Source organism: Phyllobates terribilis, unplaced genomic scaffold, assembly GCF_046119375.1.
Source record: "Phyllobates terribilis strain yellow unplaced genomic scaffold, ASM4611937v1 Scaffold_197__1_contigs__length_3575590, whole genome shotgun sequence".
Lineage (NCBI taxonomy): Eukaryota > Metazoa > Chordata > Amphibia > Anura > Dendrobatidae > Phyllobates > Phyllobates terribilis.
The window spans coordinates 2,327,206-2,399,294 of record NW_027362957.1 but is presented as its reverse complement, the minus strand read 5'-3'; positions in this window follow the sequence as shown (position 1 = coordinate 2,399,294).

Here is a 72,089-nt window from a genome sequence, read left to right as displayed (position 1 = left end):
GAGAAGGAGTCACCTAATCCAAAGGCACTGCCGAGAACCAGCTGACGGTACTGGAACCCGGATGGGTAGCAGAAGGTACCCATGTAAAAAAAGTTCAAGGCCGCGAGCCGGCCGCAGTTACCAAAACCCACAGTCCTACAGGGGGTGCTTGTCCTATTGGCACTATGGAACCAGCCTTCATTGCCAGATCCCGCAGCCCACAAAGGAGTCACCTAAACTGCAGGCACCATAGAGTCGGCTAACCTGACCGCAACACGACAGGACAACGCATTGGAGGCAAAGTGACGTTGACACTACTCGGAAACAGCTGGCGTGCTGGAACCAGGCTGGGCAGGAGGGAGTACCCGTGCCAAAGTCACTGCCGAGAACCAGCTGACGGTACTGGAACCCGGATGGGTAGTAGAAGGTACAAGAGCAAATGGAACTACCGAGGACCAGCTGACGGTACTGGAACCCGGATGGGTAGCAGAAGGTACAAGAGCCAATGGAACTGCCGAAGACCAGCTGACGGTACTGGAACTCAGTTACTAAGCAGGAGGTACCTGTGCCAGAAAGCACTACCAAGGACCAGCAGACGTTGGTGGAACTTGGATACCGAGAAGGAGGCACCTAATCCAAAGGCACTGCCGAGAACCAGCTGACGGTACTGGAACCCGGATGGGTAGCAGAAGGTACCCATGTAAAAAAAAGTTCAAGGCCGCGAGCCGGCCGCAGTTACCAAAACCCACAGTCCTACAGGGGGTGCTTGTCCTATTGGCACTATGGAAACAGCCTTCATTGCCAGATCCCGCAGCCCACATAGGAGTCACCTAAACTGCAGGCACCATAGAGTCGGCTAACCCGACCGCAACACGACAGGACAACGCATTGGAGGCAAAGTGACGTTGACACTACCCGGAAACAGCTGGCGTGCTGGAACCAGGCTGGGCAGGAGGTAGTACCCGTGCCAAAGTCACTGCCGAGAACCAGCTGACGGTACTGGAACCCGGATGGGTAGTAGAAGGTACAAGAGCAAATGGAACTACCGAGAACCAGCTGGCGGTGCTGGAACCCAGGGTAAATACTAAAAACAGAGTGGAGCCAGAGGTGTAATTGGAGCAAGTTTTAAATCCGTAGTACAGTGGATGTGGACAAAGCAGGAGAATTTGCCGGACACACAGCTGGGGATCAGCTGACGTTACTGAACCCCAATAACACTGGAGCAAGCGTTGACTGTGCAGATGGCACTTCTGAGCAGCAACTAGCGGTATTGGAGCCCAGGGTAAATACTAAAAACAGAGGAGCCAGAGGTGTATTTGGAGGAGGTTTTAAATCCGTAGTACAGTGGATGTGGACAAAGCAGGAAAATTTGCCGGACACACAGCTGGGGATCAGCTGACGTTACTGAACCCCAATAACACTGGAGCAAGTGTTGACTGTGCAGACGGCACTTCTGAGCAGCAACTAGCGGTATTGGAGCCCAGGGTAAATACTAAAAACAGAGGAGCCAGAGGTGTATTTGGAGGAGGTTTTAAATCCGTAGTACAGTGGATGTGGACAAAGCAGGAGAATTTGCCGGACACACAGCTGGGGATCAGCTGACGTTACTGAACCCCAATAACACGGCAGCAAGTGTTGACTGTGCAGACGGCACTTCCGAGCGCCAACTGGTGGTGTTGGAGCTCAGGGATAATACTGAAAACAGAGGAGCCAGAGGTGTAATTGGAGCAACTTTAAAATCTGTAGTAGTGAGAATGTGGACAGAGCAGGAGAAATTGCCGTCCGCACAGCAGGGGAACAGCTGACGTTACTGAACCCCAATAACACGGCAGCAAGTGTTGACTGTGCAGACGGCACTTCCGAGCGCCAACTGGCGGTGTTGGAGCTCAGGGATAATACTGAAAACAGAGGAGCCAGAGGTGTAATTGGAGCAACTTTAAAATCACTAGTAGTGAGAATTTGGACAGAGCAGGAGAAATTGCCGTCCGCACAGCAGGGGAACAGCTGACGTTACTGAACCCCAATAACACGGCAGCAAGTGTTGACTGTGCAGACGGCACTTCCGAGCGCCAACTGGCGGTGTTGGAGCTCAGGGATAATACTGAAAACAGAGGAGCCAGAGGTGTAATTGGAGCAACTTTAAAATCTGTAGTAGTGAGAATGTGGACAGAGCAGGAGAAATTGCCGTCCGCACAGCAGGGGAACAGCTGACGTTACTGAACCCCAATAACACGGCAGCAAGTGTTGACTGTGCAGATGGCACTTCCGAGCGCCAACTGGCGGTGTTGGAGCTCAGGGATAATACTGAAAACAGAGGAGCCAGAGGTGTAATTGGAGCAACTTTAAAATCAGTAGTAGTGAGAATGTGGACAGAGCAGGAGAAATTGCCGTCCTCACAGCAGGGGAACAGCTGACGTTACTGAACCCCAATAACACGGCAGCAAGTGTTGACTGTGCAGACGGCACTTCCGAGCGCCAACTGGCGGTGCTGGAGCTCAGGGATAATACTGAAAACAGAGGAGTCAGAGGTGTAATTGGAGCAACTTTAAAATCTGTAGTAGTGAGAATGTGGACAGAGCAGGAGAAATTGCCGTCCGCACAGCAGGGGAACAGCTGACGTTACTGAACCCCAATAACACGGCAGCAAGTGTTGACTGTGCAGACGGCACTTCCAAGCGCCAACTGGCGGTGTTGGAGCTCAGGGATTACAGTTCAGGTGGTAGAAACATGAACACAACAGGAGACCTGGATACTGTTGCCAACCAATTATTTATTCTGGAAGAGGACTGGCAAATTCATGAGAGATCCAGGCCTTGTTCATTTTGAGAAAAGTAAGCCGGTCAACGTTATCGGAGGATAGTCGCATGCGACGGTCTGTTAGTACACCACCTGCGGCACTAAAGACGCGTTCCGATAATACACTAGCAGCAGGGCAAGCTAGCACCTCCAATGCATACTGACTAAGCTCTGGCCATGTATCCAGCTTACAGACCCAAAACTTGAAGGGAGAAGAGCCGTCTGGGAGTATACTAAGAGGGCAAGACATGTAGTCTGTCACCATCTGACGGAAACGTTGCCTCCTGCTGACTGGAGCCGTCTGTGATGGTGTAGACATTTGTGGCGGCGGGGACACAAAACTTTGCCACATTTCGGCCATACTGGTCTTGCCTTGTGCTGAGGCGCTGCTTCTGCTCCCTCTTTGTGCAGAGCTTCCTCCACTGCCTCGACGCACTGAGCTGCTTTGTAAAGCACTAGCAGCACTGCTCTCGGTTGGAATGGAGAACATGATGGAATGCACCAGTGCGTCTTGGTACTCCAGCATTTTACGCTCCCGGTTCAACGGTGTTATGAGGCTTTGTAAGTTGTCCCGGTAGCGAGGATCTAGGAGGGTGGACACCCAATAATCAGCCGTGTTGAGAATGTGGGCGATGCGGCGGTCGTTTCTCAGGCACTGCAGCATGAAATCAACCATGTGCTGCAGACTGGCAACTGGCCAAGAAACGCTGTCCCCTGCTTGAGGCGTGATCTCTGCCTGCTCTGCATCACCCCACCCTCGCTCTAGATCAGGGGTCTCAAACACGCGGCCCGCGGGCCGCATGCGGCCCCTGAGGCTGCTTTATGCAGCCCGCAGGCACAGACCCCTTGATGATCCCGACCAGGTCCAGGAGGAGCCGCCGACAGCAGCGCTGCATTGCCGCACAGAGACTGTCTCCCAGCACTGCATTTCCAATGCCAGCCGCCGGCCAATCAGAGGCCAGCAGCTGATATCTGCGTGTCGGCGCAGCGAGTATGACGTCATTGCCATATGCAGATGTCAGCTGCTGGCCTCTGATTGGCCGACGGCTGACATTGAAAATGCTGTGCTGGGAGACAGTCTCTGTGCGGCAATGCAGCGCTGCTGTCGGCGGCTCCTCCTGGACCAGGTCGGGATCGTCAAGGGGTCGGACTCTGTGGTGCCTGCGGGCCACATCTGCAGGAAGGCCGCCGAGGGAACGGAGGACAGGTGAGAATCATCTTTTTTTTTTTTTTATGTGTGTGAAGAACAGCACAGGGGGCACATAGCCACAAGAGGGGACCTGGATGGGGCACATAGCCACAGGATGGGGACCTGGATGGGGCACATAGCCACAAGAGGGGACCTGGATGGGGCACATAGCCACAGGATGGGGACCTGGATGGGGCACATAGCCACAAGAGGGGACCTGGATGGGGCACATAGCCACAAGATGGGGACCTGGATGGGGCACATAGCCACAAGATGGGGACCTGGATGGGGCACATAGCCACAGGATGGGGACCTGGATGGGGCACATTAGTACAAGATGGGGACTTGGATGGGGAACATTACTACAAGATGTTTGCCATTATTACTATATGATGCTAATTGTAAGACAATATTACTGAATGTGGCCAATTGGGGGAAACAAAATTGTAAAAATCAAAAAAATAAAAATAAAGCATGAAAAAATATTGTGCACTAAAAATGCTGTTTTATATGTAAACTAAAGTAAACACAAAAAAGTGCATGTTTATTATCGCCACATCCATAACGACCCAAGCCATAAAAAAATAAACACGGAAAAAATGTTCAAAAGGTGTATACAAAAAAAAATGGTATCACTAAAAATGTCACATTGAACAAAGAATGCGGCCCCCCAAATTCAAATTTTTTCCATGTGCGGCCCATATACCCAGCCGAGTTTGAGACCCCTGCTCTAGATACTGACTACTAGAGCATTGTGTACCTCCCTCCTCTGGACAGATGTCTTCCTCATCCATTGACTCCTCCTCATCCTCCTCACAAAGTGTCCCCTGCCTAGGCCTTTGTGAGGAACCACGTTGCGCAGACTGTAGAGAAGCAGATTGCATTTGTGACTCCTCATCCTCCACCTCTTCCAAAACCTCGTCCCTTAGTGCTTGCAGTGTTTTTTCAAGCAGGCAGATAAGGGGGATAGTCATGCTGACTAGTGCATCATCTGCACTCGCCATCCGCGTGGAATAATCGAAGGCACGCAAAACGTGGCAAATGTCCTTCATAGAGGCCCACTCAGTGGTGGTGAAGTGTCACTGCGACTTGTTTGCGCCTGCTGCAGCTGGTACTCCATTACTGCTGCCTGCTGCTCACACAACCTCTCCAACATATGTAACGTTGAATTCCACCTGGTGGGTAGGTCACATATGATGCGATGTTCCGGAAGACGTAATCGGCGCTGCAGAGCTGCAATGCGTGATCTTGCATTGCTGGAACGCCGCAAGTGAGCGCACTCTATGCGGACCTTGTGAAGCAGTGCATCAAGATCCGGATAGTCCCTCAAATAACTCTGCACGACCAAGTTGAGCACATGTGCCAGACATGGGATGTGAGTGAGGTTGCCTAGGCCCAGAGCTGCCACCAGATTTCGGCCATTGTCACACACTACCATGCCTGGCTGGAGATTCGCTGGCACAAACCACACGTCGCTCTGCTGCTTGATGGCATTCCAGAGCTCCTGCGCTGTGTGGCTTCGATTTCCCAAAGAAACTAATTTTAATACGGCCTGTTGACGTTTGGCCACGGCTGTGCTCATATTGGTCACCATAACAGGTAACCGTTCACGGGTCGATGTGGAGGTAGACCGTGACGGCTCCTGCAGCGCTGATTCAGAGGAACTGGAGTATGAGGAGGAGTCAATGTGTACAGACTGGATTCCTGCAATCCTTGGAGTTGGCAGAACACGTACAGTGCCACTCTCAAGATCTGTACCCGGCTCCACAACATTTACCCAATGGGCAGTGAGGGAAAGGTATCGTCCCTGTCCATGCTTACTGGTCCACGCATCGGTGGTCAGGTGGACCTTGCTACTGACGGCGTTTTGTAGCGCATGTTTAATTTTTCCCTCCACATGATGTTGCAGGGCAGGGACGGCTTGCCTGCTGAAATAAAATCGGCTGGGCACGTTGTATTGTGGGACTGCCAATGCCATAAAGTTACGGAATGTGTCAGTCTCCACCAGCCTGAATGATAGCATTTCAAGGGCCAGTAGTTTAGCAATGCCAGCATTCAGAGCCTGTGCTCGGGGGTGGTTTGCCGAGTATGGGCGCCTTTTCTCCCATGCCTGTGCTAACGATGGCTGTAGACTGGCCTGGGAGTGTGAGGATGACTGGGAAAGTGGTGCTGTGGGTGGAATTACACTGTGTCTCTGTACAACAGTGCCAGAGATTCTTCCATGGCGATCCTGTGAGGAAGCCGAACCAGCTGTGTGTGAGCTGGAGGAAGAGGCTACAACACGAGCTGAAGAGGTGGTAGGTGGCGCTGTAGGTTGGCCTAGGTCTTCAGTGTGTTTTTGTAACTCCACCACATGCTTGGTCCGCACATGTTTCCACATATTTGTGGTATTGAGGTTGCTGACACTTTTCCCTCTTTTCACCTTCTGATTACACAGCTTGCATTTGACAAAGCAAATGTCATCTGCAACTGTGTCAAAAAAGGACCAGGCGCTGCAAGTCTTGGGAGCGCCCGCTTTGGATTTTGGAAGAGCCATGCTCCTAATAGGTGCCGAAGTGGAGGCTACAGGCAACCAAGTCTGCCCCCTCCCTCTCCCTCCTTTTTGGGCTGTTCGGGGAATCTCTTCCTCAGAGCTGCTCCCACCACCTTCCTGTCCCTCACGCCATGATGGGTCAAGGACCTCATCATCTACACCACCCTCTTCAAACAACTGCTTCTCCTGGGTAGTCTCGACAGCACAGTACGCACCAGAAAGAGTCTCATCATCAGATGCGTACTGAGGTGTGCTGCTGACCATAGGCACTGGCCCACCCGCCTCTTCACATTCAGAGAGACAAAACGGTTGTGCATCACTGCATACTACCTCTTCTTCAAATTCTCGAATTCTGCTTGGCTGGCCCCCTCTTTCCAAGCCAAGAGATTCAGAGAACAGAAGTAGAGATGGCTCCTGTCCAGGGCTCTTTGACTGCCTGGGCAATTTGGCAGGTGGTGAAGAGACAGATGGGTGCTCTTCACTGCTCAGGACCTGAGAGGATCTGGAACTAATTGAAGTCGATGCATTAGCTGCCATCCATCCGACAACGGCTTCAATTTGGTCCTCCCGCAGCAGTGGGGTACGGCTAGCTCCTACAAAGCTGCGCATAAAGGACTGTTCCCTGGTAAAACTGGGGGATGCTGAGTCACTGGTGCCTGCTGCAGGCACAGAATCCCCACGTCCTCTCCCTGCAGGCACAGAATCCTCACGTCCTCTCCCTGCAGAAACTCCACGCCCACGCCCACGATCACATGCCTTACTCCCTGCCTTCTTCATCTTGGTAGACTGATAAAAATAGGCAGAAAAGTACTAAGGGCTTAGTGTGCTTATTCCTGAACAGCTGCTAACAGGTATAAGAAACACTAATTTTATAAAGTGTGGACTAGACTTTAATATGAGCTAATGTGGCCTACACAACTGTAAAGTGGAGTGTTTGGTGAACTTTATTTAGGTTTTTTTTGTCACAAAAAGACACTGGATGTGCCTGAAGATGTAATAACGATAGTATCACAAACTTTTTGTAGCTATTACAATGTAGGAAGGTAACCTACAATGCAATAGATGAGGCTACAAAAAATAGGCTAATACTAATCTGGCTGGGGCTGCAGGGCCCAATGCTGCAGAAAGGCTCCTCTATCTACTCCTATATAGTGTGTTTGGAACCAGTTTAGCTGAATACGGATGGAACCACCACACTAATAGGAGATATCAGGAAAAATTATGAATTGGCAAAAAAGGACAATGTATGAGGCAGTGACACACACTGAGTGCACTACAACCAGACGTGGCTGAAGCACACACTACAGGGTGAGCTGCACTCACACACAGAGACCTTGCAGAAAGCGGTGAACAGCACAGAGAACTGTGCACTAGCACTGCAAGGCACAGCGATTTATAAAGTAGCTTGGGTAAAGCAGAATAGAGCTAATAGGTAGCTAAAACTGTCCCTCAGAACAACAGCGTCCTATCCCTAACTGAATTCACAGCAGCCAAAATGGCGGCGGCGGCTTTTATAGTGCATCATGACATCATTTCAGCAGCCAATCACAGCCATGCCATTAGTTAAGATGCCTACATGCCTAACAGGATGTGCCCACACTTCTTAGGATCCTCATTGGCTGAATAAAATGAAAATGGCTCATTGCATTATGGGAACTTCTGATTCTGGTATACGATATTGCAAAAGTATCGGAATTAAGTATCGGAATTCCGATACCGCGAATATCGGCCGATACCCGATATTTCAGTATCGGAATGCTCAACACTAATGACAATTGAAAAGCACTACAATGATAAATAAGTGCTACAGCTCCTAAGTCTAATAGATGAGATACAAGGGCGGCAGTAGAAGCATTTACCTCACTGCCCACTAATGAATGAAACCAAATATTGCCGAATAAGGCTCATTTGGATATGAAAAGATATCTATTGTGATCCAAATAGTTTTCTATCTATAGAAACTGGAGAGACGGCTGAACACCTTGATGACCAGTTTAGTTGTACATATAAGCAGTTTTCTCTTGCTACGTATAGCATAATCCCTTTTATCCAATTTCCTGATAAATAAGCCCTGATAATAAAGTGAGTAGTGTATACCGAGTAGGATTATATTGAGGACTCACTATTGGTGGTGATTTATTCTGAAGAATAATATATTAGACAGATAAGCCCTCGATACACAACTGCCATAACAGAAGCACAAGCACTTTAATAGTCCTGGCTCATAGAACTCATCGCTGAATTATCAGAAACATTCAGTACTGTGTGATTTTAAGTGTGTGTTATCTTTTCCGTTATTATATCTAATAATCAAAATAAAAGTTATGTTTTATATTTAGGTCTTTATTAAGGGATCTCTATTTTCCTTTGGCAATTTGTGTGTACATGAAGTAAACCCTAAGCCGACCTTTGAACAGAGTTTTTGTGTGTCTGATCCACACAATGTTACTCCACATTATGAGCTAAAGAGGACTTAAAAATGAGCAATTGATGCCTATTTGCTTCTGTGCTGATCTGACACATGGGCCCATCAGGTAAAGTGATGGGATGAAGTTTTCTCTCCTCATGTTGAAAAATGACATTTTCTGCCACCTATTGATGAGAGAAAAAAAGTGATGAAGATTTACAAACTTCTAACATTAGTCAGTGAAAAACATACAGAACAAGGATGCAAATGGATCTTTTTTTGGCAATCCAATCATTTGAATGGGCCAGTTTTATCTGCAAATCAGATTACAATCAAACATGTCTCAAATTTCTTTTGTGAACCATCAGCATCAGAGAAGGTTCATAGACTATAATTATTATGTTTTTATAAGCAAAGAAAAGGAACACAATGCAAACTCTAAAATCAGACATTTAAATGGATGAGTTTGGTGGGCAAACAGGGTCTGACTGGAGCACCGGGACACTGGACGATTATCCGGTGGGCCAGGGTCCTTGGCAGGACCCTGAGCAGGACGTAGAGGGGGCCCACTGGTTTCAACTGAATGTGCATCCGAGGACATTTCATTAATGATCAGTATTGTAATATTCGGTCACTATGTTGTAATATCTGGTCCGGGCATGGTGTGGTATTTATCCCTGTATGTGTTATTATTTGGTCACTATGTGGTGTGGACATGGTGTGGTGGTATTTCTCCCTTGTATGTGCAATTATTTGGTCGCTATATGTTGGTAATATCTAGTCTGGTCATGGTGTGGCGATATTTCTCCCTTTTACAGTCTGAGGTATTGTTCGGTCACTATGTGGTGGTAATATGTGGTCTGGTCATGGTGTGGCTGTATTTCTCTCTTCTACGTGGGATTATTCGGTCGCTTTATGCTGGTAATATGTGGTCTGGTCACAGTGTCACCTTAGTTCTCCCTTGAATGTGGTGTTATTGGTCTTGAAAAAGTGGATTGTGTTGTGTATATCAGTGAATTGTTCTCTCTGATATTAATTAGGAGAATAATCTATATTTAGATTTGTGATTAAATACTTGGAAAAAGATGCACTTACAGGAATTCTACTGTGAAAACAAGTAATCATCTTTCCAAAGGATAAGTGATAAGGTATTGATTGGTGGGGGTCTGACTGCTGGGACCCGCACCGATTGGTAGAATGTGGAGCTTTTATCCCCACTAGACTGGAGCAGCATGTGCGACTTCACCACTGATCCATTCATTCCCTCAATGGCTGTGAGCGCTGCTCTTATTTTTTTCTGGAAGCCCCAAAGAGAATGAATGGATCTGCGGTCAGACATCCCACCTGCCGCTGCATTTTAAAATGGGGATAAAAGTGTCCTGTCAGGGATAAAACTTCCCAATTCTGATCAGTGCGGTTTCCAATGGTCGGACCCAAACGATCATTAAGTTATCACCAATCCTGAGGAGCCCAGGGATCGGTGATAACTTGTTTTCACCAAAGAAGCCCTTTAATGCAAACGACCGTAATTGTCCATCCCAGTTGTGCTGTGCGCACAGTAGATGTGCAGGAGCCGCCTGTGTTTTACAGTCGAGGTCCCACTATAACGGGGATAACGGCTATCAGGTATCTGCATCTAGCTGTAGGGTGGGCCCCAGTCTCCCCAGTCCCACGCTGTGGGCAAATATAACCTGTCTGGGCAATTGTAGCCAATTTTGCTGCAAAAAAAGAAAAGTCTTTTTACCTTTTTAACCATAACTTTCAATGTCTTGGATAAATGTGTAACCCTTTATTAAATTCTGCCTTTATTATGGGGATCTCATGGTAGTAGAGCATACCAGAGGTTGACTATATTTTATTTTTTATTTCTCTTTTACAGAAAGATCCACGTAAAGAAAAAAAAAAAAGTAAAAAAAAATGGAAACCAAAAGAAAATAAACAGACCACACCTTTTTGGTAAATTTTTATACTTTGAGCAGCCCCATGATATAAGCTGGTGCAGGTCACTAATCAGACAAATCCACATGAATGAGTGTAAGAAGTGAATGCAGCACTCACCGCTATAATAAAACATTGTATTCCATCATTAATAACCATCAGCTTCTCACAGAGGGAGGTCGGCGAGTGGTAGATACAGCGCATTGTGAAAGGATTTGGCCCCCTTGAACTTTTCCACCTTTTGCCACATTTCTGGCTTCAAACATAAAGATATAAAATTCAAATTTTTGGGAAGAATCAACAAGTGGGAATGAAATTTATTGGATATTTTAAACTTGTTAAAAAAAAATAAAAAATGAAAAGTGCAATATTATTCGGCCCCTTTACTTTCAGTGCAGCAAACTCACTCCAGAAGTTCAGTGAGGATCTCTGAATGATCCAATGTTGTCCTAAATGACTGGTAATGATAAATAGAATCCACTGATCCAATGTTGTTCTAAATGACTGGTAACGATAACTAGAATCCACCTGTGTGTAATCAAGTCTCTGTATAAATGCACCTGCTGTGTGATAGTCTCAGGGTTCTGTTTCAAGTGCAGAGAGCATCATGAAGACCAAGGAACACACCAGGCAGGTCCGAGATACTGTTGTGGCGAAATTCAAAGCCGAATTTGGATACAAAAAGATTTCCCAAGTTTTAAACATCTCAAGGAGCACTGTGCAAGCGATCATATTGAAATGGAAGGAGTATCAGACCAATGCAAATCTACCAAGACCCGGCCGTCCCTCTAAACCAGTGTTTCCCAAACTCCAGTCCTCACGGACCCCCACAGGTCGTGTTTTCAGGATTTCATTAGTATTGCATAGGTGATGGAAGTATCATCAAGGCATCAGGAATTCTCTCACCTGTGCAATACTATGTAAATCCTGAAAACATGAACTGTGGGGTCTGTGAGGACTGGAGTATGGGAAACACTGCTCTAAACTTTCATCTCCAACAAGGAGAAGACTGATCAGAGATGCAGCTAAAAGGCCCATGATCACTCTGAATGAACTGCCGAGATCTAGAGCTGAGGTGGGTTAGTCTGTCCATAGGACAACAATCAGTTATACACTGCACAAATCTGGGTTTTACGGAAGAATGGCAAGAAGAAAGCCATTTCTCAAAGATATCCATAAAAAGTCTCGTTTGAAGTTTGCCACAAGCCATCTGGGAGACACACCAAACATGTGGAATAAGGTGCTCTGGTCAGATGAAACCAAAATCAAACTTTTTGGCCACAATGCAAAACGATATGTTTGGCGTAAAAGCAACACAGCTCATTACCCTCAAAACACCATCCTCACTGTCGAACATGGTGGTGGCAGCATCATGGTTTGGGCCTGCTTTTCTTCAGCAGGGACAGAGAAGATGGTTAAAATTGATGGGAAGATGGATGGAGCCAAATACAGGACCATTCTGGAAGAAAACTTGTTGGAGTCTGCAAAAGACCTGAGACTGGGACGGAGATTTATCTTCCAACAAGACAATGATCCCAAACATAAAGCAAAATCTACAATGGAATGGGTCAAAAATAAACATATCCAGGTGTTAGAATGGCCAAGTCAAAGTCCAGACCTGAACCCAATCGAGAATCTGTGGAAAGAGCTGAAAACTGCTGTTCACAAACGCCCTCCATCCAACCTCACTGAGCTCGAGCTGTTTTGCAAGGAAGTATGGGCAAGAATTTCAGCCACTCGATGTGCAAAACTGATAGAGACATACCCCAAGCGATTGCAGCTATAATCGCAGCAAAAGGTGGCACTACAAAGTATTAACTCAAGGGGGCCGAATAATATTGCACGCCCCACTTTTCAGTTTTTAATTTGTTAAAAAAGTATAAAATAGCAAATAAATTTCATTCCACTTCACGATTGTGTCCCACTTGTTGTTGATTCTTTCCCCAAAAAATAGAATTTTATATCTTTATGATTGAAGCCAGAAATGTGGCGAAAGGTAGAAAAGTTCAAGGGGGCCAAATCCTTTCACAATGCAGTGTATAGGCGACGGCAGTGCTGTGTATCTGCAGGATTCCAGGCCAGTATCTGCCACCCGCTGGATTTCCCATGGGAGAAGCTCTGGGATTTTATTACAGGGAAACTGTCATCAGGTTTTTGCTATGTAATCTAAAAGCAACAAGTCGGGGCAGAGGACCTTATGCCAGCGATGTGTCACTTGCTGGTCTGCATGATGGCATTTTGATATAATCCCTCTTTTATCTGCTGCAGATCTAGCAGTTCCCTGAATTCACAGATCATGTAGAGACCAATGCGGGAAAGTTACCCCAAATGTTCTAGAAGTCAGCATTGGATTTTCTGCTTTCAGATCACCTCACAGACCAATGTAAGTTAAGGGACAAGTTCAGATGACTGTTTATCCCACTGTTTTTTGAAAGAAATTCGCCATTAAAACTCATGCACACAGTACAAAAAGAAATAGATGCCACAACCAGGGCCGGCTCCAGGATTTCATGGGCCCCGGGCAAAAGTCTCAGTGGGCCCCTTTCACACCTACCACGATTCATGATGCACAGAAATATAGGTATAGTACAATGCTAAAGATCTCACTGACTTCTCACATTACATGAGTGATATCTATTGTAAAGTCTACAACAGCTCAGAAACCGGCGAATCCTTCCAGCGCACAGTTCAGACCAGACAATATAGTCCTCTATACAGTATTATGGGCCCCACGTAGTCCTCCATATACAGTATTATGGGCCCCACGTGGTCCTCCATATACAGTATTATGGGCACCACATGGTCCTCCATATACAGTATTATGGGCCCCACGTGGTCCTCCATATACAGTATTATGGGCCCCACATAGTCCTCCATATACAGTATTATGGGCACCACGTGGTCCTCCATATACAGTATTATGGGCACCACATGGTCCTCCACACAGTATTATGGGCACCACGTAGTCCTCCATATACAGTATTATGGGCCCCACGTGGTCCTCCATATACAATATTATGGGCACCACGTGGTCCTCCATATACAGTATTATGGGCCCCATGTGGTCCTCCATATACAGTATTATGGGCCCCACGTGGTCCTCCATATACAGTATTATGGGCCCCACATAGTCCTCCATATACAGTATTATGGGCACCACGTGGTCCTCCATATACAGTATTATGGGCACCACGTGGTCCTCCATATACAGTATTATGGGCACCACATGGTCCTCCATATACAGTATTATGGGCACCACATGGTCCTCCATACAGTATTATGGGCACCACATGGTCCTCCATACAGTATTATGGGCACCACATGGTCCTCTATACAGTATTATGGGCACCACGTGGCCTCCATACAGTATTATGGGCACCACGTGGTCCTCCATATACAGTATTATGGGCACCACGTGGTCCTCCATATACAGTATTATGGGCACGACGTGGTCCTCCATATACAGTATTATGGGCACCACATGGTCCTCCATATACAGTATTATGGGCACCACATGGTCCTCCACACAGTATTATGGGCACCACATGGTCCTCCATACAGTATTATGGACACCACATGGTCCTCCATACAGTATTATGGGCACCACATGGTCCTCCATACAGTATTATGGACACCACATGGTCCTCCATACAGTATTATGGACACCACATGGTCCTCCATACAGTATTATGGGCAGCACAATAGTGGGCCCAATATATTGCTCCATAAAGAATAGGCCCCATATAATGCTCCATAGATAATGGGCCCTATATAATACTCCATACATAATGGGCCCCATATATTGTTCAATAGATAATGAGCCCCATATAATACTCCATACATAATGAGTCCCATATATTGTTCAATAGATAATGAGCCCCATATAATACTCCATACATAATGAGCCCCATATATTGTTCAGTAGATAATAAGCCCCATATAATACTCCAAACATAATGAGCCCCATATATTGTTCAATAGATAATGATCCCCATATATTACTCCATACATAATGATCCCCATATATTACTCCATACATAATGGGCCCCATATATTGTTCAATAGATAATGAGCCCCATATAATACTCCATACATAATGAGCCCCATATATTGTTCAATAGATAATAAGCCCCATATAATACTCCATACATAATGAGCCCCATATATTGTTCAATAGATAATAAGCCCCATATAATACTCCATGCATAATGGGCCCCATATATTGTTCAATAGATAATGAGCCCCATATAATACTCCATACATAATGAGCCCCATATAATGTTCCATAGATAATGAGCCCCATATAATACTCCATACATGAGCCCCATATATTGTCCAATAGATAATGATCCCCATATATTACTCCATACATAATGAGCCCCATATATTGTTCAATAGATAATGAGCCCTATATAATACTCCATACATAATGGGCCCCATATATTGTTCAATAGATAATGAGCCCCATATAATACTCATTACATTAAAAAAAAAAATCAAATACTCACCGCTCCTTGCTGGAAGCAGGCCTGTCTCATCAGGATCTTCCGACTCTCTGCACTGGGATTGCTTAGCAGAGGGTGCTCTGTAGTGACGTCATTGCGCCCTCTGCCCTGAGATGTCACAGAGTAAGAAGACGCAGAAGACAGAGGAGCAGCAGAGGAACAGGGAGAGGTAAGTATTGCAAACAGTTTAAAGCACTGGGGAAGGCCCAGTGCAAGTGCCCTTTCGCTGGCATCAGGCCCCGCTGACTCATGGGCCCCATAGCGCGCTGGTGTTCCAGAGGGTGAGTGGGCCCCCCTGCTCGCTCAGGGCCCAGGCACTTGCCCGGGTGGTGATGCCGGCCCTGGGTACAACACATACGGCACCCGTTTTTAACTGATCCGCTGCAATGATTATGTAGGAAACTGTATTCATTTACAATCATCCACAGCGTGAGAGAAAACAGCTACAACATTACTGAATAAACAGAAACCCTGCAAGTATAAGAAAATGATTTTATTAAAAATATTTTGCATATCAATCCAGTTTGAAAAAAAATAACTCATTAAGCATTTTTTGCAACGTAGCAGTCCCCATCTGACAGAGCCCTGTAACTCTGGACACAGTATAATAGTGTGGCCGCTGTTCTCTAGCAGGACCCTCTAATGATAGAAGCAGGACGGCATACTGGATCTCGCACAACGCTACCTGCATGCCATCTGATTGGCTACTGTAAGTGCTCCAGCCGTATAAAGATCACTATGTATACAATATACTCCGAAAAGATGTCAGTGATTACTGTGAAGTCAAAATATTGTGGCCCCCATTGAGCAGGAATGATTAGAGATGGACAAGCTCCAGTCTGCAGACAGTCAGTGATGGCGGAGAGCTGATCATCTTTACTCGCTGCTCATTAGGAAAGTGCTCGCTTTCTGAAACCATTTGACTCTGAACTCGGCGTCAGACGGCATTATGTAAGAGGCCAATGTCTGAGTGGTTTTTGTGTCCATTTGTCCTTCCTCTGTTCTTTCTGCCAAAAGATCCTCACCCATAACCTAAGCATTAAAATAAAGTTGAATTGTTACTAATATTTTTGTAAATTTAGGACATGAATTGAATTTCATAAATTAAAAGAAAACTTTCCCTCCGATGTCCACAAAACTGAGCGCCACTACATAAGCCCCAAATAGTCTCCCCTCTCTCTCCCAGTCTGTGCAGCGGACGGGAACCATTTAAATGGGTGCAGGGCCGATTTTAGATAAAGTGGGGCCCTGGGGAAAAGTTTAAGGTGGGGTCCCAAATGCTGACATACAGCACCACACAAACAGTTAGCTTGTATGTACATGCGCTGAGATCAGGCCGCTAAACGAGCGAAATCCACAATACTGAAGCCGTTCGACGCTTGTTTCCCGACCTCTTTATACCAGCTGAGGAAGAATGATGGATACAGAACAATCACTAATAGATCAATCTGTCCCCATACAGCATCATGTTATCAGCAGCACATCTGCAGGTTACACCGGCCGATGTGCTGCTGAGAACAAGGATTTTTGTTCTGGTAAAAACAATCCAATTACTCGATGAATAGGCAGCATTTTGCTTGTTTAGTATAATACATGCCATAGTCCTCCATATTTTATAATGTGCCCCACAGCCCCCCATATTGTATAATGAGGCCCATAGTCCTCCATATAGTATAATACACTCCCGATAGCCCTCCATATAGTATAATGCACTCCCCATAACCCTCTATATAGTATAATATACTCCCCATAGTCCTCCATACAGCCCTCCATATTGTATAATGTGGCCCATATTCCTCCAAATAGTATAATGCACTCCCCATAGCTCTCTATATAGTATAATGCACCTCATAGTTCTCCATATAGTATAATGCACCTCATAGTCCTCCATATAGTATAATGCACCTCATAGTCCTCCATATAGTATAACGCACCTCATAGCCCTCCATATAGTATAATGCACCTCATAGTTCTCCATATAGTATAATGCACCTCATAGTCCTCCATATAGTATAACGCACCTCATAGCCCTCCATATAGTATAATGCATTCCCCATAACCCTCTATATAGTATAATATACTCCCCATAGTCCTCCATATTGTATAATGTGCCCCACAGCCCTCCATATTGTATAATGTGGCCCATATTCCTCCAAATAGTATAATACACTCCCCATAGCTCTCTATATAGTATAATGCACCTCATAGTTCTCCATATAGTATAATGCACCTCATAGACCTCTATATAGTATAAGTCACCTCATAGCCCTCCATATAGTATAATATACTCCCCATAGTCCTTCATATAGTATAATGCACTCCCCATAGGCTTTCATATTGTATAATGTGCCCCACAGCCCTCCATATTGTATAATGTGGCCCATATTCCTCCAAATAGTATAATACACTCCCCATAGCTCTCTATATAGTATAATGCATCTCATAGTTCTCCATATAGTATAAAGCTCCTCATAGTCCTCCATATAGTATAATGCACCCCATAGTCCTCCATATAGTATAATACACTCCAAATAGCCCTCCATATAGTATAATGCACTCCCCATAGCCCTCCATATAGTATAATACACTCCCTATAGTATAATGCACTCCCCAAAATCTTCAATATTGTATAATGTGCCCCACAGAGCTCCATATTGTATAATGTGACCCATATTCCTCCAAATAGTATAATACACTCCCCGTAGCCCTCCACATAGTATAATACACTCCCCATAGCCCTCCATATAGTATAATGCACTCCCCATAGCCCTCCATATAGTATAATGTGCCCCACAGCCCTCCATATTGTATAATGTGACCCATATTCCTCAATATAGTATAATACATTCCCCATAGTCCTCCATATAGTATAATACACTTCCCATAGCCCTCCATATAGTATAATGCACTCCCTATAGCCCTCCCTATAATATAATGTACTCCCCATAGTCCTCCATATTGTATAATGTGCCCCACAACGCTCAATATTGTATAATGTGGCCCATATTCCTCCAAATAGTATAATACACTCCCCATAGCCCTCCACATAGTACAATATACTACCCATAGTCCTCCATATAGTATAATGCACCTCATATTACTCCATATAGTATAATACACTCCCCATAGTCCTCCATATAGTATAATGCACCTCATAGCCCTCCATATAGTGTAATGCACTCCCCATAGCACTCCATATTAGTATAATGCACCTCATAGTCCTCCATATACTATAATACACTCCCCATAGCCCTCCATATAGTATAATGCACCTCATAGTCCTCCAAATAGTATAGTACACTACCCATAGCCCTCCATATAGTATAATACACTCCCCATAGCCCTCCATATAGTATAATACACTCTCCATAGCCCTCCATATAGTATAATGCACTTCATAGTCCTCCATATAGTATAATACACTCCCCATAGCCCTCTAAATAGTATAATGCACTCCCCAAAGTCCTCCATATAGTATAATATACTCCCCATAGTCCTCCATATAGTATAATGCACTCCCAATAGTCCTTCATATAGTATAATGTGCCCCACAACCCTCCAAATGGTATAATGTGACCCATATTCCTCAATATAGAATAATACATTCCCCATAGTCCTCCATATAGTATAATACACTTCCCATAGCCCTCCATATAGTATAATGCACTCCCTATAGCCCTCCCTATAATATAATGTACTCCCCATAGTCCTCCATACTGTATAATGTGCCCCACTGCGCTCAATATTGTATAATGTGGCCCATATTCCTCCAAATAGTATAACACACTCCCCATAGCCCTCCACATAGTATAATATACTACCCAGAGTCCTCCATATAGTATAATGCACCGCATATTCCTCCATATAGTATAATACACTCCCCATAGCCCTCCATATGGTATAATGCACCTCATAGCCCTCCATATAGTGTAATGCACTCCCCATAGCCCTCCATATTAGTATAATGCACCTCATAGTCCTCCATATAGTATAAAACACTCCCCATAGCCCTCCATATAGTATAATGCACCTCATAGTCCTCCATATAGTATAATACACTCCCCATAGCCCACCATATAGTATAATATACTCCCCATAGCCCTCCATATAGTATAATACACTCCCCATAGCCCTCCATATAGTATAATGCACCTCATTGCCCTCCATATAGTATAATGCACCTCATTGTCCTCCATATAGTATAATGCACTCACCATAGCCCTCCATATAGTATAATATACTCCCCATAGTCCTCCATATAATGGAATGCACCTCATAGTCCTCCATATAGTATAATGTACTCCCTATAATCCTCCCTATAGTATAATGCACTCCCCATAGCCCTCCCTATAGTATAATGCACTCTCCATAGTCCTTCATAGTGTATAATGCACTCCCCATAGTTCTTCATATAGTATAATGCTTTCTCCTCAGTCCTTAATAGAGTATAATGCAGCCTCCCTATAGTATAATGCAGCCAAACATACAGTACATATAATATAATGCAACCCATAGATCTCGATAAAGTATAATTGGGCCCCAACCATAGAGTATAATTCCATATGCCTATAATGAATTAAATAAACCATTTTCTGGTCTCCATGGGAATCAAACCCACAACCGCTATCATTGCCGGTAACAACTAAAGCTATGAGCAACAGCCTCTGCTGATATCACGGAGGATTTTCGATATTTGCACAATCTGAACCCACAGGCAAATGCTACTGATACATAGAGATACATCTATACATAGCAGTGTATTTTTTGTCCCTGTATTATAGAGGAAAATTAAAAGATTTTTTTCCTATAACATTACTAAAAAATAATGAAAAACAATTACAATAATGGCATTTTCATTGAGCTTTTTTAGATAATAAACATCACAAATCAGCAAATACCATGGACATATGTGTTCCTGTACCTATAACGACCCGCACAACACAGCGATCAGACGATTTATGGCAGGGATGTCAAACTCAAATACACAGATGGCCAAAATTAAAAACTTAGACAAAGTCGCAGGCTAATGTTCATATTTAAAAAAATGTCTAGAATTGCAGACGTTTTTCCTTATCAAATATAATGATGATACTTTTCTTAAAGGGGTTGTGCCACGAACAAAGTACATTTTAATTAATAGATCTTAGAATAAAATAAAACACAATCACAAATAGGGCATACTGGAATAATATAATGTTATGTAAGAGCAGTAAAAAGCAAATGGCCCAATGGCCTAATTTAAATATGTAATAACAAAGGATAAAAAACTTTGACTTAATAAATAATACAGATAATAAAGTATGATGCAAACAAAAGTGCCTCCCAAACACAGTATGATACCCTCACAGTGAATTCCTCCACTGTATCATCCATACACACGGTATGATGACCCTACTGTGACGCGAACACAATATGATGCCGCAACTGTGATTTGCACAAAGTCCTCCATACAGTATAATGGGCCCCATAGAGTCCTCCATACAGAATAATGTGCCACCTCATAGTCCTCCATACAGAATAATGGGCCTCACATAGTCCTCAATACTGAATAATGGGCCCACATAGTGCTCCATACAGTTTAATGTGCCACATCATAGTCCTCCATACAGTATAATGGGCCCCACATAGTCCTCCATACTGAATAATGGGCCCACATAGTGCTCCATACAGTATAATGAGCCCCTCATAATCCTCCATACAGTATAATGGGACCCTCATAATCCTCCATACAGTATAATGGGCCTCATATAGTCACCCATACAGTATAATGGGCCCCACATAGTCCTCCACACAGTATAATGGGCCTCACATAGTCATCCACACAGTATAATGGGCCCCACATAGTCCTCCATACAAAATAATGGGCCCCACATTTTCCTCCATACAGAATAATAGGCCCCACATAGTCCTCCATACTGAATAATGGGCCCACATAGTGCTACATACAGTATAATGTGCCCCACATAGCCCTCCATACAGAATAATGAGCCAACTCATTGTCCTCCATACAGAATAATGGCCCCCACATATTCCTCCATACAGAATAATGGGCCCTAGATAGTCCTCCATACAGAATAATGGGCACCACATATTCTTTCATACAGAATAATGGGCCCTAGATAGTCCTCCATACAGAATAATGGCCCCACAAAGTCCTCCATACAGAATAATGGGTCTCACATAGTCCTCCATACAGAATAATGGCCCCACATCGTCCGCCATACAGAATAATGGCCCCACATAGTTATCCATACAATGTAATGTGCCACCTCATAGTCATCCATACAGTATAATGGGCCTCACAGTCGTCCACACAGAATAATGGGCCCCACATAGTCCTCCATACAGAATAATGGGCCCCACATATTCCTCCATACAGAATAATGGGCCCTAGATAGTCCTCCATACAGAATAATGGCCCCACATACTCCTCCATACAGAATAATGGGCCCCACATAGTCCTCCATACAGAATAATGGCCCCACATCGTCCTCCATACAGAATAATGGCCCCACATAGTTATCCATACAAAGTAATGTGCCACCTCATAGTCCTCCATACAGTATAATGGGCCTCACAGTCATCCATACAGAATAATGGGCCCCACATAGTCCTCCATCCAGAATAATGGGCACCACATGGTCCTCCATACAGAATAATGGGCCCACATAGTGTTCCATACAGTATAATATGCCACCTCATAGTCCTCCATACAGTATAATGGGCCCCACATAGTCCTAGATACAGAATAATAGTCTCCACATAGTCCTTCATACTGAATAATGGGCCCACATAGTGCTCCATACAGTATAATGGGCCCCTCATAATCCTCCATACAATTTAATGTGCCACCTCATAGTCCTCCATGCAGTATAATGGGCCTCACACAGTCATCCATACAGAATAATGGGCCCCATATAGTCCTCCATACAGTATAATGGGCCTCACATAGTCCTCCGTACAGAATAATGGGCACCACATGGTCCTCCGTACAGAATAATGGGCACCACATAGTCCACCATACAGAATAACAAGCCAACTTATTGTCCTTCATACAGTATAATGGGCCCCACATAGTCATCCACCCAGAATAATGAGCCCCTCATAGTCCTCCATACAGAATAATGGCCCCAAATAGTCCTCGATAAAATATAATGGGCTCCACATAGTCCTCCATAGAGAATAATGGCCCCACATAGTACTCCATTCAATATAATGGGCCCCTCATAATCCTCCCTACAGTATAATGGGCCTCACATAGTCACCCATTCAGTATAATGAGCCCCACATAGTCCTCCATACTGAATAATGGGCCAACATAGTGCTCCATACAATATAATGGGCCCCACATAGTCCTCCATACAGAATAATGGGCCCCACATAGTCCTCCATACAGAATAATAGGCCCCACATAGTCCTCCATACAGAATAATGGGCCAACTCAATGTCCTCCATACAGAATAATGAGCCAAACATAGTCCTCCATAAAGAATAATAGTCCCTAGATAGTCCTCCATACAGAATAATGGGCCCCGCATAGTCCTCCATACAGAATATTGGCCCCACATAGTCCTCCATACAGTATAATGGCCCTACATAGTCCTCCGTACAGGATAATAGGCCCCACATAGTCCTCCATACAGTATAATGGGCCTCACACAGTCATTCATGCAGAATCATGGGCCCCACATAGTCCTCCATACAGTATAATGGGCCCCACATAGTCCTTCATACAGAATAATGGGCATCACATTGTTCTCCATACAGAATAATGGACCAACTCATTGTCCTTCTTACAAAAAATAGGCCCCACATAGTCCTCAATATGAAATAATGTGTCACCTCATAGTCCTCCATACAGTATAACGGGCCTCACATAGTCATCCATACAGTATAATGAGCCCCACAAAGTCCTCCACATAGTATAATGGGACTCACATAGTCCTCCATACAGAATAATGGCCCCACATAGTCCCCCATACAGAATAATGGCCCCACATAGTCCTCCATGCAGAATATTGTGTGCCACATCGTCCTCCATACACAATAATGGCCCCACATAGTTTTCCATACAATATAATGTGACACCTCATAGTCCTCCATACAGTATAATTGGCCTCACAGTCATCCATACAGTATAATGGGCCCCACATAGTCCTCCATACAGAATAATGGGCACCACATATTCCTGCATACAGAATAATAGGTCCACATAGTGCTCCATACAGAATAACGTGCCACCTCATAGTCCTCCATACAGTATAATGGGCCCCACATAGTCCTCCATACTGAATAATGGGCCCAAATAGTGCTCCATACAGTATAATGGGCCCCTCATAATCCTCCATACAATATAATGTGCCACCTCATAGTCCTCCATACAGTATAACGGCCCTCAGATAGTCATCCATACAGAATAATGGGCCCCACATAGTCCTCCATACAGTATAATGGGCTTCACATAGTCCTCCATACAGATTAATCGGCACCACATAGTCCTCCATACAGAATAATGGGCCAACTTCTTGTCCTTCATACATTATAATGGGCCCCACATAGTCATCCACCCAGAATAATGGGCCCCTCATAGTCCTCCATACAGAATAATGGCCCCAAATAGTCCTCAATACAATATAATGGGCCCCACATAGTCCTCCATACAGAATATTGGCCCCACATAGTCCTCCATACAATATAATGTGCCACCTCATAGTCCTCCATAGAGTATAATGGGCCTCACATAGTCATCCATACAGTATAATGGGCCCCACATAGTAGTCCATACAGAATAATAGGCCCCACATCTTCCTCCATACAGAATAATAGGCCCCACATAGTCCTCCATACTGAATAGTGGGCCCACATAGTGCTCCATACAGTATAATGAGCCCCTCATAATCCTCCATACAGTATAATGGGCCTCTCATAATCCTCCATACAGTATAATGGGCCTCATATAGTCACCCATACAGTATAATGGGCGCCACATGGTCCTCCACGCAGTATAATGGGCCTCACATAATCATCCATTCAGTATAATGGGCCCCACATAGTCCTCCATACAGAATAATGGGCCCCACATCTTCCTCCATACAGAATAATAGGCCCCACATAGTACTCCATACTGAATAATGGGCCCCACATACTGCTCCATACAGTATAATGTGCCCCACATAGTCCTCCATACAGAATAATGGGCCAACTCATTGTCCTCCATACAGAATAATGGCCCTCACATATTCCTCCATACAGAATAATGGGCCCTAGATAGTCCTCCATACAGAATAATGGGCCCCACATATTCCTCCATACAGAATAATGGCCCCACATCGTCCTCCATACAGAAAAATGGCCGCACATAGTTATCCATACAATATAATGTGCCACCACATAGTCCTCCATACAGTATAATGGGCCCAGCATAGTCTTAGATACAGAATAATAGGCCCCACATAGTCCTCCATACATTATAATGGGCCCCACATAGTCCTCCATATAGAATAATGGGCCCCACATAGTCCTCCATACAGTATAATGGGCCTCACATAGTCATCCATACAGAATAATGGGCCCCACATAGTCCTTCATACATTATAATGGGCCCCACATAGTCCTCCATATAGAATAATGGGCCACACATCTTCCTCTATACAGAATAATAGGCCCCACATAGTCCTCCATACTGAATAATGGGCCCACATAGTGCACCATAGAGTAAAATGTGCCCCACATAGTCCTCCATACAGAATAATGGGCCAACTCATTGTAATCCATAAAGAATAATGGGCCCCACATATTCCTCCATACAGAATAATGGGCCCTAGATAGTCCTACAAACAGAATAATGGGCCCCACATAGTCCTCCATAAAGAATAATGGGCCCAACATAGTCCTCCATACCGAATAATAGGCCCCACATAGTCGCCTATACTGAATAATGGGCCCACATAGTGCTCCATACAGTATAATGTGCCACCTCATAGTCCTCCATACAGTATAATGGGCCCCACATAGTCCTCCATACAGAATAATAGGCCCCACATAGTCCTCCATACTGAATAATTGTCCCACATAGTGCTTAATACAGTATAATGGGCCCCTCATAATACTCCATACAGTATAATGGGCCCCTCATAATCCTCCTTACAGTATAATGGGCCTCACATAGTCACCCATACAGTATAATGGGCCCCACATAGTCCTCCACACAGTATAATGGGCCTCACATAGTCATCCATACAGTATACTGGGCCCCATATCTTCCTCCATGCAGAATAATAGGCCCCACATAGTCCTCCATTCTGAATAATGGGCCCACATAAGGCTCCATACATTATAATGTGCCCCAGATAGTCCTCCATACAGAATAATGGGCCATCTTATTGTCCTTCATACAGAATAATGGGCCCCACATATTCCTCTATACAGAATAATGGGCCCTAGATAGTCCTCCATACAGAATAATGTGCCCCACATAGTCCTCCATACATAATATTGGCCCCACATAGTCCTTCATATAGTATAATGGCCTCACATAGTCCTCCATACAGTATAATGGCCCCACATAGTCCTCCATACAGTATAATGGCCTCACATAGTCCTCCTTACAGGATAATAGGCCCCACATAGTCCTCCAGACAGTATAATGGCCCCACATAGTCCTCCAGACATTATAGTGGCCCCATATAGTCCCCAGCGTCGCAGGTCAAACACAATCACCCTGAGAGCCAGACTTGGCCCGTGGGCCAGAATGTGACACGTGTGCTCTACATAGCGCACCTGTAGGACTGGTATCTACTACTTTATGCTCACCGTATGGTGGGAATATTGGTTTTTGTACAGCAGTTTTGTCAATGATCAGTATATAGTCAGTACTGTAGTGCTGGTGATATGCGGTTATGGCCTGTTGATACATTGTGTAGTATTAATGGTAGTATCTCTATAAATTAAAATTAAAAATTCTAAAAAAATATCTGATTCATGACGGATAATTGGCACAAGTCCATTAACCTTCATTCAGATGCACGTGGTGGATCACTGAGGCGTCACATCACTTTTTTATATACGATATGTATATCTCTTTTTTTATTTTTTTTTTCTTTAGTGCAGACACTGAGGCGTCACATCACTTTTTTATATACGATATGTATATCTCTTTTTTTATTTTTTTTTTTATTTTTTTTTTCTTTAGTGCAGACACTGAGGTGTCACATCACTTTTTTATATACGATATGTATATCTTTTTTTTTTTTTTTTTTTCTTTAGTGCAGACTACCCCTCACCTCCAATATACTCCTGCGACCTATACTGTATTTATAGTCCGTAAAATGAGAAACTTTGACTTTAGGGAGAGAAACTTTTTTTTCTGCTAATATAATGAGCCGCCCCTGCTGAACACCCTCCTGCTATAGAAAGCTTAACTACGGCGAAAATTTAGGAGATTTACCCTGAATACACGTTGCCTCTGTCCCTTTTCCCAGAAGCTCATTTGCATATGTCACTGATGGAGCTCAGTGATTGGCTGACACAGTAGCTCAGTAGTTAGTGCAGCCCTGCCCACACAGAGCTTCATTGTAGTCTTCATCCTGCCGCCATAGGCCCGGGCTGCAGACAAACGGTTTATAGTGCGACAGTTATTGTAAAACTTGTTATTCATGATGGATGTGCTCTGCTCTAGGAAACGCCCCAGACATCATCCAGCAGGGGGCAGTGTTAATGCCTTCATCAGGCTCTCTTTCCCAACAGTAAGCAGTGATGGATATCTGCTCTGTCCTAATAGAAAGGGGTTGTCTAATAACTGATGCAGATGGGAGCAGAGCGACCCCATTGATTTCTGCATGATGTGATTTTTTTCTGAGAGCGGTGTACGGACACAAGGACTTACCATTGAGCCCCCACACAGCTTATGCAGGCGCTGCGCACTTCAGAGTGGTCTTTTGACCAATAGGTGCTGGGATCAGGACCTTATATCCCATTGATTGGCAGCATAAACAGCACCTATAATATATACAAATGATTGATACATTTTTTAAGTATTTTTATTTTTTTAAGTGGGAAGGATAGATATCTTTATAGTCTCTAGCAACAGCTATGGCTTCAACACCAAGACCGAAGAAAAATGTTTTTTTTTCCTAATCTATAGGGGATTTGAAGATCCAATCTCCTGATCACTTAGATCAGGGCTTTTCAGTCTTCTTATCATTGGGGATCACTTTTTCTTATGGGGACTTTTATGTTCTGTCCCTAACCCTGCCCCCTTTTGGGCTCATCAGAAATTCTCACTTCTAGGTGGGGTTAAAATAAAACCCACTACACTTTTTGTCCAATGGGTGTCAGCACATGCTCCTTGGGGTGGGGTCTGCATCTCTGCTTTGTTCTTACATGAATGAAATAAACCATTTTCTGGTCTCCATGGGAATCAAACCCACAACCGCTATCATTGCCGGTAACAACTAAAGCTATGAGCAACAGCCTCTGCTGATATCACTGGGAGGATTTTCGATATTTGCACAATCTGAACCCACAGGCAAATGCTACTGATACATAGAGATACATCTATACATAGCAGTGTATTTTTTTGTCCCTGTATTATAGAGGGAAATTAAAAGATTTTTTTCCTATAACATTACTAAAAAATAATGAAAAACAATTACAATAATGGCATTTTCATTGAGCTTTTTAAGATAATAAACATCACAAATCAGCAAATACCATGGACATATGTGTTCCTGTACCTATAACGACCCGCACAACACAGCGATCAGACGATTTATGGCAGGGATGTCAAACTCAAATACACAGATGGCCAAAATTAAAAACTTAGACAAAGTCGCAGGCTAATGTTCATATTTAAAAAAGTGTCTAGAATTGCAGACGTTTTTCCCTATCAAATATGATGATGAAACTTTTGTTAAAGGGGTTGTGCCACGAACAAAGTACATTTAATTAATAGATCTTAGAATAAAATAAAAGACAATCACAAAAAGGGCATACTGGAATAATATAATGTTATGTAAGAGCAGTAAAAAGCAAATGGCCCAATGGCCTAATTTAAATATGTAATAACAAAAGATAAAAAACTTTGACTTAATAAATAATACAGATAATAAAGTATGAAGCAAAAAAAGTGCCTCCCAAACACAGTATGATACCATCACAGTGATTTCCTCCATGGTAACCCTCCACACACACGGTATGATGACCCTACTGTGACCCCAACACAATGTGATGCCGCAACTGTGATCCCCACAAAGCTCTCCATACAGTATAATGGGCCCCATAGAGTCCTCCATACAGAATAATGGGCCTCACATAGCCCTCCATACAGAATAATAGGTCCCACATAGTCCTCAATACTGAATAATGGGCCCACATAGTGCTTCATACAGTTTAATGTGTCACCTCATAGTCCTCCATACAGTATAATGGGCCCCACATAGTCCTCCATACAGAATAATAGGCCCCACATAGTCCTCCATACAGAATAATGGCCCCACATAGTAATCCATACAGTATAATGAGCCCCTCATAATCCTCCATACTTTATAATGGGCCCCTCATAATCCTCCATACAGTATAAGGGGTCTCACATAGTCACCCATACAGTATAATGGGCCCCACATAGTACTCCACACAGCATAATGGGCCTCACATAGTCATCCATACAGTATAATGGGCTCCACATACTCCTCCATACAGAATAATAGGCCCCACATAGTCCTCCATATTCAATAATGGGCCCACATAGTCCTCCATACAGTATAATGTGCCCCACATAGTCCTCCATACAGAAAAATAGGCCAACTAATTGTCCTCCATACAGAATAATGGCCCCCACATATTCCTCCATACAAAATAATGGGCCCTAGATAGTCCTCCTTACAGAATAATGGCCCCCACATATTCCTCCATACAAAATAATGGGCCCTAGATAGTTCTCCATACAGAATAATGGCCCCACATAGTCCTCCATACAGAATAATGGGTCCCACATACTCCTCCATACAGAATAATGTGTCCGACATAGTCCTCCATACAGAATAATGTCCCCACATCGTATTTCATACAGAATAATGGCCCCACATAGTTATCCGTACAATGTAATGTGCCAACTCATAGTCCTCCATACAGTACAATGGGCCTCATAGTCATCCATACAGAATAATGGGCCCCACATAGTCCTCCATACAGAATAATGGGCACCACATAGTCCTCCATACGGAATAATGGGCCCACGTAGTGTTCCATACAGTATAATGTGCCACCTCATAGTCCTCCATACAGTAAAATTGGCCCCACATAGTCCTAGATACAGAATAATAGGCTCCATATAGTCCTCCATACTGAATAATGGGCCCACATAGTGCTCCATACAGTATAATGGGCCCCTCATAATCCTCCATACAATATAATGTGCCACCTCATAGTCCTCCATACAGTACAATGGGCCTCACATAGTCATCCATACAGAATAATGGGCCCCACATAGTCCTCCATACAGTATAATGGGCCTCACATAGTCCTCCGTACAGAATAATGGGCACCACGCAGTCTACCATACAGAATAATGGGACAACTTATTGTCCTTCATACGGTATAATGGGCCCCACATAGTCATCCACCCAGAATAATGGGCCCCTCATAGTCCTCCATACAGAATAATGGCCCCAAATAGTCCTCGATTCAATATAATGGGCCCCACATAGTCCTCCATACAGAATAATGGCCCCACATAGTCCTCCATACAATATAATGTGCCACCTCATAGTCCTCCATACAGTATAATGGGCCTCACATAGTCCTCCATGTAGAATAATGGGCCCCACATAGTCCTCCATACAGAATAATGGGCCCCACATAGTCCTCCATACAGAATAATGGGTCCCACATCTTCCTCGATACAGTATAATGTGCCACCTCATAGTCCTCCATACAGTATAATGGGCCTCACATAGTCCTCCATGTAGAATAATGGGCCCCACATAGTCCTCCATACAGAATAATGGGTCCCACATAGTCCTCCATACAGTATAATGTGCCCCACATAGTCCTCCATACAGAATAATAGGCCCCACATAGTCCTCCATACAGAATAATAGGCCCCACATAGTCCTCCATACTGAATAATGGTCCCACATAGTGCTCCATACAGTATAATGAGCCCCTCATAATCCTCCATACAGTATAATGGGCCCCTCATAATCCTCCATACAGTATAATGGGCCTCACATAGTCACCCATACAGTATAATGGGCCACACATAGTCCTCCACACAGTATAATGGGCCTCACATAGTCATCCATACAGTATAATGGGCCCACATAGTCCTCCATACAGAATAATGGGCCCCACATCTTCTTCCATACAGAATAATGGGCCCCACATAGTCCTCCGTACAGAATAATGAGCACCACATAGTCCACCATACAGAATAATGGGCCAACTTTTTGTCCTTCTTACAGTATAATGGGCCCCACATAGTCATCCACCCAGAATAATGGGCCCCTCATAGTCCTCCATACAGAATTATGGCCCCAAATAGTCCTCGATACAATATAATGGGCCCCACATAGTCCTCCATACAGAATAATGGCCCCACATAGTCCTCCATACAATATAATGTGCCACCTCATAGTCCTCCATACAGTATAATGGGCCTCACATAGTCCTCCATGTAGAATAATGGGCCCCACATAGTCCTCCATACAGAATAATGGGCCCCACATAGTCCTCCATACAGAATAATGGGTCCCACATCTTCCTCGATACAGTATTATGTGCCACCTCATAGTCCTCCATACAGTATAATGGGCCTCACATAGTCCTCCATGTAGAATAATGGGCCCCACATAGTCCTCCATACAGAATAATGGGTCCCACATAGTCCTCCATACAGTATAATGTGCCCCACATAGTCCTCCATACAGAATAATAGGCCCCACATAGTCCTCCATACAGAATAATAGGCCCCACATAGTCCTCCATACTGAATAATGGTCCCACATAGTGCTCCATACAGTATAATGAGCCCCTCATAATCCTCCATACAGTATAATGGGCCCCTCATAATCCTCCATACAGTATAATGGGCCTCACATAGTCACCCATACAGTATAATGGGCCACACATAGTCCTCCACACAGTATAATGGGCCTCACATAGTCATCCATACAGTATAATGGGCCCACATAGTCCTCCATACAGAATAATGGGCCCCACATCTTCTTCCATACAGAATAATGGGCCCCACATAGTCCTCCGTACAGAATAATGAGCACCACATAGTCCACCATACAGAATAATGGGCCAACTTTTTGTCCTTCTTACAGTATAATGGGCCCCACATAGTCATCCACCCAGAATAATGGGCCCCTCATAGTCCTCCATACAGAATTATGGCCCCAAATAGTCCTCGATACAATATAATGGGCCCCACATAGTCCTCCATACAGAATAATGGCCCCACATAGTCCTCCATACAATATAATGTGCCACCTCATAGTCCTCCATACAGTATAATGGGCCTCACATAGTCCTCCATGTAGAATAATGGGCCCCACATAGTCCTCCATACAGAATAATGGGCCCCACATAGTCCTCCATACAGAATAATGGGTCCCACATCTTCCTCGATACAGTATAATGTGCCACCTCATAGTCCTCCATACAGTATAATGGGCCTCACATAGTCCTCCATGTAGAATAATGGGCCCCACATAGTCCTCCATACAGAATAATGGGCCCCACATAGTCCTCCATACAGAATAATGGGTCCCACATCTTCCTCGATACAGTATAATGTGCCCCACATAGTCCTCCATACAGAATAATAGGCCCCACATAGTCCTCCATACTGAATAATGGTCCCACATAGTGCTCCATACAGTATAATGAGCCCCTCATAATCCTCCATACAGTATAATGGGCCCCTCATAATCCTCCATACAGTATAATGGGCCTCACATAGTCACCCATACAGTATAATGGGCCACACATAGTCCTCCACACAGTATAATGGGCCTCACATAGTCATCCATACAGTATAATGGGCCCACATAGTCCTCCATACAGAATAATGGGCCCCACATCTTCTTCCATACAGAATAATGGGCCCCACATAGTCCTCCGTTCAGAATAATGAGCACCACATAGTCCACCATACAGAATAATGGGCCAACTTTTTGTCCTTCTTACAGTATAATGGGCCCCACATAGTCATCCACCCAGAATAATGGGCCCCTCATAGTCCTCCATACAGAATAATGGCCCCAAATAGTCCTCGATACAATATAATGGGCCCCACATAGTCCTCCATACAGAATAATGGCCCCACATAGTCCTCCATACAATATAATGTACCACCTCATAGTCCTCCATACAGTATAATGGGCCTCACACAGTCATTCATACAGAATCATGGGCCCCACATAGTCCTCCATACAGTATAATTGTCCCCACATAGTCCTCCATACAGAATAATGGGCCAACTCATTGTCCTTCTTACAATAAAATAGGCCCCACATAGTCCTCAATATTGAATAATGTGCCACCTCATAGTCCTCCATACAGAATAATTGGCCCCACATATTTTTCCATACAGAATAATGGGCCCCACATAATCCTCCATACAGAATAATGGGTCCCACATAGTCCTCCATACAGAAAAATGGCCCCACATAGTCCTCCATACAATATAACCACATTGGCCGTAACAGGTCATGCCTAGTTATAGTTGTTCATTAAAGTCAGATGCTTCCTAATGAGTCACGATCACACATGGGTCAACAGGTCAATAGCAACAATGCCATAGTGTTAAATGATTGCACACAGTCCTTATAAAACAGCATGGAGCCGGCCCCCCGAATTATCACCGAGGTATTATACACTTTACAAGTCACAAAATATAAGTCCAGCCGTAAGTGGCACAGTATAATGTGTTGGCAAGTAAAGTGACAGGCAAAGTAAGATCAAAGCTGGTGGAGATTATCGTGCAAAACATTATTGGAATTTAGAAGTTAAATTAAAGGGATTCTATCAATTCTGACATCCAAATCAAAGTAATCACAGGTCCTTGTTGGGGTTCTTGCACTTAGGCCATTAATGACATCAGTGTGCAATCAGTGTGTGATCAGTGTGTCATCAGTGTGTGATCAGTGTGCCATAGTGTGATCAGTGTGCCATCAGTGTGCCATTAATGTCATTGGTGTGTGATCAGTGTGCCATCAGTGTGTGATCAGTGTGCCATTAATGTCATTAGTGTGCCATCAGTGTGCGATCAGTGTGTCACCAGTGTCATTAGTGTGTCATAGTGTATGATCAGTGTGCCATCAGTGTGTGATCAGTGTGCCATTAATGTCATCAGTGTGTGATCAGTGTGCGACCAGTGTGTGATCAGTGTGTGATCAGTGTGCCATTAATGTCATCAGTGTGTGGTCAGTGTGTGATCAGTGTGCCATCAGTGTGTCATCAGTATCATTAGTGTGTAATCAGTGTGCCATTAATGTCATCAGTGTGTCATCACTGTGCGATCAGTGTGCCATTACTGTCATCAGTGTGCCATCAGTGTGCGATCAGTGTGCCATTACTGTCATCAGTGTGTCATCAGTGTGTTATCAGTGTGCCATTACTGTCATCAGTGTGTCATCAGTGTGTTATCAGTTTGCCATTACTGTCATCAGTGTGCCATAGTGTATGATCAGTGTGCCATCAGTGTGTCATCAGTGTGTGATCAGTGTGCCATTAATGTCATCAGTGTGTCATAGTGTGTGATCAGTGTGTCATCAGTATCATTAGAGTGTGATCAGTGTGCCATTAATGTCATCAGTGTGCCATAGTGTGTGATCAGTGTGTCATTAGTATCATTAGTGTGTAATCAGTGTGCCATTAATGTTATCAGTGTGTTTTCAGTGTGCCATTACTGTCATCAGTGTGCCATAGTGTGTGATCAGTGTGCCATCAGTGTGCCATTAATGTCATCAGTGTGCCATAGTGTGTGATCAGTGTGCCATTAATGTCATCAGTGTGTCATAGTGCGTGATCAGTGTGCCATCAGTGTGTGATCAGTGTGTCATCAGTATCATTAGTGTGTGATCACATGACCAGCGGTGGTGCATGCATGATGATTCCATATGGATTGCACTGAGTGACAGTTGGAAGTGACAGTTGGAATTGCCCAGCGACAGTGGAGGAGATGTCGTCTGACCCAAAGCAGAGCAATAATATGGATGCAAAAGAGGAGGCGATTGTGGTGAGGACAGAAGGAGTGAAGACTGGAAAACCTTCCCATGACACATCTGATGATGAGAGGAAGTCTTCAGTCAACAGGACAAAACAACCAGTCCACAAGAAAGAAGAAGTAGAGGAGAACGTGGTGAGGAGAGAAGGAGCGAAGAGACTAAGACCTTCCCATGACACATCTGATGATGAGAGGAAGTCTTCAGTCAAACAACCAGTCCAGAAGAAAGAGGAAGCAGAAGAAAAGGAGAAGGTAGAAAGTCAGATGATGGGAGCCAAGAAGAGAGGAGCCATCTTCATCTCATCGGGGGACAAAAAGGAGAAGAAAAGAAGAAGGATTACATCAGGACAGAAACCCATGGATCTAAAGCAGAAGGCTGAAGAAGCTGAAGGAAGCAGCGGTGTTCGGCCAACCGGCTCCAAAAGCACAGTCTCTGATACTGATACCATCAAGAGGAGATTATTATTCCATCATGTGCTTGGCCAGGGAAGTTTTGGGACGGTCCTGCTGGCGGAAGATTCATCTACCCGCAAACATTTTGCTGTTAAGATCATCGGCAAAAGAGCCCTGCTTGCTGAAGGTGATGAGCGTGTGATGGTGGAGCGACGGGTTTTACAGCTGGCATCTGGGAGCCCCTTCCTTGTCCACGCAGACTTTGCATTCCAGACCAAGGTACAGTATTGATTGCTCGATATTAGGAAATGTCACACGTACCACACACTGCTCTGCCTCATGGACCCCACTGATATCATCTTCTTACATCTCAATGTAGCGTGTCCCAAGGTAACCACAGAATATAAGATTAATGTGACACTTATACACATGGGATATTGTGGCCCCTACTGTTATTAATATAATTCATTGTGGGGCGCGGTACATTGGGAATCATTTATTAACAGCTTTTACTTTTCCAGGTCAGTTAAAACAATCTTAGCTGATCTCTAATTGGTTAGTATGGGTAACTAGTTTTCTAGTAGGCAGATTTATTAATGAGGCCCAATGTACCCCGCTCTATAAATGATTGAAAATATCAGATGTCATCATAGAGGTCAATGAACTGTAAAAATTCACTTCCCCCGGATTTCATGATTCTAATTGGGTGACTGGTAATATTTGTATCATTTACAGTATTAGCTGTGCACTCTATCGTTTGTAGGCATCAATGCCATGTAGTAGTCTATGGACATTTATATCCACTCTGTGATCGGGGCTGTTACAAAAGAGGCTCGATATTCTTTGTAATATTCAACCTGCTGCTGCAGAACCTCTTCCTGCCGTCATCACCTTCTTGATATGACTTATACATTGCTCTGAAGGAAATTTTTTGTATAAAGTAAAATGTGTTTATATGTTTTTTTTGGACTCTATGCCATTTCTTTGACACTATAATTTTGCATATTATTATCTTGTATAGACATGGGATTTCAGAATAGATTAAATGTATTTGTTATTTTTTGTTATTTCCTGGATGACATTGTATTTTGTGTATACCATATGGGGGACCCTGTGTACACTATATGTCAGGGCTATTGACTTTTGTGCACTTTATATACAATTTGAAAATGTGTTATTTTTGTATACAAGTATTATCTGTATCTTAATAAAGTTTTTTTAATTAATGGTGGGACAATGTTATGTACTTGGGGTCACTTTTTTTTGTATGAATATACTGTAATAAAGTACCAAATCCACTGTCTTTGAGTGAAACTTCTTCTAACTTAACCAACTAATGGAAAAAATGGTATTATATTGAGCAGGGGCGGGCTGGGCCAGGGGGCAGAGGGGCACATGCTCACTGGGCCGGCCACCAAGCAGCTGTTGAGGGCCGCCCAGCCATCTGCTGCTTTAGAGAACGCAGGGCGGCCCTGTATATGTAAATGTGTACATGTGCCGGCCGGGCGTCTGCAGCGCAGCACAGCAGGCACTGCTCACATTCTTCTGCCTGCCGGAGAGAAGCTTCAGCCGCTGAGCAGTACCGGAGAGCAGACATCTTTGATTCTTATAAGTCTGAGCTCCGGATAGTGGTCAGGACAGGAGATTTATACTTTTTGTAGAGTGTGGAAGTGGCAGGATGCTGCTCACCTCCTGACAAGTCCAGGGCCAGATCCTGAATGTTATCTATGGTCGCTCTGCTGATGATCAGAAAGATTTATTGTAGCAGATGGACCCTTCAAGCAGGTTGGGGTCGCGCTGTCAGTGTGAGATCATCGGCTCTCGATCTGTATGAATGTTCAAATCACATCGGACCCGAGATAGAGACACTGCAGACCTGACTATAAAGACCCCTGCCCCAGACTGATCCTGCACCGACTACAGGACAACACAGATTATATATATATACCGCCATCTCTACAAAGTGATGTCTGGTAGTCGGTGCAGGATCAGTCCAGGGCATATATGATCTAATGTCAGTGCACAATATAGAAATATGAATATCAAAAGACTGACCGTCACTTCCAAACAGAAAACAGGTGTGTACAGGCATACCTCCCAACTTTGGAAGAAGAGAAAGAAGGACAGATCGGCAAATTTGGCCATGCCCCTGGCCACACCCATTTACCATTTCTTATTCCCAGGGCTGGCTCCAGGTTTTCCCAGGTCCCGGGCCAAAGAGTCTCAGTGGGCTCCTTTAACACATACCATGATACGTGACACACAGATATGGCAGAGAAATCCCTGTGCAAGCCCCCAAATGACCCTTTTCCTGTGCAAGCCCCCAACATTACATCCTACCCTGTGCAAGTCTCTCAACATGACCCCCTTCCCTTTGAAAGCCCCCAACATGACCTCCTATCCTTTGCAAGCCCCCAAATGCTGAGACTTGTAATCCTTATTCCTCACTAAGACTATGTTAATACTAATGATGACAAAAAGTACAAAAAAGTAATAGTACTTGTAGTGCCATACCCTTTCCTACTTCCATTTGCCTGATGACAGAGCTGCTGGGACTTGTAGTGCCCGATCCTACCCGGTAAATAACAGCACATTATAGCCCCTCTCTATATACTAACCCCTTCCTACTGTACTTGCATGATGACAGAGCTGCCTGCATGCTGGGACTTGTAGCTCCGCTCTCCGCCCCGTACACAATGCTAAACTTCACCACACCCCTATGTAATAACAATATTACACTTCTGTCTCCCACATCTCCCTGTCAAGTACAAAACTGTATTCCCCGGCAGCCACATAAAACCACATCTAGGGAAACAGGAAGTTCAAGGATGCAGTGTATGCTAGGAAACGTAGTCCTAGTCCAATCTATATACACCCACTATGCACTTAGCATGCGGTTAGAGTCAGCCATCTTCTCAGTGCACAGTGACAATGCGCTCTCTCACCAGCTCTGGTCAGAAGTAATGAGACGGTAACAGAGTGCACTGTCATTAAACATTGTAAGTAAAAAATTAGACCAGTGTCGCCCCCACAAGTGATGTCAGATAAGAGATTCAGCAGCCAGGTATCAATTAACTGAATGCTGGACCAGAGTCCCACATATCGATCCGCTCACCTCTGGTTATGTCCTTTCTTTGTAGTAGACCTAGATACATTTAAAAATGTGGTGCAAATTTTGTTTAAGGTCATGTGCAAATGTTGCATGTTTGATGCATTTTTTTCAGCACAAATTTGGCACTGAAAATATGCAACGTTTTTCTGTCCCAGCAAAGTGAATGCAGACATCGCTTATTTTTTTCCTAGCGGATTTGCATCAGATTCAAATCTGAAGCATGTCAATTCTTGCAGCTTTTTTCACCCATGCTAATGAGTGGGGAAAAATACGCAACAAAAATGCAAGTAAAAAACGAGGCAAAAACAGGTGTATTTTATGAAGAGTTTTCCCTGCCAAGACATCAGGATTTGCAACAGAATTTTCTGCTGCAAATCCTGAATGTTTGCACAGAACTTAAGGTTATATGCACACGTTAAGTATTTGCTGCAGATGTTTCTGCACCAAAAATGTGTCCATTGGCAGGAAAACCGCTGCATAAAATCCACACGTTTTTGCTGAAGTTTTTTATGCGTTTTTCTCCACTCATTGGAATGGGGGAAAACACTGAAAGAATGGACATGCAGCAGATATGAAACTACTTCAAATCTGCAATTAAGAAATAAGCAACGTGTGCATGAGATTTCAGATATCTCAATCACTTTGCTGCGTTTTTTGCAGCAAAAAAGTGGGGAAACCGCAGCACAAAGGCAACGTGTGCACATACCTTAAGGTGGTTGTTCTTGTTAAAATCTAAGCATTAGCTAAACGAGTGCACATTAGAAAAACCACAGAAGGAATTGAGAGGCAGCGCTCTGCAGAGCCATACACTGTACTAGTCAGTGTTACCTAGCCTTATGTATGACTAGCTTTAGGCAGCGCACACGTTTTTAGAGGTGCAGTAAAGCAAGGTACGCTGTGCTGTTCTACACCCCTGAGAAAAACGTATGCCAGGAGTAATGGTGGTCACACAAGTATAGGGGTACTACAGAGTTACCTAGAAATGTCGCTTTTTTTTGTTTGTGTTTTTTTTGCAAATCTACACACTCAAGCAAGTCACAATTGAACTCAACAACATGAAACGGGTAAAAGTATATTATATATGACTAACTTATTATGCTGTATATACCAGTATATATCAGTATTGCACATACAGTATACAGAATATATGTCTGGTATATATTATAGTATGACAACAGACATCAGATATTACACTATCACATATTATCTATATGTAATATCTAATGTCTGTGCACTTAGTATGTTGCATACAGTATACAGAGGAATATGTGACTGGTGTGTGATATACAATGTGAACAGATATCATATGTCTGTACGCAAAGTATAAGGCCTCATTCACACGTCAGTGTGTCCGGTACATGTGGTGATAGTTTTCACACGAACTGGAGACACTTACACATGTAGACCCATTAAATGAATGTGCCTGTGCACATGTCAGTGTGTTTCCACGGACCATGTGTCCGTAGGCAAAACATGCTGAAATGTCAATTTTTTGCACACCGTATGGGTCGGAAGATGTCCAACACACGCGCACACATCTGTGTGTCATAAGTATGACACGTACCAGCGCCTGGGAATCAGCGTACAGTTAGCGCTGTTACGAAGCGCCGGATGCTGGAGGCATCTCTCATCATTGTCCCCTGCTTGCGCTGAGATCAGCCAGCAGGGGACAATGTTAAGAGTAGTATTCTGCTCCTTCTGTCTCCAACAAGTGTAAAAATAAGAATAAAATAAAAAACACATTATACTCACCTGTCCGAAGTTGAAATAATCCAGTCTTCCACGATGTAATCCATCTAACCGACATTTGTTCATCAGCGTGATCAATGGCTTAAGGCGATCACACATGCTGAGGAACAGAGGAGAATGACTCGCTGCAGCGAGCGGGCCCCTGAACTGCGCTGAGTTCACTGACCAGTGTCCTGTCACTCACTAAGCTCAGAGCAGTTCAGGGGCCCGCTCGCTGCAGAGAGTCATTCTCCTCTGTTCCTCCGCGCGTGCGGTCGCCTCAAGCTACCGATCACACTGATGAAGAAATGTCGGTCAGATGGATTACAGCGTGGGACACTGGATTATTTCAACTTTGGACAGGTGAGTAGTGAGTATAATGTGTTTTTAGAGCTCGTACCTCTTCCATACAAATTATAAAATATAACTTTTAATATCTGTATTAAAATTTTGACAGCCATAAAATAACAAACCACAACATCAGTGCACAATAAGAGGAGGGGAGGGTGCCTCACCCTATTTAGGCCCTATTTCACCCTACCCTGCCGCGGAGGTTGGCACCCTATTTTCCTGTGCAATGGCGCCCACGCTCAACGATGACTCTCCCTGGGATCCCTATAACACCCTATATTGACGGCCAGTGGGGTACAGGGATTCTTAGTGGAGAACACACAGTTTCTTGTGACAAATAGAAACAATGCAAAAAATACTCAAAAAGTTTTTATGTATCTGTAGCCCTGATCAGTACAATTCGACCACAGATACAGAAGGGTGCATGAATATAATCAAAGCGCATAACATGGATCAATTTTTAAAATCTTGTTTGCTCGAAATCATGCCACATAGAAAGGGGAAACGCGTTGAGTTGTACAGGCATTGAGTCATATATGCACGATATATTTTCATTCATGACATGTAATCTTAGTTGTGCAGGCATTAAGTCATATATGTATAGATTTGGTAATATATTTTGATTCATGACAGTTAAACAGTGGCCATGAGCTACATATGAATTGCCTTGAGCTATTTGGGCATTTAATTGTGGTTACATCTACTAAGCAATATTTATTTGTATTAAATGGATCCCTGGTCCAAGACAATTTATTAACTGAGATCATGAGCTATATATAAACTGATCGGGCATTGAGTATTATCTTGAAACTAGATGGTGGCCCGATTCTAATGCATCGGGTATTTTAGAACATGTATGCGGCCGACCGGGCGCGACTAATCAGCGAAGCAGTGTTTAAATGGGTTGTGCACTACTTTAAATTAATCCCCCAATGCATCCTCCAGGGGCCCCTAATGAATTTTGTGCTAGTGAGGACCGGGGAGCGGCGCTGCCTGTGTGGGTACTTCCGCAGCGAGCAGCTGACCTCCGGCTACATCCGGTACTTCCGGCTACATCGCCGCTGACCTCCATGCGGCTACCGTAGGGAGATCATCGGCTAGGACCGCTGATCTCCCGACGGCAAGTGTGAAGGGAGGACCGGGGAGCGGCGCCGCCTTGGCCACCGGTCGGGGTACTTCTGCTGCGAGCAGCCAGGAGATGACCGGCTACCGCCGGTCATCTCCCGGCTGCATCGCCGCTGACCTCCATGCGGCAGATGAGCCGCTAACAGCCGCCATCTTGTTCTGAAATCCCGAGTCGCTGATTGGCCGTGGCCGGACCAATTAGCGACGCGGGATTTCCTGGACAGACAGACAGACAGACGGGATAAGCCGATTATATAGTAGATGGATCCTCTGTCCATGTCATGGAAATTAAGTAGTGCACTTTAAGATTTATCCTTCTATGTGGCATGATTTCGAGCAAGCAAAAAAGATTTTAAAAATTGATCCATGTTATGCGCTTTGATTATATTCATGCACCCTTCTGTATCTGTGGTCAAATTGTACTGATCAGGGCTACAGATATATAAAAACTTTTTGAGTATTTTTTGCATTGTTTCTATTTGTCACAAGAAACTGTGTGTTCTCCACTAAGAATCCCTGTACCCCACTGGCCGTCAATATAGGGTGTTATAGGGATCCCAGGGAGAGTCATCGTTGAGCGGGGGCGCCATTGCACAGGAAAATAGGGTGCCAACCTCCGCGGCAAGGTAGGGTGAGATAGGGCCTAAATAGGGTGAGGCACTCTCCCCTCCTCTTATTGTGCACTGATGTTGTGGTTTGTTATTTTCTGGCTGTCAATATTTTAAAACAGATATTAAAAGTTATATTTTAGAATTTGTCTTGAAGAGGTACGAGCTCTGTGAATTGTTAGTTTGGTTGGTACCGTAACTACACTGCTCAAAAATATAAAGGGAACACTCAAATAACACATCCTAGATCTGAATGAATGAAACATTCTCATTGAATAATTTGTTCTGTACAAAGTTGAATGTGCTGACAACAAAATCACACACATATCATCAATGGAAATCAAATTTATTAACCAATGGAGGCCTGGATTTGGAGTCACCCCCAAAATTAAAGTGGAAAAACACACTACAGGCTGATCCAACTTTGATGTAATGTCCTTAAAACAAGTCAAAATGAGGCTCAGTATTGTGTGTGGCCTCCACGTGCCTGTATGACCCCCCTACAACGCCTGGGCATGCTCCTGATGAGCTTGCGGATGGTCTTCTGCTGGATCACCTCCCAGACCTGGACTAAAGCATCCGCCAACTCCTGGACAGTCTGTGGTGCAATGTGACGTTGGTGAATGAAGCGAGACATGATGTCCCAGATGTGCTCAATCGTATTCAGGTCTCGGGAAAGGGCGGGCCAGTCCATAGCTTCAATGACTTCATCGTGCAGGAACTGCTGACATACTCCAGCCACATGAGGTCTGGCATTGTCTTGCATTTGGAGGAACCCAGGGCCAACTGCACCAATATATGGTCTCACAAGGGGTCTGAGGATCTCATCTCGGTACCTAATGGCAGTCAGGCTACCTCTGGCGAGCACATGGAAGGCTGTGCGGCCCTCCAAAGAAATGCCACCTCACACCATTACTGACCCACTACCAAACCAGTCATGCTGAAGGATGTTGCAGGCAGCAGATCGCTCTCCACGGCGTCTCCAGACTCTGTCACGTCTGTCACATGTGCTCAGTGTGAACCTGCTTTCATCTGTGAAGAGCACAGGACTCCAGTGGTGACTTTGCCAATCCAGGTGTTCTGTGGCATTTCTTTGGAGGGCCGTACAGCCCTCCATGTGCTCGCCAGAGGTAGCCTGACTGCCATTAGGTACCGAGATGAGATCCTCAGACCCCTTGTGAGACCATATGCTGGTGCAGTTGGCCCTGGGTTCCTCCAAATGCAAGACAATGCCAGACCTCATGTGGCTGGAGTGTGTCAGCAGTTCCTGCACGATGAAGTCATAGAAGCTATGGACTGGCCCACCCGTTCCTGAGACCTGAATACGATTGAGCACATCTGGGACATCATGTCTCGCTCCATCCAACAACATCACGTTGCACCACACACTGTCCAGGAGTAGGCGGATGCTTTAGTCCAGGTCTGGGAGGAGATCCCACAGGAGACCATCCGCAGCCTCATCAGGAGCATGCCCAGGCGTTGTAGGGTGGTCATACAGGTAAGTAGAGGTCACACACAATACTGACCCTCATTTTGACTTGTTTAAAGGACATTACATCAAAATTGGATCAGCCTGTAGTGTTTTTTTCCACTTTAATTTTGGGGGTGACTCCAAATCCAGGCCTCCATTGGTTAATACATTTGATTTCCATTGATGATTTTTGTGTGATTTTGTTGTCAGCACATTCAACTTTGTACAGAAAAAAAGTATTCAATGAGAATATTTCAATCATTCCGATCTAGGATGTGTTATTTGAGTGTTCGCTTTATTTTTTTTGAGCAGTGTATATAGATCGTTTACTGTGATTCTTATAATGTGTTTTTAATTTTATTCTTATTTTTACACTTGTTGTAGACAGCGGGGGCAGAATACAACTCTCAACATTGTCCCTTGCTCGCGCTGATCTCAGCGCCAGCAGGGGACAATGATGAGAGCTGCCTCCATCACCCAGCGCTTGGGAACAGCGCTAACTATACCGCTGATTCCCAGGCGCCGGTACGTGTGATCCTGCTGTGGCATATGGGCGGCACATGGTTGCCACACGTATGCCACACAGGGAGACACGGACATCTCCGGTACTGGTTTTTCCAGTACTGGAAATATCAGGACGTGTGAAAGAGGGCTAGCACATACAGAATAATATATTACTTGCATATAGTACTGTTATACAAACATCAGATGTTATACAGGATACACATTGTTGTATGTATATTCATATATCTGACAGTGTGTGTACTGTATAACATCTCATGTCTGTACACAAAGTGTAAGGGTATGTGCACACGTTTAAGCACCACTCCAGCATTTGTTTGTTCTCAGCACTGGAGTGGCGCTTTAAGTGTAAGCCCCCTGCCCCTGGTCATATACTCATCCTCCAGCATCTTCCCCGGTTTTCAACACCGCTCCGGTCCAGCGGCACCATCATGTGAGTGCAGCTTCTGAGTGTCCGGAAGTCAGAAGTTACGTCACAAGCTCTCAATACAGGTCTATGAGAGCCAGAACGAGGCTCACATAGACTTGTATTAAGTTTTGACCTCCAGCGCACTCCTTGAAATACAGGAGCTGCAAGCAGGTCACTTTTCACAGGAAACAAACGGGCGCGGTGTCGAAAACTGATGAAGGCTACAGGTGGGTATCAGATAGGGGGCAGGGGACTTACATTTAAAGCACCACTCCAGCAATGCAATAAAAAAATGCTGGAGTGGTGCTTTAAGTATTTGGTGCAGAAACTTCTGTACCCTTTCTGCATCTCTTGGCAGAAAAAATGCTGCATATAGTAGACACGTTTTTGATGTGTTTTTTTTACTTGCGTTTTTATTGCAGATTTTTCCCCACTCATTAGTATGGGTGAAATCTGCAGCAAAAATACTTAAAAAATTTACATGCTGCAGATATTTTGCCCTTCAAGTTTTGTGACGAATATGTTAAGAAAAATCTGTCATAATTTGCAATGTGTGCACAGGTCCTAACACACAGGATAATATATGACTTATACAGTATATACATTGCTGCATGTATATACAGATATATCACAATGTGTATACTGTATAACAGCTGATGTCTGTATTATTCTTTATACTATAGTGGTATACTATGTGCAAAGATATACAATGAACTATGCACTGGACTGATCATTCCTGCACCTGGCACAGGATATACTGTACAAGTGCTTCTCACAAAATTAGAATATCATCAAAAATTTAATTTATTTCAGCTCTTCAATACAAAAAGTGAAACTCCTATATTATATAGAGTTATTACAAACAGAGTGATCTATTGCAAGTGTTTATTTCTGTTAATGTTGATGATTATGGCTTACAGCCGATGAAAACACAAAAGTCATTATCTCAGTTAATTAGAATACTATATAACACCAGCTTGAAATTTTTTTTAATGTTTTTAAAATCCGAAATATTGGTCTACTGAAATGTATGTTCAGTAAATGCCCTCAATACTTGGTCGAGGCTCCTTTGGCATCAATTACTGCATCAATGCGGCAATGTGGCATGGAGGCGATCAGCCTGTGACACTGCTGAGGTGTTATGGAAGCCCAGGTGGCTTTGATAGAAGCCTTCAGCTCGTCTGCATTGTTGGGTCTGGTGTCTCATCTTCCTCTTGACAATACCCCATAGATTCTCTATAATAGATTCTCTATGGGGTTAAGGTCAAGCGAGTTTGCTGCCAATCAAGCACAGTGATACTGTTGTGTGTAAACCAGGTATTGGTACTTTTGGCCGTGTGGACAGGGGCCAAGTCCTGCTGGAGAATGACATTTCTATCTCCAAAAAGCAGAGGGAAGCATGAAGTGCTCTAAAATTTCCTGGTAGACGGCTGTGCTGACTTTGGTCTTGATAAAACACAGTGGACCTACACCAGAAGATGACATGGCTCCCCAAACCATCACCGATTGTGGAAACTTCACACTAGACCTCAAGCAGCTTGGATTATGTGCCTCTCCACTCTTCCTCCAGACTCTGGGACCTTGATTTCCAAAAGAAATGCAAAATTTGCTTTAATCTGAAAACAACACCTTGGACCACTGAGCAACAGTCCAGGTGTTTTTCTCCTTGGCCCAGGTAAGACGCTTCTGGCGTTGTCTATTGGTCATGATTGGCTTGACACAAGGAATGTGACACTTGTAGCCCATGTCCTGGATACGTCTGTGTGTGGTGGCTCTTGAAGCAATGACTCCAGCAGTCCACTCCTTGTGAATCTCACCCAAATTTTTGAATGGCCTTTTTTAACAATCCTTTCAAGGCTGTGGTTATCCCGGTTGTTTGTGCACCTTTTTCTACCACACTTTTTCCTTCCACTCAACTTTCCATTAATATGCTTGGATACAGCACTCTGTGAACAGCCAGCTTCTTTAGCAATGACCTTTTGTGGCTTACCCTCCTTGTGGAGTGTGTCAATGACTGCCTTCTGGACATCTGTCAAGTCTGCAGTCTTCCGCATGATTGTGGAGCCTACTGAAACAGACTAAGGGATCATTTTAAAGGCTTAGGAAGCCTTTGCAGGTGTTTTTTCGTTAATTATTCTAATTTACTGAGATAATGACTTTTGTGTTTTCATTGGCTGTAATCCATAATCATCAACATTAACAGAAATAAACACTTGAAATAGATCACTCTGTTTGTAATGACTCTATTTAATATACGAGTTTCACTTTTTGCATTGAAAAACTGAAATAAATTCCATTTTTGATGATATTTTAATTTTGTGAGAAGCACCTGTATATAACATGTGATGTCCAGTGTCCATACTCAGGGTTGATCAGTCCAGTGCATGATTCTGTATTGTGTCTCTGGTCACTCTGAGGTATAGGGACAGAGATTTATTGCAGCAGACTGAACTTTCCTGTGGATCTGATGACGCTGGAGCCGATGAGCTGCCACTGACAGAGCGACTCTGAGGGTTCAGACTCCTGCAATAAATCTCAGGGGAAATCATCAGAGCGGCCACAGACACAATCCAGGACCCCACACAATCCAGGTCCCTGTATTTATCAGCAGGTGAGCAGCGTCCTGCCATCTCCTCACCACACAGAGAGCTGAAGTTCCTACTCACAGATGCCTCCTGTCTGTCCCGCCCACATGCTCCTCTGCGTCAGTAAGAAGATGCAGCCACGCTCCCTCTACTTCAGCAGACGGACGACGCACACACCATTCAGTGGGCGTGTTTGCTCCACTGTGATGCGACCGGCCTGCACTTACTGTATACAACAGCATCAACCCACCAGTGGCCTTAATCAGCTGCTTAATGACCGGCCCAGGGGGCATATGCCCCTCTACCCCCTGACCCAGCCCTCCCCTGCTCACATATGAGTGAAGTGACTGTGTGATGACTGCTGGAACCTGCAAGCAGAGCTGAATCCTGACAGTGAGTATATTACACACTGTTTGGATTGGCATGCTACAGGGCTTCATTTTATAATTAAAGGGTTTGTTCAGGTTTGAGATGAAAGTCTGCAGTCACAGCACATGCAGTACACACTTTTAGGAGCCTCCCTTGCACAAGTATGCGATTTGTATACTTCTGGCCACATTCTGACTAGACGTATCCAGCCTCACTCAATTCATTTTCATTGAGTTAGGCCACACATGTCTAGTCGGCATGTGACCGCATGTATGAAAATCGCCGGCACAAGAAAATCCTGACAGTGTGCAGTGCACTGTTAGAATTCAGAAGCCTGCAGTCACATAGAGTGACTGCTGACTCACCACAAACTTGGACAATCCTTTTAATGCTTCTAACATAAATAAAAATATGAGAATCAGTACTGAGTTAGTATCACAAATAACATTTACATCCAGGTACCTTATAGATGTTGTTGTTTCTAGTCGTTCTCTTTCTTTTCTTCTTCATCTTGTCCAGACTCCATGATGAGTTTTCTCATCCAAAGCTCGTCTCTGCAGACTTCTATCTTCTCTGATCTTCTGCAGCACATCCCACACGATGCCCTTAAAGATAACAATGGCATTATAATGCTCCTGAATAAAAATATGTGTCCTATGCTGAACCCCTGAATAAATAATTGCCCCTCACTATATTCCCGGCATGAATTATCACCCCCACACTGTCCCTCCTATGGTACATGCTCTGTACACTGCACTCTCCTTTCCATACTGGGTCCCTTCTTCACAGTGTCCTCTCACACTGTGTCCCCCTTATAGGGCCCAGTGTCTATACTATGCTCCTGCACCATACTCTCCCCCTCCTTGGCTTACTATCTCTTCCTGGCTATGTCCTTACACTGTTCCCCAATGCTTACCCCCAACTACTCAATCTCTATTCTGTGCCTTCTCATCACACTGCTCATCCCCTCCTTGGTATACTGTCCCCTCCTGGCTGTGCTCTTACACTGTCCCCCTATGGTACCCCCTACACTACTCAGTCTCTATTCTGTGCCCACTCACACTTTTATCCCCCCCTTACTGTCTCCTCGCACTATTCCCCTCAATATCTCCTCACACATTACCGGCTTCCTCCTCGTACATTTACCCTCTCACTAAACAATACTGCCTCCTTACACATCTCCTCAACTCCCCAAACTGTGTCTGAACCCATCCCATCACCCTCACTGTCACGCCAGGTGTGGGAAAGACTAGTGCAACACAAAGGGAAAAGGGAAAGGGAGTCCAGACTCTAGGGAAAAGGGGGAAGGGGAGACCTCCTAGTCTCGTCTAGTGTCACCCTGTCTCAACTACCCTCCCTATATTGGCTCTTCATCAATTGCTACACGGGTGCCTCGCCCTGACTTTCCCTGGCGTATGGCTAAGGCTAGGGACGGGAGGAGATGAGCACTAGTAGATATCCACTAAACTCTATAGACAACAAGGGTAGTCAAACAGGGGGATATTGCTTAGCTTTTGACGACTCCAGACAAATGCACACATGGCCTCAAGCTCCAGAGAGGACGAAGTACTGCTCTTGCTAAAGCCTCACAAGTCGTAATGAATATCGCTGGCACCTCCCTCTCAGACACACCAGGTATTTATACACCCAGCCCAGGGAGCTAATTAGCCAGAGGGAGGTAGTCGCTGGGTCCTAGAGACAGTCAGCCTCTAACAAGATGTCTGTAATGCCAAACGTAGAGATCTCCTGCAACCAACTGCAGGGTGACTGTCTGTCACCTCTGACACACCCGTGACAGTACCCCCCCCCTCTACGAGTGGCCTCCTGACACTCAGGAACGAGTTTCTCAGGAAAAGAGGTGTGAAATGAGCGAACCAATCTGGGAGCGTTCACCTCTGATGCTGAAACCCACATCCTCTCCTCTGGACCATAGCCTTTCCAGTGCACCAAGTATTGTAGAGAATGATGTTGGAGACGAGAATCTACAATCCTCGAAATCCGGAACTCCAGATTAACATCAACCATTACTGGGGGCGGTAGTAGAGGCGAGGGTTCAAGAAGTTCCACATGTTTTTTAAGTAAGGACCTATGAAACACGTTGTGGACTTTAAGGGCCTGAGGAAGTTCAAGACGAAATGCTGCTAGGTTAATGACGGCGGTTATTTTATAGGGACCAATAAACCTAGGTCCCAGCTTCCAAGAAGGAACTTTCAATCTTATATTCCTGGTAGGCAACCACACAAAGTCATTCACATTCAGGTCCGGACCTTGCAAGCTTTTTCTGTTAGCCATACGTTTATACCTGTCTCCCATGATCTTTAAATTACTCAGCACACCCTGCCATACCGAGGAGAGCGATGAAGCAAACCGTTCCTCCTCAGGAACTCCTGAAGCTTCTACCCCACTAAAGGTATCAAACTGTGGGTGATAACCGTATGCACCGAAGAACAGTGACATGCCAGTGGATTCTTGACGATGATTATTAATGGAAAATTCTGCCAGCGGTAGGTAGGATGCCCAATCCTCCTGATTTTCGGAAACGAAACACCTGAGGTAGGTCTCCAAATTCTGATTGACACGCTCGGTCTGTCCATTCGACTAAGGGTGGAAGGCAGAGGAAAAGGACAGCTGCACCACCAGTCGAGAACAGAATGCCCTCCAGAACATGGAAACAAACTGGGTCCCCCGATCTGACACCACATGGGAGGAAACCCCGTGAAGCTTCACAATCTCATTTATGAACACCTGAACAAGTGTCTTGTCATTTGGAAGTGCAGGCAATGCGACAAAATAAACCATTTTACTGAACCTATCTACTACCACCAAATCCACCGTTTTGCCTGCAGAAACCAGTAGGTCAGTAATAAAATCCATGGACAATTGTGTCCATGGCCTACTAGGGATAGGTAGCGGAAGAAGAGTACCAGACGGATGGGTATGCGAAACCTTAGAACGCGTGCAAATACTACAAGCAGCTACGTGTTCAATTACATCCTGATGCAACCCCGGCCATCAAAAACGACTAGCGAGGAGGTCTACCGTTGCCTTACCACCTAGATGCCCAGAAAGCACAGAGTTATGATGTTCCTTAATTACTTTGCAGCGCAGATTGGATGGTACAAATAACTTTCCTGAAGGGCAGGAGGCAGGGGCGTCCCCCTGTGCCTCCAGCAACTCACCCTCCAGTTCAGGATAAAGTGCCGAAATGAATTCACCTTTCTGTAATATCGCAGCAGGGTTCTCATGGTCACCACCACCAGTGAAACTCTGGGACAAAGCATCAGCCTTGACATTTTTGACCTCTGGATGAAAAGTGACAACAAAATTGAACCTAGTAAAAAACATGGACCATCTGGCTTGCCTACGGTTGAGACGTTTAGCTGACTGGATATATGACACGTTCTTATGGTCAGTAATAACAGTAATAGGATGGACAGCCCCCTCCATCCAATGTCGCTATTCTTAGAATGCCAACTTGATCACCAAAAGTTCCCTATTACCCACGTCATAATTTCTCTCAGCCGAAGACATTTTTTTGTAGAAAAGAAGGCGCATGGACGCCATTTACCAGGGGACGAATCCTGAGACAACACAGCCCCAACCCCGACATCAGACACATCAATAAAGAGTTGAGAAACATCGGGTTGACTGAGTATAGGTGCAGTGGCAAAATGATTCTTTAAGGAAGAAAAAGCCTGGATGGAAGAATCCGACCATTTGGAAAAATCAGACCCCTTCTTAGTCATGTCAGTAAGGGGTTTCACAGTAACAGAGTGATTCTGGATGAATTTCCGGTAAAAATTAGTAAAGCCCAGAAAACGTTGTAGAGCCTTCAGGTTCTCGGGACGTTCCCAGTCAAGGACTGCACGGATCTTCTCCGGATCCATCCAAAAACCCGAAGATGACAACAAGTACCCCAAAAACTGCACCTCCTGAACAGTGAAAACACATTTTTCTAGTCCGGCTTAAAGTTTGCTATCCCTTAATATCTGGAGTACCTGCTTAACATGCCCCTGATGAGTCTCAAAATCAGTGGAGTAAAGCAAAATATCGTCCAGATAGACCACCACAAACCTCCCTATCAATTGATGGAAAATATCATTTATGAAGTTCTGGAATACCGCAGGTGCATTGGCCAAACCAAAAGGCATAACTAGACTCTCGAAATGTCCTTCCGGGGTATTGAACGTTGTTTTCCATTCGTCCCCTTCTCTGATTCTAACCAGGTTGTAGGCTCCCCTTAAATACAACTTGGAGAATACCTTAGCTCCCACAACCTGGCTGAACAAATCAGGAATCAGAGGAAGAGGGTATGGATCATGGATGGTAATTTGATTTAATTCCTGGAAATCTAAACAGGGACGTAGACCGCCATCTTTTTTCTTCACAAAGAAACCTGTAGCCACGGGCTAAGATGAGGGTCTGATATGTCCCTTCTCCAGACTTTCCGCAATGAAATCCTTCATGGCTTGTCTCTCAGGGCCAGAAAGATTATACAGTCTGGACTTCAGTAGTTTAGCTCCGGAGGTCAGGTTAATAGGACAGTCATAAGCACGATGAGTGGGCAAATCCTGACATCCCCTCTCAGAAAAAACATCCTCAAAACCAGACAGAAAAGCAGGTAATATTTCCGTAGAGACAGTAGCAAGGGAAATATCTAGACAGTTCTCATGGCAGTAATCTCCCCATTCAATAATCTCCCCAGTTTGCCAATCAACCAACGGATTATGTTTAACAAGCCAAGGGATACCCAAGACAATCAGTGTGGGAAGATTGTCCAGAACATAGCAAGGGATGATTTCACAATGAACTGACCCCACCCTCACTTTTACATTATGTACAATCTGAGTAAATGCTCTCTCTGCAAGGGTCGCCGAGTTGATGGCGAAAATGGAAATAGGTTTATCTAAAGTACAGCAAACAAGACCATGAGTTTTCACAAACTCAGCATCCAAAATGATGACTCCGGCTCCACTGTCAGCAAACACAGAAATTTTTTCCCCACAAAAAAAGCATGCCTTTTTTCTTGTGAATCTCCGGGGAGATGTATGATGCAGATACACCCCCTTACTGCATGGGTTCTTCCACCTCCCCCAATACTGGTTCACCCCCAGACCGCTCCCCTGGCAGAGATACACAACCCCAACAAGAAGGCCCCGGAGAAGGTGGTCTCACCTGTCAATCCCGAAGGCGTCTATCAAGACGTTTGGCCAAAGACATGGCAGCCTCCAAGGACTTAGGGGTTTCATATACTGCCAAGGCATCTTTCAACCTTTCAGTAAGCTCCTTACAAAATTGACTTCTAAGGGCTGAGTCATTCCATTTGGAATCCGTTGCCCATCTGCGGAATTCCGAACTGTATGTTTCCACTGACCGATTTCCCTGCTTAAGGCGACGTAGCCTAGACTCAGCCAAGGCGACTCGGTCAAGGTCATCATAAATGAGGGCCAGAGCCTCGAAAAAACACTCCACAGACTGGAGACAAACAGAGTCCTGCGGTAAAGAAAACGCCCATGACTGAGGATCTCCCTGTAATAGAGAGATCACAATACCAATCCGTAGCTCCTCATTACTAGAGGAGTAAGGATGAAGTTTAAAGTATAATTTGCATGCCTCCTTAAATACTAAAAAACATATCCCTACCTCCTGAAAACCTGTCCAGGAGGACAACCTTGGGTTCAGGCTGGACCTGCCTACCTGCAGAGACCCTCAGATTGGCGACCTGTAACCGCTGATGCTGCTGCTAAACCTCACAGCGGAAGTCATTCACCTCCAGTGACAGACTGTGAAACTGCTCTGCGAGCTCTGCAACTGAACCTGTACGAAGGGAGAAAGGAAAAAAAAGGTCCACGCCAAAAAACACACAGAGAAAGAAAAAAAAAAGGCAGATTTTTTTTTTCCTTTTCAAAACGTGCTCGGCCGGTGATAATGTCGTGCCAGGTGTGGGAAAGACTAGTGCAACACAAAAGGAAAAGTGAAAGGGAGCCCAGATTCTTAGCTTTAGACGACTCCAGACAAATGAACACACGGCCTCAAGCTCCAGAGAGGACGAAGTACTGCTCTTGCTAAAGCCTCACAAGTAGTAATGAATATCGGCACCTCCCTCTCAGACACAGCAGTTAATTATACACCCAGACGAGGGAGATAATTAGCCAGAGGGAGGTAGCCGCTGGGTCCTAGAGACAGCCAGCCTCTAGCAAGATGTCTGTAATGCCAAATGTAGAGATCTCCTGCAACCAACTGCAGGGCGACTGTCTGTCACCTCTGACACACCCATGACACTCGCTCCCAATACTGTGTCCGCATAAATTTTCCCCTTGCTCCTCATACTATGTCCACACTCATCCCCCCACTAACCATACTGTGTCTGCACCAACCCCACACACAGTAAATGCACTCACACACACAGTAAATGCCCTCACACACACAGCAAATACCCCCCCTACAAGCAGTAAATACACCCCCCAGGCAGTAAATATCCCCCTGCAGTAAAACCCCTCTGAGGCAGTAAACCTCTGACTGGCACCATGCTTGACCCGAGCCTCAGTAATAACAGGGCACCCCCTGTAAATGTCTGAAATAAAATTACATTGAATATTAATTGAACAAAATGTACAGCAGTCCTTTAAATCTCCGTATGCCACTCTAAAGAAAATCATTATACATAACCGCATATTTAAATAACCCTCCACAGGAGCATCATTATGATCCCTAAGGTGTCATTTGTCATTAGAGGTGCCTCATATGGTCGTCAGCTAGAACATTGAAAAAATGTTGGGACATCTGAAATGTAATCCCTCTTAAATGGGAAATGTATACTATCAACCTTCCATTTATCCTGTTGCCTATAGTCATACTGACCTATTCTGTAGTATGTGTGTAGATATTGTAATCTTTTGGCAACTTTACCTGCATATAAATATACTTATACGTTTTTCTGTGCTACAGCGCTATGTGCTGCTTGGTCTGGAATACGTGAGCTGCGGGGACTTTAACACCTTCCTTCTGGAGAAGGGGCGGCTTGACATCCCCAGCGCAAGGTACATTTTATATTACCTACAATCCTGATCATAACTGTACATAAATGTCTAGGGTTGGTTCTGTTCACTTTGGTGCTGTATTATATGCCTTTGGGTTCTGGTGCTTTTTATATCAAAAATATTGTAGACTGCAGCGACAGAAACCTGAGTGGCTTCATTATTCATCAGTGGGATCTGGCAGGATTTGTTGTATGTTCTGCATATGGTCATCTTGTTCTGGTCGATCATGTACATAATATTGGCTGGATCTTGGTGTTTCTTGTTTCTCCTCGGGAAGCTACACTCATTCATGTCTTTCTGTCAGATTCTATGCCGCTGAACTGGTCTGTGGAATCCAGTACCTCCACTCCAAGGGCGTCATCCACAGAGACCTCAAGCCCGAGAACATCCTGGTGGCTGAAACGGGCCATATTAAGATCACAGATTTCGGTCTCGCAATTGACAACATGCATGGAGACCGAACAGCCACCGAATACGCTGGAACACCGGGCTACATGGCTCCTGAGGTGCAGACAATAGTGCTTTCCTATTTCATTTTCACAAAAATTATAGTCCATGGGGTGTTAACATTTTGACCTTTTTGTTCTCTCTTCCATGATAGATTTTTGCTGGCGAGGAGTATAACGCCGGAGTAAACTGGTATTCTTTTGGTGTCATCTTAAAAGATATGGTTACCAGTGAGTGTACGTTCCATCTGACACTCGATGAGGCATCCTCCGGCATTGATGACATCATTAACAGGTCAGTATAATTCCAGGTTATTAGTACTATGGGTTGTACAATATTCATTTAAATGGTGAAGTTGTGAGAATGTTTTATTGTCTCTACCACTTACCTTCATGGGTTTTACTTTATTGTTTTTAGCTCCTACAGAAAGATCCTGCCAGACGCTTAGGAGTCCATGGTAACATCAGAGAGCACGTGTTTTTCCAGTGTATTGACTGGGTCTCTGTGGAAGCCCTGAAAGTGCCTCCACCACACATCCCTGTAGTAAGTATATGAGCAGATCACATTGCACCATCATCTCTGCATAGGGGAAACAATGATGGGTAGAGAACACTTATTGAAAGCTGATAGTTGTTTCTATCATTTTTTGGTGTTGACTTTCTGTTGAGTATTATTTACCGCTGACACTAACATTGTTAAATCAACATCATCCAGAGCTGCAGGTCCTGGTCTGATGGTTCAGATCATTTCACTTTTCACTTTCAAGTTAATGTGGACATCATCCTTCTCCAGAAGGATTAAGATTTTGGTCATTTTAGTGCAGTTTAAAACCAGGAATGTGATAAAAAGTCATATTCTTAATGTTATGATTCTTTTTTTGTTTTATAGCCATCTAAAGCTCATCACCGTTCTCGACCACACCATCTGGAGAAATTAGAAGCAGCGGAGGCCAAAAAGTCACCTCTATCAGCAAAGGACCAGGCCATGTTCAAGGGATTTTCTTTTGTCAACATGGAAACCCTTGTCAAGACACCAGCTCCATAGTCACCAGAGCGAGCTGTCTTCCTCAGCCTCCAGAAGACCTTGAAGAACCGAAGAGTGAACATCACTGATCATCTGGAAAAACTGCTGGAATGAAGATAACCATGGACACAACACTGAGGGACCCCAAAAACAGACTCTAAAGATGGAGAAGCCAGATATTGTAATCATACGCTGGCAGTAAGTATAAGCGCCACAACACCTGCGCTTCACTATAATCATAGACATGTGCAGAACTTTTTACACTAACCGGTAATTGGATTTCCTCTTGCTCATGACAGCTCCATCTTTCGGTGCTGTCTTGGGCTAAGAAGAAATAACATGGTGTGCGATGGCCGGCTATTAAGGGGAGGAAGGAGGCCGGATTTTTTTTTTTAAACAAACATCATTGCACATGTCTATGATCATTTTTACCATTACCGGTAGTAAGATTTCCTCACACTCATGAAAAAGCTGTCATGGGTGTTGGGAAGAGGTGTGTGATGGCCGGCTATTAAGGGGAGGAAGGAGGCCGGATTTTTTTTTTTTTTTTTTTTTTTTTACAGGTGAGCATAAAGATGACAGTGGATCCCAGTGGAAGAAAGAGATGCCAGCAGATCTACTCATATGCTGGCGGTAAGTATAAGCGCCACAACACCTGCGCTTCACTATAATCATTGACATGTGCAGAACTTTTTACAATAACCGGTAATTGGATTTCCTCTTGCTCATGACAGCTCCAACTTTCGGTGCTGTCTTGGGCTGAGAAGAAATAACATGGTGTGCGATGGCCGGCTATTAAGGGGAGGAGGAGGCCGGATTTTTTTTTTAAACAAACATCATTGCACATGTCTATGATCATTTTTACCATTACCGGTAGTAAGATTTCCTCACTCTCATGAAAAAGCTGTCATGGGTGTTGGGAAAAGGTGTGTGATGGCCGGCTATCAAGGGGAGGAAGGAGGCCGGATTTTTTTTTTTTTTTTTTTTTACAAGTGAGCATAAAGATGACAGTGGATCCCAGTGAAAGAAAGAGATGCCAGCAGATCTACTCATATGCTGGCGGTAAGTATACTAACCGGTAATTGGATTTTCCTCTTGCTCATGACAGCTCCATCTTTCGGTGCTGTCTTGGGCTAACAAGAAATAACATGGCGTGCGATGGCCAGCTATTAAGGGGAGGAGGAGGCCGGATTTTTTTTTATGCAGCTGAGCATAAAGTTGACAGCGGATCCCAATGGAAGACATCGAAGATAAAGGAGTCAGCAGATCTACTCATAAACTGGCGGTAAGTATATGCACCACAATATCTGCACTCCATTATAATCATAGCTATACGCAGAACATTTTACACTGTCAGTCAGTGCCGGTGCGCGGTTAGAGCAGCCGATTACTATGTACTGAGCAGTGACTGAAGCCGCGTCAGCTTTATTAAGATCTGGGCCCCAGTCACTCACAGCCGCAGCTACTTACACTGTATGGCCGCAGCAGAGTGGGCTGGCCTCATCTGACATCAGTGACATCAGACACTGCCGACCCGCTCTTTGTTCCCAAGCTGCCGGCGAACCCTGGTTCTTGCGGCACAATAGGAGTTGAAGGCCTCAAAGTGATGAGGTGCACGCGCACACCCACTCGTAAAAAGAGGGTGCAGCTATGCCAACTGGTGCAGTAACAGAAGAATCTGCGGAAACACGGTCCAGTACCATGTCACCAAAGAGTCCTTCTCACAAAATGCTCCCTCCCACTGTTTTTATGGAGATGGAAGAAGAGCCAATGCCTTCATGTTCATGTTCCATTTTAGAACATGTATATGAAGGACAATCTTGCGGCCAAAGTGCAGATGTAATGCAGTTGCCGGAATGCAACGCACAGAGACACAAGGCAGGGACAGTCAGAGATGATTATAAACAGTTTATGTATATATAAAACAGGTATTTTGAACAAGGGGATAGCAACAAGGGTATTGAACGGTAATTTGAAATATTAGCAAAATACGAAGTCTCTCAAAGTAATGTGGTGCACCCAGTCAGGGGAGTCACCACGTCAGTTCTTTATCTCTATATATGGCTCTAGCGAGGGTCACCGGTTATTCCCGCTAGGCCGCAAGTCTTTTCCGGACAAAATCAATTAAAGCAAGTTTAGCTTCTTCCGCCCCAACTATTCCCCTCCCAACCTGAGTACCTAAACCCAACTGGCCCCAGTACCGTGAGTGAACAGAAGAATGACGGCCCTGTTCACGTATGCAGCTCTTCTGCTTTCACTGGCGTGACTTTCGTGGCTCAGCAGTCTCTCAACTCCTCTCTTCCTGGCCGTTGGAGGCAGTCTCTCAAGCCGGGAATAGGGGGGTCCAGACCTTGTCTGTCGGCGGGCGACGTCGGGTTCCGCGAACTCACTCAGCACCACAAGCAGGTTCCGACTCTCCTCAGTAGGTACAGCACTCAGGTCACATCTGTGAGGGATCTGGAGCTCATCCACCGGCGTCCAGCTATGGCACCTGGCAGGCCTCCGGCTTAGGCCTGCCACGCGGGGCTTCTCAGCATGCAGGGAGCACGTCTGCTCCTCTCTGCTGCTTGGCGCCAAAAACTCCTCAGGCTTGGCGCGCTTGGCTCTTATCTCCAGGAACTCCTTCCTGGAAGTCACCTTGACGGGTCCTGCATCTAAATCTGCTCTCTCTTCTACTTCCCTTGTATATCTTGGCTCCGCTTGACTGTGTCTGGCCAGCAGATGGCAGTCTCTTTCCATCTTTGAAGCATCATGTCAGAGTTCTCTTAAAGGCTCTCTTGCCTCTACTACATTCCTCCCTCCTTTTTGTTCGCCAGTCCTCGGGCAAGTGGATTTCTTGCAGGATTGACGTCTCTTTCTAGACAATGCAAGCTCAGACAGGAGTTGGGCACACTCCTGCGTTTTGTGTTGGGCACACTCCTGCGTTTTGTGTTGGATCTGAGACCAGATAAACTCTTCTTGAGCATACCGATTAGGAGGAATTCCGGCATTAGCCCGCTCAGTTCTGCGGGGCTCCTCCTGCGGAGGTGACTCTGGGATATCCGATCAATCAACCTCTGGGGATTGCAAGTCACTTCTTGATTCATTCAGGGTCCTACTCGGGGTTTGCATCGACGGTTCTGACAGGCCCAACTTCATTGTGGCCCATCCTTCTTCATCCCCCAAGGTTCCGGTATGCGAAACCTCAGCCAATTTGTTTGAAGGCCCAACTTCGTTACAGGCCTCTGCTTCAGAAGAGCAAGGTCGCAGCATATTACGGTGCAACACCCTGGGTGTCGCAGCGTCATCCCCTTCGGGCCTTACCTCGTAGACTGGGTTGTCGGGGTGAATCTTCTTCACCACCCAATATGGTATCGCCTCCCAACGATGGTCCAGTTTACTCCCAAATCGTTTGGCCCTGACCAGCACACGGTCTCCTGGCTGGAGTGATCCACCTGAGGTCGGGGGCCGATCTGCATCCTCTACTTCCTGAAACTTCTGAGAGACCAATCTTCTCACCGTATGAAGCCGGCGCTTGTGCTCTCGAATCCAGGTACTCGGGCTACTGCCCGTGCTGGAGTCTTCTGAGTCTAGCTCTAGTTCAGTAATTTCTCGTCCACTCCTTCCAAACAGCAACATGTAAGGGGTGTAGCCAGTAGTCGCATGAACTCGAATATTATACACCCACACCAGTTCGGACACAAATTCGGGCCACTTCATCTTTTTGTCCGCTTCCAGCGTTCGCAACATTTGCAACAGGGTTCGGTTGAAGCGCTCGCATGCGCCGTTCCCTTGAGGGTGGTAAGACGTTCGGGATCGGTCGATCCCATAGATACGGTATAGTTCATCCATCACTCGTCCTTGGAAGCAGGCCCCTTGGTCAGAATGTATTCGCTTCGTACACCCATAAATCCGGATGAAATCCTGACAGATGGCCTTAGCTGCGGCTTCTGCTGTCTGGTCTTTGGTAGGCTTCACTACTGCGAACTTGGTAAAGTGATCAGTCATTACCAGTGTCCGTAACCATTGTATGAAGTTCCGATCATCAGATAGTCAATCATCAGGACTTCCAAGGGTGCAGAAGTTCGGATGGCCTGAATGGGAGCCCTTTGTTCCAGGGGTTTGCTCAACTCACACTGGCAACATGTTCGGCTGACCCCTTCAACTTTTTGCTGCAGTTGAGGCCAATACACCAGCCATTGCAACCACTGAAAGGTCTTCTCCACACAGAAGTGAGCACCTCTTCTATGAGCCTTCTGGGCTACCTGTGTTACCAGCGCCTCTGGAACTACTACCTGCCAGGTAACATCAAACTCTCGAGGTAGCTGGATTCTTCGGCATAGCAAGCCATCCTTCAGGAAGAGCCTCTCCCACTGGCCTAGGATTTGTAGGGTAGTTGGTAGGGAAGCGGCCCTGGCCTCCTGGTCGGGTCTTTGACCAAGGGCGACCCATTCTCTCAGCTTTGCCAGCTCTGGGTCGGATTGTTGCAGATGTATCCACTCGTCTCTTGAGCGGCCCAGGATTTGAGTGGGCCTCGGCTCCTCTCTGGTCTCCTGGGCGTCGACCACAGCAGCAGCAAACTGACTGAAATCCGGAATCTCTATCCCTCTTCATGCCCGTCTAAGTAACCCGGGACAGGGCATCTGCATGAGTGTTCAGAGCCTTGGACCGATAGGCGATCTTATACTGGTATTTGGACATCCTTGCGACCCACCGCTACTCTAGCGCGCCCAGCTTGGCGTTCTCCAAGTGGGCCAAAGAGTTGTTATCTGTCCACACTTGCACTTCTGACCCCCACAAGTACTCAGCAAATTTCTCGGTCATGGCCCACACCAGTGTCAGTAGCTCCAGCTTGAACGAACTGTAGTTGTCCGGATTCTTCTCCGTATCGCGGAGCGACCTGCTGGCACACGCAATCACCCGCTCTTTTCCTCCTTGCACTTGAGCCAGCACTGCTCCCAGTCCATGCAAGCTTCCATCAGTGTACAACACGAAAGGCTGCGAAAAGTCAGCATAGGCCAGAATTGGGGCATCCGTTAGCGCCATTTTCAATGCTCGGATTGCCTCTTCTTGTCGTGGGCCCCACTGAATGGGCTGCCGCTTGGTTCCCCCAGCCGTTCCTCTCAGCAATTCATTGAGCGGGATCGCAATCTTAGCGAAGTCTTTAATGAATCTGCGGTAGTATCCAGCGAGCCCCAGGAATGCCCTCAGTTCTCTTAGATTGGCGGGTGTGGGCCACTTCTGCACGGCAGCTACTTTCTCCGCAGTGGGGTGCACTCCCTCACTGGACACAGTGTGCCCCAGATATTCAATTTCCTGCTTGAAGAGACGACACTTACGAGGCTTAATTTTCAGGCCGTGCCTCCGAAGCCGTTCTAACACTTGTTCCAGTCGTCAGAGATGATCTTCAAACGGTAGCGGAATAGATAATGATATCGTCCAGATATATTAAAGTGGCTTCAAAGTTGAGGTCCCCCAAGCATCTCTCCATCAGTCTTTGGAAGGTTCCCGGTGCATTTGTTAGCCAGAACGGCATCCGATTGAACTCAAACAGGCCCATAGGGAGAACAAAAGCTGTCTTCGGACGATCCTTCTCAGCTACTGGGACCTGCCAATAGCCACTGGCCAGGTCGAGGGAAGAGAAGAACTTGGGGCATCCTAGCGCAGATAGAGACTCTTCAATTCGGGGGAGTCGATAGGAGTCCCATACTGTACAGGCATTCAGCTTCCGATAGTCTACACAGAATCTCAGGGTACCATCCTTCTTCTGGACCAGCACGATAGGAGCCGCCCAAGGACTCTGACTTTCGCGGATTACGCCGTTCTGCAACATGTGGGCCAACAGCTCTTTCACCTCCTGGTTCATTTGAGGCGGGATCTGCCAATATCTCTCTCGAATGGGAGCAGTATTTCCGGTGGGTATTTCGTGTTGAATGTCCCGAGTGCACCCAAAATCGTCTTCATGTTGTGCAAACCCTCCATCATATCTCTGTAGAAGTTGTTCGATCTGCCTTACTTGTCCAGCAGAAAACTCAGTAAGATTAGCCTCCATTTTCTCCAAGAGGTGGCGCCCAGCCAACGGTTCTCTTCCATTCTCTTGGCTGTTGAGGGACACCTCCAGGGTCCATGGCTCTCCTTCCACAGGTGCCAGCCCTATAGTGTCAGCTCTGGTAAGGGCCTCTGGCATTATACAGACTCACGCCACCTCTTGTCGGGGCAAAAACTGTAAACTCATGCCACTTAGATTGATGCAACGCACGGGCACTCGACCCTGCCGCACGGTGGCCAGGGTCCGAGCAACTTGGAGTCCTGAGGGCGCTTCCTCTCCCTCCACTGGTTCAATTTGAAGGTCCACGCACACTAAGGACACAAGTGCCAGCACCCGTAAAGTGAGTACAGTCTGTCCCACTGGCAGTGTCATTGTGGCTTCAGGTGGTATCGATACCTTACCAAGGTACTGAGAGGTAGCGGGCAATTTTTGAATTTGACTGACCCACACGAGATGCTGGAATACTCTCGTTAGCTGGGTCACGAGTGGCGCGGTCCAGTTGTTTTTGTTACAGCCCTCGGCCAGGAACTGTCCGACCTCCTTCAGCACATTCATGCCCAGAGTTACAATGGGCCCATCGCCTTCGGGCCCTGTGGTCAGTACTATCCCCTTCCGACTGAGGTCCTTTCCACATGCTCGGACAGACATCCATACTACTCCCGCTACTGGGATAGGTAGTTGATTAGCAGCCACCAGCTTGACAGTGGGATCCTGCCAGGAACAAGCAACTTCAGGAAAGTGGCTTTGGAAATACGCCTCAGGCATAGTGGTCACCTGAGACCCAGTGTCCATTAGGCAGTGGATCCGCTGCCCATTAAATTCAGCCCAGATAATGGGCCTCTCAGAGACAATGTCTTCAGAGCTCCCTCTTCCACTTTCTGAAGCTCGAGACCCCACAGTATGCTCCACAACCGTGGGGCATCTTAGTTTAACGGCTGCCCCCGCCTCCTCCTTTCTCGGTTTGGACAGTCTTTGGAGATATGCCCCCTACCATTGCAGGTCCAACACTCTGGTCCTCATTCTACCGATAGGTCTGGTACATGATGTGTTGGGGCCTGGTAGGAACATCTTTCTTGCTCTGGTCTCTACCCATGTGGGGCAGTAGGATGCATCAGCAAGGAGGCAGTAGGGGCCTTTCTAATAGTGTTCAGCTCACCCCGAATATCTCGAATTTCCTGACGTATCTCCCGTACCCAGTCAGGCTCCTTGTTGGTGAATCCAGGGGTAATTGCTTCATGACTTCTAACTGTGGCTTTGAGAACAGGAACTTCTTTCTCCAGGACTCTAGCTTCAACCCCTACCTCCAGGAAGCCCAGATCAGGGCTCAAACGCAGCCGCTCCATCAAGATCTGCCTCAGGAAAGGGTCTTTCAAGCCAGAAATCAGTTGGTCACGCAACACTTCATCCAATGGTCCCAGTCCTTGGTTCCCATCTCGAGCCTTCTTAGTGATATGGGCCGTCACTTCCTGTAATGCATTAACATATTGATTTATGGTCTCATGTTCCCCTTGGACCCGCTGAAACAACCGTAGGCGCAAGTGTCCCAGATTTGTGGTGTCACCGTGCATGTCCTCTAGGATTTTTATCACTTTGTCCACGGTGTCATGGTCCCCAGGTGGGCGGTACATCGCAGTTTGCCGGGCCTCCCCATCAAGGGTTAGGAGGGCCAGTTCCGCCTGGGCTGGGGGATCAAGGGGATACATACGTAGCACACTTCTCAGTCTTTCTACCCAGTCCCACAGTGACATGCCATCTCCCGTGAATTTGGGAAGATGATTGAGCATAGCCCCCAGGGGTATATGGTTCCGGCCAGCCCCAGCCCCAGACTGATCTGCCATCTCTGCGTCTGAATGTTGCATCCTGCCGACTACGCCAAATGTAATGCAGGTGCCGGAATGCAACGCACAGAGACACAAGGCAGGGAAAGTCAGAGATGATTATAAACAGTTTATGTATATATAAAACAGGTATTTTGAGCAAGGGGATAACAACAAGGGTATTGAACAGTAATTTGATATATTAGCAAAATATGAAGTCTCTCAAAGTAATGTGGTGCACCCAGTCAGGGGAGTCACCACGTCAGTTCTTTATCTCTGTATATGACTCTAGTGGGGTCACCGGTTATTCCACCTAGGCCGCAAGTCTTTTCCGGACAAAATCAATTAAAGTAAGTTTAGCTTCTTCCGCCCCAACTGTTCCCCTCCCAACCTGAGTACCTAAACCCAACTGGCCCCGGTACCGTGAGTGAACAGAAGAAGTGACGGCCCTGTTCACGTATGCAGCTCTTCTGCTTTCACTGGCGTGACTTTCCTGGCCCAGCAGTCTCTCAACTCCTCTCTTCCTGGCTGTTGGAGGCAGTCTCTCAAGCCAGGGATAGGGGGGTCCAGACCTCGTCTGTCGGCGGGTGACGTCGGGTTCCGCAAACTCACTCAGCACCGCAAGCAGGTTCCGACTCTCCTCAGTAGGTACAGCACTCGGGTCACATCTGTGAGGGATCCGGAGCTCATCCACCGCTGCCCGGCTATGGCACCTCACAGGCCTCCGGCTTAGGCCTGCCACGCAGGGCTTCTCAGCATGCAGGAAGCACGTCTGCTTCTCTCTGCTGTTTGGTGCCAAAAACTCCTCAGGCTTGGCGCGCTGGCCTCTTATCTCCAGGAACTCCTTCCTGGAAGTCACCTGACCGGGTCCAGCATCTAAATCTGCTCTCTCTTCAACTTCTCTTGTATATCTTGGTTCCGCTTGACTGTGTCTGGACAGCAGATGGCAGTCTCTCTCCATCTTTGAAGCATCATGTAAGAGTTCTCTTAAAGGCTCTCTTGCCTCTACTACACAGAGTCGTTTTCTTCAGAGGAGTGCACTCATGTAACATTACAAGGAGAAGAAATCAATTGGAAAGACCCAGCAATGTGGCCAGATGTCATCATGGACAAGGAAAGGGAGAAGATTGTATTTTCAGGGCTTTCTAATAACGAAGTATTGAAGCAGATAGTACAATCTCTGCCTAAGGATGTTGATGACCGTTCTTTTAGTGACTTTCTCCTATATGCCAAGTCATCTAATGGGCGTGAACATTTTTTCTTGGATTGGCTAACATGGAGCCCAAGTAAGAAAGCAATGTATTGTGTAGCGTGCATGGCATTTTCTGTTGATCAGAGAATCAAGACTGGGAGCAGACTTTATCGGAAAGAAGGTTTTAATCCTTTGGTTTTCAAATGGCATCGCCTGTACCTCAAGTTACCAGAGCATGAACATATTGCACAGAACAGGAAGCACTACTGGAGTTGGAGAACACTCCAAAATGCCCTAGATGGCCATGCTGTTGACTTTGAGATGCAATGAAGTTTAGCGAAGGAAGCGGAGAAGCTCGTGACTCTTCTAGAAAGACTTTTGGATGCGACACTGCAATTAGGTTAATGCAACATGGCTTTCAGGGGAATATTGCAGAGAATTTGAGATCTACATAACGGCAATTTTCTTGGAACTTTGGAAATCCTGGACAATGCAAAATAAATTTATAAATATTTATAGAAAACATGTCCTGGATGCCATATTTTCAGATAGGAAAGAAGCTATTTATTTTTATTTGTGATGCTACTTCAGACGTCTCACGCACTGAACAGAACGTTGTACTTTTGAGGTATGTCTCCAGAGAGACATACATTTTTTTCTCAGAAGACACGAGAAGAAATTGAGGACATGGTTATATCAAGACTGAATGAGCATGCCATTGACCTAAAAACTGCAGAGGCCAGGTATATGATAAAGGAGCAAACATGTCTGGTAGGATTAAAGGTGTAAGGGCCAAAATTCTAGTGATATTTCCAAGGGTTCTCTTTTGTCTTTGTACTGCCCATTCTATAAACTTTGTGGGTGTTCATGCTGTTGCAAGCTGTCCTGAAATGAAGACTTTTTTGGAAGCCTAAACCGGCTATACATTCTGTTTAGCAACGGTCTTCCAACTTGATGCAGTTGGAAGGCCTTTACATGGTCTAAGTGACACCCGGTGGAGCTCAAGAATAGAGGCTGCCAAGCATTTTGAAGTTTCTTGATGAAGTTCTTTCTTACGGAAAACTTACAAATGATGCACATTCAGAAGCTGAAGATGTCTAAGACTATTTTTTGTCTTTCAGGGCAGTGATTTTAGCAACATTTTGGGTAAAAGTTCTTACAACTTTTGAGGAGAGAAAAAAAATACTACAATCTAGATCTGTCTCTTTTGGAAGTTGGAGCTGCCAACATTAAACCTCTCTCTGAAGAAACGATATTACTCAGGGAAAAGTGTCCCACTCTGCTTTCTGAAGCTGGTTTGGTAGCAGATTCCAGATTGCAAAGGACCTATTGAATGCTCAACAATAGTGCCAAAGAAAGTCAAAGCATCATGAAGCTGCAAATCCTGAAGAGCACTTCAAAGCTAATAGCCTTCTTGTGGCAATGGACACTATAATTTCTCATTTTCACCAGCGCCTCAGATCAATGGAATATGTCTGCAAGTTGTTTGCTCCAGTTCTTAAGGTGAGGACAATTAGTGAAAAACAATCTGGTGGCATCCACTGAAGAATTGATCTCTGCATACTCTAAGGATCTAAACATCATCGTTACTTTCTGAGCTGCAACATCTTCGGACAGTTTATGAAGGTACATTTACAGAAAATATGGGTCCACTGGATTTACTAAACGCCATCTACAAATTCGAGCTTCAAGGAATATATGGAGAGGTGTGTATTGCACTCAGAATTTTTAGCATCCTACCACTTTCAGTAGCAGAAGTACAGATAGCATTTAGCAATCTCTCATTGGTAAAGAACTATCTGCATTCTACAATGACAGAATAACGGTTAAACAGCCGAGCCCTTCTGTCAATTGAGCATGAGCTCTCCAGACGCCTGAATATTAAAGACCTGATTAATGATTTTGCTAACCAGAAGGTAAGACGACTGCCTGTTCCATACATGTAAATTTGCATCTTCACATCTTCTACATTGCAGCCAGTTTTACATTAGTGTGTTATTGCCATGTATGTTCCCCTGTATTATGGATGAGTGTCCTAGCCTGACTGCGGGATTACTGACCCAAAGTCCTAGCATTAGACAGATGTAACAGATCAGTTAGTAATGTTTCAGTTGTGGGACCTGCACCTGACTGACCCTGCGATGCACTATCCGTACCCCAGATGGGAATACCCATTTAATATTAGGGCTCAGTTTTTAGGATAGAGCGCACTATTGTCTGTTGTTCTTAGATTTATGGAAATACGTCTTTATTATTATGGTTCAGTTCCTTAGATCGTGTGCAATACTGTTTGTTGTTTTTATATTGCATTTTCCTGACCTCACAAAATGACCTTATTTTCATTGTATTAATTGGTTATACATGTTGTCATTGTTTTGTTTTCTGTTTGTTTTGTTACTGACACTATAATTTGCACTTTACATAATTGACCAAAGGATTTAACTAAATGACTCTCGTGAAAAAGAGCGAAATGTTTAGTGGGAATGTGTTCCGAAGCTTTTATGTTAAGGGCATTGACCACTCTCTGGTTATTGTTAACCAATGTGTTTGTAAGAGGAATAAAAGGCACTTAGTGACAAAATTCAATATAGACTATATTTCTATTTCCCATATCTCATATTTAGTGCCAAAATTCAAGAAAGGCCATATTAGTAAGTGCCTTATCATCCTCTCAAACACATTGGTCAACAATAACCAGAAAATGGCCAATCCTTTTAATCATAGCTTAAAGTTTTGGAAGAATTTACTTTAAAGTTTGTCACCCCTTATATCACAAAATAATAAATATTCAGAAACTGCTTTTCTAATAGACTGACACATCCAGAAGAGATCCCTTTTCATCAGTCACCTCATTATTATAACAAGCAGGATTACAATGAGAGATAACAGAATCCACCATTCACATTAGGTCGTGTCACAGCTCACCTCTTCCCCTTTCCTGCACAATGACATCTTCATGTCCCTAATATAAGAACATGGAAGGAAAACTGTCCCAAGGAAATACATAGAGTCCCCTATAATGTCTAATGTCCATATCTCCAAATAGGCAAGAGAGCAGCTTCCATAAATGTACAGAAAACAGAATACAATAATCTGCAATCAGAAATACAGATTATAAAAAATTATCACAATCTGATTTCAATTAGTTTAAAAATGTATGTGACACATTCCCTTAAAGAAAAATAAAGAAAAATATCACTAAACAGAGTATTGGATATTTTAAGAAATGTTTAATAGGTTAGAGTAGAGTAGGGCCCTGCCAAAGGAGTCTACCTTGTCGTGGTGGCAGGCTTAAAAAATCTTTTGGCCAAAACAAAAGCTGCTGGCTATGTATGTGATATAGTGTTTGATGGGAACTGTTAATGTGTGATTGGTAAGGACGTGGTGCAGAAGTGGAGTTTTTCCAAGATTGGGTGGTGGGAGTGTGGAAGATTCAAGAGATGGAAGCGAAGCTGGGGTGGAGTTTCAAGGGGGCTCGAAAATATTGCCAGAATGGGGTGCTGAAATTCCTGATGACAGCCCTGCTTCTTTATATATCAAAAATCACAGTCTCCTACTCTCCATAGGCTGGTGTTCAAAGGAGTACTGTCATGACAAGCACTGGCGTGTTCAGCAGACCCAAGGCTGTCATGGCAACCCTACGTGTAATCTATTTTGGGAAGAAGAGGTTAAATATAGGGGGAGAATCTCCCCTATTTGTATCTCAATCCGCCTGTTGGTAGACCCAAAATGACATAAAAGGGATTTTGTATCATAAAATATAAATTTTATTAAATGATATTTAAAGTTATACAAAGACAATAAATAAGGAAAGGAGGGGAGGGGTTGGGGATAGGAGAGGACAGCTATAGAGGCAGGATGAGATGGTAAAGATCCTGCAAGGAGACTAACATCCCTAAACCAGCATAGATTGTATCACAAATGTGAGTGTAAGCTGCCGGCCAGGTAATATAATGGTAAAAAACCAAGCATAGATCGTATCAAAAGGTACCTTCACATAAGGAGCATTGATAGCAAAGGTAGGTATAACATGTGGCTTTCAAGGTAATAACCTTATAAGGTAAGTCAGTGACAATAGTAGGTATAACATGTAACAAGAAAAGGTAATAATAGACAATAGATTCAGAGGTTACATTATAAAAGATATCGTCATTGTCAAAGATTTCCATTACCTTGTGCCATAAAGATAAGATCTAAGGCAGCGTGCACTAAGATGCTGGGGGGTGTAGCAGCCGCAGGTGGAGCTTCCCTCCATTCACTACTGTTAGAAGCAGATGATAGCTGAATAACACAGCCGTCATCTGCCAGCTCAGTTCCCAAGTCCACATCAAAGAACAGGGATGTATGTTATTTTTTTTTATAAACATTTTATTTTATTGTTTTACTTTTTTTATTTTAGTCCCTATACAGAACGTGAACCTGGTTGCTTCATTGCGCGATGCTGCGAGGCATGATTTAACATTGCAGCTGTGGGGGCCATTGTGTAGGTTTATTGACTAAGAAAGCCCCCTAACTTTATTTAACAACCTAGATGCCACTGATACTATAGGTTGCGGCATCAAAGAGGTAAATTAAAGATAACAGCTAGGATCAAAGACATTGACTGCTCAGTTCCTGCAGGAGCCCCTCAGTGATCCAGCTGGAATGGCGCCACCACCGGAGGTGAGTATAGCTGCTATTACTTTACTTCGTGGAAACAGTAATTGAGAAGGGTTGGTCCTAGTAGTGGACAACCCTTATATAGACTAAGGGCTTGATTCATTAAGGGGTTTATGTTGGAATTGTGTAAAACTCCTTAACAGTGATGAGCGAGCGTGCTCACCACTGCTCGGTACTCGCCTGAGCATCACCCTGCTCGACATGCTCGGCGAGTATTTTCGGGGTTGCTCGGGCGGGAGCTCTGTTCCCCGCCCTGCATGTTTGGCTCTCTTTAGAGAGCCAATGACCATGCAGGGATTGTTTGCCACACACTGTAATGTCATAGCCATGTTGGTTGTGGCATTACAGTGATTGGCTGGCCGAATAGCGTCATCGAGTCTATATAAGACCGGGCGCCGCTATGCTCATCAAAGTCTATCCCGGAAACAGGCAGAGTACGGAGAGGTCCTGCTGTGTGAGGGAGAGAATTGGCGGTGTAATAGTTACATATAGGTAGTGGTACTTCAGGAGTATGTATATATATATATCCATCTGAACTAACAGTCCTTCTGAGGACTAATCCAGCTGCATATATTAATCCTGATAGCACGAGTTAGGTGTAATTACCGGTGGTCCGAGAGAGATCCAGTGAGTCACAAACTGAGACAGAGACAGAAATAAACAACACTTTCTTTACTAAAACAGGGATTAGACTAAAATTCTGTATTGGATGAATCAGTCTCAGGTTCTGCCTGGGACACTACCTCTACTAGATACACACAATCAGCAAGAGCTGAAATCAATGTGCCAATCTCAAGGTTTCCAGCTCATGTAAATTATTCTAAAGATCTGGAACAATTTTACCTAAACACAGTGTCAGACTAGTGAGGGCGGTATATGGGGACCCCCTGAGATGGCACACTGCATACAATCCTACCACTATAAACAATAGTAATGCAAGAAACTATATCAATTGCTCTTATTATTAGGATATCCGGATATCTTAAAGTTATGGTACCGTTAACCTCGGATGCAGTCTATCACAGGCCTGTGAATCGCGGTGGCTGCAGCTAGTCCCGGAAAACTTTGGCGCCAAAACAAAAACAGAGTTCACAAAACAGCAAAAATTCCTTGTCTTGTCGGCCGATGCCGAGCCCACACGCCGGGGACTTTAGTCCTGTAGCCTCAGATTAAGGTCTGGGAAGATCTCTTCACAAAGTCTTGTCAATATCCTCTCAGTGGAAATAGCACCAGAAATCGTCTTTCCTCCCGAAGTCTCTCACTGTTATCCAGTACACCATACACGTGTTCAGTCACAGAGATGGATTGCTCAGCCTCTTCATCACCCGACAGTGACTCCCCAAGCACAAAGTCTATAATCCACTCAGCATGGACTTTCACAAAACTCCACAGAGCCACACAGCTTCCCCAGCTCAGCACTTGTTCTTAAACAGAGGAAGGGGTAAACAAACTCCACACAGAAGAGAGCAAAGACAGCATCTTCTTGCAGCTCCTTCTCACAGACTTCCTGTCTAGACTCACACATCAGACGCTCTCAAAATACACACAGTTTCTAGCCCTGCCCCTCCTCTGAGCCCAGCCATGCAAAAGTCACAGGGTCCTAGAGCTCTCCAGCTGTTATCACATTTCACACTCTCACATCAGGCAGGCAGGCAGGGTTTGTGGCAGTGTACACAGCACAAGAGGGTCCACTGCACGTTCTGTCTGCTCCTGCTGTTACAGATATCCATAGACATAGCCCCAGATATCAGGGGCCAGAGCTATTTTTTTTATGTTAATCCTGATCATTTGCTTAAAAAAGCAATCCAGAGTACACCACTTTACTTCTCCATTTGCTTGTTAGCACTGCAGAATACAGCCAGATCTTTTCCATCATCAGACGTGATCCCATTTACAGCGATAAAAATTCAGAAATGTGTAGTGAACGTGGAAAATATTATCCTTCATTTACAGTTTGTAGCAGTGTGTCAGTGAAGCTATTCACACGTGGTCGCTGTGAATAATAGGAAACTACAAGCCCGCTATTTAAAACAGTAGGCGTCCATCAGACATATCACATATAACTGCGGTACAAATCCAGCCATTTGTAGCAAGCGTGTAAAATATTGTCTTCCATTTGCAGTTTGTAGCAGTGTGTCAGTGAAGCTATTCACAAGGGCGCATTGAGGAGCATTTTTGTTTTTGGTTATTTATTTTGCCTTATATACAAGTCATTACCTTGGAAAGGATGTTCCTTGACATTTTTCCCACGAAAATCTATTTTGGTTTAGTTTTTGCATGTTTCATTGTGAATCCGTAAAAGTGGGGTAATACTCTGACAACATTGTTCACAGCAGTGACCTGGAAGTCAGAGATGCTTCCAGGGGTCTTCCCCATGCTGTTCCCATGCCATTTGAGCACTGTTCTTATTGATTTGGACAGTTTTTGGCCCCCTGCAGACCTCCGGGGTGGGGGGGTGCCACCGAAAAAATGCTCGAGTTTACCATAGACTTAAATTGGGCTCGTTGCTGGGGTCGAGCACTCGAGCATTCCAATTTGCTCGATTCGAGCAACTAGTACCCGAGCATTTTAGTGCTCGCTCATCACTACTCCTTAATAAGTTGCAATGTTTAGCATAAACGCCAGCTCC